The following is a 57054-nucleotide window of genomic DNA, read 5'->3' as shown; positions in this document are numbered from 1 at the left end:
ACATGATTTAAAAAAAAAAAAAAAAAACAAATGAAGGGTGCTTTTAGATATAGGCACTGCAACTGCACGTATTTCTGCTGAGCTTTGCATTATTTTAAACAAGCCAAAATGTCAAGATTGAATTGGATATAATGAACAAGATGTCAGACTAGAGCAGACTCTCTGAGCATTGAAGCTCTGCTCTGTAATCACAGGCAGCTTTTTAAGAAGGAGCCAGAAGTTAAGTTAAAATGGAAGATAAAAACTGCTCTGAGGAGTCAGACCTAGCCTTGTATGCCCTGTCCTACAAGGACACGCTAGAGATGGACAGCAAAAAGTATACAGAACAAACAAATTGTGGTATTTCCCAGCCTTTGACTAATAGAAAATAAATATTGTGCAAAACAAAAAAAAATTACAAAATTATTGATTCATAAATGCATAATCAAGCTTAGAATAAATGCACTACTATGGTTCATGTAAAATACACATTTGTCCAATAATTTTTATAGTTATGTATGTGGGATTCACATAAAGGAAAATCCCTAGTTACTTAAGTTCCTGATTCATTTTCAAAACATTTTGCTAAAACAGAATTAACATTGCCAGAGAGTATCTTACAGCTTCCAGAACGCTTGAGTCAGAACTGAAATTGCTGAGGCAATTGTAAATGGAAGTGATTCAAAACAGTAAAAACCAAAAGTCTGCAGAGTGCAAACAGCAGGGCTGGCAATAGCCAAGAAGAGTTATCTCCAGGCAGTTTAGTGGTATTAATTGTACTACAGCTAGCTGTATTGAAGAAAAGAGAACTTAAAAATATTTTGAGGATTTCCAATTACAATCAGTAGCAGATAGGAGATATGGGATACTCCCCACAGGAAAAAGCCTCTCATACTGACCTTGTGGTCCTAGGGAAGTGGATGTGTGCATTCAGAGACCCAGGGTACTCCGTTTCATCTTTGCTCCGTGCAGGCTGTGTGAGCAAGATGGCACAGAAGAACTTTTGCTATGATGTTTATTGGTAGTTAGGGAGGAAAGTAATATGGTACATGGCTTACAAATGTTAAAGTGAAAGTAGGACATTCAGCATCATGTGCACAGGGCCATTGTAAAGAGTCTCTCCCCCAGCCTGGTGCTGGGGGCAGTAGGGCCCTCAACTTTGGGAGGTGGTACACTGGTGGAGGTGCTGCATCACCAGGTGAAGGAGCCGCAGGAGGTTAGAAGACCATGTAGCATCTGGGAGGATAAGGGTCAGCTGAGCTGGACCCAGTGACTGCATCAAGAGGAAGCAAAGGGTAATGGTCACTGCAAACACACTGTCCTGGAGATGGAGACTTCTATTTGTCAGCCTGCTTGGTGTCTCCAGAGGTTTGTTGCTTGCCAAGGGCCCAGATCTGGGAAACTGCAGAGGCTCCTCTGGACACTTGCACTACTACCCCTTGCTGGTTATCCATGCAGTTACCTGCAGCACTGCCAAGGGAGGTCTTGAGCGTACCCAGAGTGACTCAAAGACTCTGTGGGGTAGGAGCATGTAACAGGTACTCAGTGTATTCCCTGCCCCAGCTTTAACTGGTCAGATCTGCCCTTTGGCCTCTCAAGTCCCTGAGCCTAGAGACAGAGCCCAGGGATGTAGTAATGCCACCACAGAAGAAGACAAGTTAGAGGCCATCTTGACATAGAAAAGTCCATGTGACCAGAGGGGTTGCATCCTAGGGCACTGAAGGAGGTGGTTGATGTCACTGTGAGCATGCTCTCTATCATCTTTGAAAGGTCATGACAATAGGGAGAAGTTCCTCATGCCTGGAAAAAAGGAAAATATCATGCCTATCTTCAAAAAGGCCAGGGAGGAGGACCCAGGGAAGTGCAGGCCAGTCAGCCTGACCTCAGATCATAGAGCAAATCAAGTACTCCTTGAAGCCATTTCCAGTAACAAGGAGAACGTGTTCTTGAAGCCACTTCCAGCAACGAGAAGAGAAGATGAAAGGGGAAATTACCACTGTCTGCAACTGCCTTGTGAGAGGGTGCAGAGAAGACAGAGCCAGACTTGTCTCAGGGTTCACAGAGGCATCAGGCCTAAGTTTCAACAAAAGAAATTCCCACTCAAGAGAAGGAAAACAAAATTTCATTATAGAGGTGGGTCAAACAAGATGTTGTGGGATCTCCATCCTTATAGACATTCAGATCTCAAATGAGACCCCAGAAAACCTGATCCAAATCGGCACTGATTTGAGAAAGAGGTTGGACTGCAAACCTCCATAGGTCTCTTCCTACCTAAATAATTCTATTGCTCAATAGCAAACAACTTGTAAAAGTTGATACAGGGAATGGAATACCTATAGCACCACAGAGACTAAAAGAATACCTCATGAACTTTTGACAACTTTTCTAGCATTTTAAAATTTTTCTGACAGATACATTTGTTCTTAATAATTTGATTCAGTTTCATCCTAGTTTTATAAGCACAATCTCGGTGTCCCCCCCCCCCTTTTTTTTAAATGTTGGATTTGTATCTTGTGGAATTTTACTTACCACTTCTGAACCTGTGGAAAACTGCTTTCTTTTGGTCCATTGCTATAATTTGCTTTCCCTCTCCTTTGTTTCTAAAAATTGAACTCTATGAAACATCTGTACTTACTTTTAACAGTGTTTCTACACTATGAGAACTTCTGGCAGGGTAATGTCTCATGTGTTAACCTTTTGCTTTTATTCTTGCTGCGTTTGAAGATTTGGGGTTTCTTCTCTTTAACTGTGAGTTTTATGACACATATACTAAGATCACTTCCCATATTCTCTCCCCCATATTCATTGCTATCCAGCAATTTCATCTTAATTTCCTGAATATACACAGATGCTTACTGTAGTCCTTGGAGACTCCATTTGGGAAACTCTACATTACTTATTAATATTTTTATGTGGAAAAGGTGTGCTTCTAGTGTTAAGCCTTTAACATCAGCCACATTTCATATTTTCATCCATAACATTTTCTGTCTTTTTATCGTATTTCCCAGTGTCAGCAATAGCCACCCTCATCGCTAAAGGAATGTCAGGTCTGCGGTTATCATTAATCACTAGGTAGCTGTAAACTCCAGTTGATCTCTAACTTCATGGGCACCAGTTTCCTGTTGATATAGTGTGTCAAAGTGTCAATGCCGTGTCTGAAACTTGCTGGAGCAAAGAGCAATCTAGAAGCAATTTTCTTCTGAAATTTTAAGCAACAGTACTCCTTCAGATTGGCAAACAAATTTCCTTCCCAAATACATCATATTTCCATTTTCTTTTAATCACTGCTGGGCCACTGTTTTTCTTTTTTTTTTCTTTTTTTTTTCCCTCCTCTCCCCTCCACATGAAGAATTTCAAACTTTTTAAGTAATTCCTTGAATCATAGATGAAGAGTTCTCAGTTGAAGGGGTAGATTAATTAAGGAAGTTAGATACTGAGTTTCTTGACAGTATGCCCCAACAAGAGACTTTTTGTTCAAGACAGCATGTTCAAATAAGGTACATTTTTTGTCACAACCCATTTCCTCCCATGTTTCTCTAACAATGTCATGATCCTCACATGGCAGGCGCCTGAATAGCTTTTAATTTTTATAAATAGCTTAGGAAACCCTACAAGGAACTAAAACTTGTTTGGCATAGCTCTTATAGTCAATGCATGTGTAAACTTTCTCATTGCATCAAGGTACAGCCATACCAAAGACATGTTCTTTATGAGAAGGAGAGATGAACCAGCTAGTTGCTTTTCATCCTACATGACTTTGGCAAGGCAAGTCATGGCCGTAGCATTTTCTTCCTTTTTGAGTTCTAAGCTCAAAACTGGTGATGAATCATCACCTCGTAGAGTCAATGAAGGTGATGAAGATTAAAGAGTATTTGAAAACTGAACTCCTTGGACAATCCTAGAAAATTCCTTCATCAAAGTCTGAAGGGCAGGCAGTATAAAAGAGCCTGTACCAGTCCTCCTCCAAAGGTTTGGAGGGTATACCATAACCATCAAACTGTACTTAAAATGCTAATGGACCAGAATGCTGAAGCAAACCTATTCCATCATCTCCTTGGTCCTGGAGAAGTGTTATTAAAAATTTATTGAGTTTTGTTATTTTGGGTTTGTTTGTTGGTTGTTTTTTTTAAAACACTTGGCCTTTGCTATTGCAATTGAAAAGCATGAAAGTGAGATCCCAAATTAGCCTAAAAATCCAAAAAACAGAACACAGAGAAACAGAAATGTACTGTTTTCTTCCCCTTGATTCCACAGGTCCACCTCATAAGATATACAAATGCTAGAAACCCTACAAAACTAAACAGAACTAAAGATACATTAAGTGTCTCTCTCTGTATATACATAGTACAAGTTAGGCTGCATTTTTATAAAGCATCTGTTGCTAAGTTCAACTTTCCTTGTATATCAACGGCGTGCAAAACAAGGGCAGATGTTTTTTGAAAGCTAACGCTTTCCAGGGGAGCATGAAAGCACAGCAAAAGGGAATCTATTAAGAGGATTGGAATTTAGGTCTTTGGGTTAAAAGTTCTCTGCAAAATTTGACCCTGTGACATTTCTCCCAGAATCTTGGAGGTACAAAGAAATACAAATGTTCTTAGGTCCCCTTTAGAAAGCAACCTAACATTTTTCAACTCTTTCCCTCAACATTGAATGGAATAATGCTAATGCATTAAATTTCCAATTAGACTGCAAATCCCAAAGGGCAAAATAGGACCTTTTTTTTCCCTTTTAATTCTGTGAGGAAAGCTTTGGTTATGTTGATTTTATTTAAATTATTCTGTGGTTTGAGAGTAAGAGCTATTGCTTTTTATTTATTTATGGGTTTCTAGATTTTGACAAGGCCCTCTAAAGCCTTGAAAAAGTATTTGTCTTTGGTTTGCATTCTGTGCAGTCATTTGCAAATAAACCTACTGTTGTGAAACTAATTCTCCACAAAATAAACCCTACAACAGCTCTTGCTGTTAATTTCTTTAACTTAGCATTTTTTCAAACCAGTAAGATGTCTCTCTTAGCTCTTACTGGTTCCACTGGAGTCCCAGTAACTGGTTCTGTTCCTATATGTCTCAGGTGGAGACACTATTACATGTTAACCATTTACTCACGCAATTTGTTGCATTATGACTAAAGTTCTGCGGTTAGACTTCAGCACTTTGCAAGATTGATTGCCTGTAAACAAAATCCAAAACTGTAGCAAAAGCATTTAAATTCTTCTAGTTTATTTTAGCCTTAGTAAAAATAATAAATGGTAACCCTCTAGAGATACCATCATCTGTTACAGCAATATAATTCTCCTTTACTAAGAGCATCACAGGAAACCAAACTCTTAAAACTAAGTGTTCACAGAAAAACAGGCATAAAGCTTACTGAAGCTAAGGAAAATAGTTTGAGTGACTTAAACAGTCTCTGACAAGACCGAGAAGAATTACAAAAATAATGTGCAAAAACAGCAAATAAACCTCTCTTTTAATGCTGAAAAAGAAAACCAAAGTTGAGCAAGGGTTTTGTGAAATGATAGAAAAGATGATGAATCTGCAGCCTTATTTCTCTCATCTTTACATCTAGCGCCACTTCCTACTAATCACCTTTTTCACCTTTTCAGGAACTGTAAAACATATCTCCAACAGCCTGTGCAGCTCTAAGGAGTGTTATATTTTCAGCCAATTGGTATAGTTTTCAGGTCAAATGTGTAAGAACTAACATATGCATTTTTCAGGTTCAAACAGTCGCTTGAAGGTTGTAAAGTTCCTACCACTGAACTGCTTATGGCAAACAAAACGCACACCCAAGAATCTGAACCAACATATGCAGCTAGGTTTGCATTTTAACACTAGAGCATGTTCAGATGTCACTGTGTTTGAAGTGAACAGATGCAGGTTGTAAACTTTTCCTAATTTATTCATACTTGTGCAGACACAATTGTGTTCACTGAAATGAAGGCAAGGAAGTACAATAGAAATCATAGAATCAGTAAGGTTGGAAGGGACCTCTGGAGATCATCTAGTCCAACCTCCCTGCTCAGCAGGGTCACCGAGAGCATGTTAGACAGGGTTGCATCCACGCGGGCCTTGAATATCTCCAGAGAAGGAGACTCACAGCCTCTCAGGGCAACCTGGTCCAGTGCTCCATCACTCTCACAGGGAAGAAATTCCCCTCACGTTCAGACAGAACTTCCTGTGGTTCAGTTTCTGCCCATTGCCTCTTGTCCTGTCACACAGGACAACTGAAAAGAGTTTGTCCCTGTCCTCTTGACACCCTCCCTTCAGGTACTTGTAGACATTGATCAGATCCCCCCTCAGGCTTCTCTTCCCCAGGCTGAAGAGGCCCAGCTCTCACAGCCGTTCCTCAGAGGGCAGATGCTCCAGCCCTCTGACCATCTTCGCAGCCCTACGCTGGACTCTCTCCAGTAACTCCATGTCTCTCTTGTACTGGGGAGCCCAGAACTGGACACAGTACTCGAGATGAGGCCTCACCAGGGCTGAGTAGAGGGGCAGCATCACCTCCCTCGACCTGCTGGCAACACTCTTCCTAATGCACCCCAGGATGTCATTGGGTTTCTTGGCCACAAGGGCACATTGCTGGCTCGTGGTCAACTTGTTATCCACCAGCACTCCCAGGTCCTTCTCTGCAGTGCAATAATAAATATCATTTTGGCGTGGAAGACATTTATATAAACAGTATTTTGGGGGCATGTCTACATGGTCTCCAATACACAAATATGTGCCTGCTATGCCTATATTCTAGGAAGGCAGCACATTGATATGAAAATCATAGCTATGTTAGTGTATATCCCACGCCTTCACCAAACAGTTGCTTAAAAAAAAAGCAAAGATTACAGGATGAACACGATTGTGTGCAGACTTCCAGCTCAGAGGTTGCTTCCTCCACTCCAGCTTGGAGCCGAAAGAATAAGGCCCAACTCTCTACATCTGTTGGTCGTAGATATGTCCTGCACACTGAGATGCTATGAAAATAAGCAAATTTAAGTGTTAAGCAAGCCAAGATTTTTATTACATAGACTGACTATGTATTTTGAAAGAGTAGACAACTCCTATTACAAATTTTTCACCCAGTCATGCAAAGGCTATGTCTATCCACAGCCATACCTATGAAGCAACTTGGGTCTCAAATCCTACACTGCCTTTGAAACACACAAGAGAGCTTGAAATACACCCCTAGAGCTCACCCCAGGCATTTGGAATTAAAAGCTGTAATTTTGGATATCTCACAAGAGAGAATGGGTCAGTGGAGGACATGCAAGAAAGTGTAATATAGACTCAATTTAGCAGCAGTTATTAAACTGAAGTTCTAATGCAGAACCTCTTCCTCTTATAACTCCCTGGTCAACAACTTACTACAACCAGATCTACACACACAAAAAAAATTGTTTCACTCCTCTTCTTTTACTACTACTGGTAGCTTTTCACTGTCAAAAAGCTACCAATATATCCAGAGGTTGGCAGTGCCTCTGAAGGAGGGTTCCCATAACTTTGACATAACATGAAACTAATATGCATAAACTAATACAAATAAAATGAAAGGTGATCTTCAACGGAGGTAGGAATCCACAAGAAATGGAGACCAGAATGGTGCAATGCTCTATATACCCCACACTGCTGCACTCTGAGCCATGCGGAGACTGTCCAGGGCCTGTGGCTTTCTCCCTAGGTATATGGCCAGATTCAGCAGATCTCAGGTTTCTCTATAAATATGCTCAAATCCCACTGACTTTGCTAGATCTTAAAAGTTAAGTACATACTAAACTCTAAAGCACATAAAGTGCTTTATAACACTGGGCCTTTTATGACTTGTATAAATTATGGCTATGACTCATCATGGTATCAGAGCACCACATCCAGGATATAATAAAATAAGGCTTTTCTTCATGACTTACTTGTTAATGGAGAAAAGCTTTTTGTTTTTCCCCCCTAGGTTATGTAGAACAAATCTGAAAACAAGACTTTCCATGATTCTGTGATTTCTGGGGGGCGAAGGGGGAAGATGTGATTAAGCTGATCAAAAGCAACAGCAGAAATTCCTTTCCATTCGGTTGTGCAATAAACAACACTGTAAAACTCAGTGGGAACAATTGGTATTTACAATTTTGGTGAAAATAAACCTTTTGAGAAAAAAAATCAGTAGAAAAAAAGACTGTCTAAAATAGTCATATTTCAGCTAGTATTTTTCAAATCAAGTCATTCTGACCAGCCCATACCAGACAGCAGCAATTCTAGGTGTTCTGATATTATAAGCAAAATGATAGAAATAAGAACTGTCAAAGGTGTATCTGTGAAACTGTTCAACGTGACAGTAAATCATTTTTAAGATTCATCTCCCTGCTTCTCTTCTACAAACAGATTTTGACTCATTTTGGTTTTTGTGACAATGGATTTTTTTCTCCCCAGGATGGAAAGCAAGAACCTCTTCCTAAGCTTATTACTCTGCTACAGTTTGCTCAGAGCTGCCAATTCTCACCTGGTAATTGAAGAGAAGACAGAATGCAGCCTGCCAAAGGGCAGCAAAATGAATCTCCCAGATCTCCCGCCCATCTCCATAGTAGGTTAGTAAAATCTACCAGTTGGCATCAAATTGACAAGATTTGCAGAAGTTATGGTTGTAGGTTAATATGGAGTATTCCAATAGCATACTACAGCATTGCAATTTCATATAAATGTCTTAGCTACTACACAGAAGGGCATGGCATCCAAGAATAACATACTGTCAGACCGTAGTCTGGGGTAAAAAGAGAAAGAAAATACCAGAAAATTTCCTTTAGCTCTATTTCACTGAAGCTCTTGTCATGCTGTAAGTCTTTTTATATTCAGTCAAAATGTTTCTCCATTAATGTGGGCATTAATCTTCTTTTAAAAATCTAATGCAAATAAAAAGGTGAATATAAGCATACTCTTTTAGTATCTGCTCTTGCAGCACAGAAATTGTCTGTTCTTTAAGGTATTAATATGACCTTAACTTTTCATGTATGCCAAATAATCCTAAACCAGGGGAAGAAAAGAGGCAAGAGATGGCCCAAAATCACCTGTTCGTTCAAGACAGGACCTACTATGCCCCTGCCATTACTGCCACTCTCTAGCCTCATTAGGGCGATGCTTAACTCTTCTCAGCATTGAAGGTTTTTTTTTTCCTAGTGTCCGTTCTAGCTTGTCCATGATAATTTAAACCAACTTTTTTCTTCAATCACCTCCTTCAAGAAGCTTTTGCCTATTTGGAGATGATTAGCTGCAGAACGTCATTCAGAACAGTGTTAAAAGTGTTAACAAGTCCAAAAATAAAGCTTCTCTCATTTAACGCCTTTCCACAAGTTTTCAAAACTTGTGCTCAAATCAGTTTGGCTTCTCGCTTTGTTTTCTTTATTTTCTCTGCTCTTTTGCTCTGCATAATGTTTCTTTAAGGAGAGACAGTAGTCTCTTAGCTCCCTTCCCCACACCTGTGTTCCAGTGAAATCTGAACCACCGAATCCCTAACTTAGCTGAAGGTTGTTCTCTTTAACTTCAAGTTCACTGAACTTGTGCAGTTCTCCCTCCTCCCAACCCATACCATTTCACAGTCCCTGTGATCCTAGGGGTCTTCCACCTCACATTTCCAATACATTTTCTTAGCCCAATTAAAATTAGAGATATAAAAACCACATTCCCTTTGGCTGATTTCTCTACCTTCTCTCAAAACCATGCACAGTCTTGAACTTGGCAAACAGCCTACGCAGAGCTGTGTTCCTTAGCCAGTAGAAATCCATGGAGGCAAAAATCCCCTAATGCTGTGAGGCCTTTTAGCTTTGGAAGTTTGGGTAATGCCTCCCCAAACGCCGTCCTCCTCCTCTGCCCCAGTTTGGCTACCTGCAATAGAAACCTCCTTCCCCACCAGCACAGCTCCCATGTACCCTGCTCTTTACATACAACTTTTTTGCACACAAGCAGAAGGAGCATTTGACATATAAAACGCAAGAATAACATAAAATACATGAAAGCTTGGCACAAGAAATACTTGTCATAGTATTTCTGCTTAGACCATTGTCCTAGCTAGCTATTCCAAAAAGGGAAAAATTGATGCAAAACGCACTGTAACACCGTTAACCGGCTGCACTCACTTTCTTGGGCCAAGAGGCACCTGCAAAGCTATTCCAAGGCTTTTTTTCAGGCCATTCTTTCAAACATAAGAGGCCAGTCTCATCCTCCTTTACCCTGCACCTAAAGGAAAGGTGGGGAGAGCAGAGCCTCGGAGACAGTCCTGTGCAGGACAGAAACTGGTCAGAACAGGAACAATAAATGCAAACGGGGGCAAAGCAGCTGGGGAGCCAGATGAAAGCGGGAAGAACAGGCAGAGGGACGGGGCAGCAGCTGGCYGGGGGCACAGCTAAGCTTTCCTGGATGCTCATCATCATTCACCGGGCATGATCCTCCAGCGAGCTGCCGCTACTCCCACTGCCTGCAGTCCTAGCAAAACCTCTGCTCAGGGATGAGCACGAAGCTACTGGTGRTAATTATTATTATGATAGTGTTATAGTAATAAGGCAAAGGGCTGACAAGCTGGTCTCTCCCATCACCACAGAAATAATTAATTTAGAATAAGTACGAAGGGAAGGTTTAAGCCACCATAGCCTCTTCTTCACTCCTAACACATCTAAGCAGTTGGCTTCCCTATGATTTATCAGCTACAATTTGTTGTGCTTATATATACAACCTAATTTTGTATAAATTAACAGAAAAAAGTTCTTGTCAGCTGTCAACACTTTGTTTTAAACATTTAGAGTACAGCTTCCTTTCTCAACCACATTTCCCTATAACGAGTCCTGCTCCTTCTGGTTGTCACATAAAACAGAGCTGAGGCACTAATATTTATGCCTTAATTTTTAAACGTCCCTGTAGCCTAACTAGAGCAATAAAACTCATTTGCCTTTGGCTGATTACACACCTGCCAATCAGCCACAGCACTCGTGGTATCGCAGGGTGACATGATTGGCCCAAACTCAATAAACCCTGAGGCTGGAATTGAATCAYGTCTTAAAAGATAAGCAGAGGATTTGCTAGTGTCAACTGGAAAAACGTACAGTCACCTAGTTAACACATGCTTTTTATAACACTTCAGATCTCAGTTGTATCAACAGGTGTTGGAGGTGTGTGTTGTCAACACTTTTGCAAGCCTATATTACATTTTCCCATATTTTGGCATAYGAGATTTGTAAAGAATTGGTTAATTGGTCAGGTGTTGAAAGCAAGGTAGGTGGAACATGAGGGATATGAGRTATGAGTTGGGAGAAACCTGGTGTTTTGCCTAAACCAGAGAAACTGCAGAAGAGACGATTACAGTACATATTCCCCCCAAAAAAGCATTTCTACCTTTTCCTCTCATCYGCTCACCGGGCTTCATCATCTTCTTTACCACAGTCTCTGGAATAATTAAAGCACATTTATGTCAAAGTACTCCTTAAATCTCAGTTGAACAACCTCATATCCCCTTTAGCTAAACATTATCAAAAAATTTTGTAAGCAAAGCAATGCAGCCAATCTCAACAAGTTCAGCTGTACTTTAGAAAATACGCGTGCTATCCCTGCAGTAGAATTCAACGGCTTACAAGCAGCTTGGTTACCACCAGAAGGTTTCAAATGACAGCAAAACTGCACCTACATAATATAACAGGTGGAACCAGATCTAAGCTGTTAATCCTAATTAGCACGATGCCCTTTTAAACCAGATTCTTATTAAGCGATAACAACATTGCACTCCTGAAATACAGTTCATCCTCCCACTGTCTCCTGGAAACAGATTCACAACCCTAACTATAACGATATAAGGATAATAAATGAAAATCCTTGTAACAGCCCAGGATGGTGTATTCTTTATTCTAAAATCCTGCAAATTCTAGCAATTAAGTATTCAAAAAGATACAAGTAGTAAGTTCTGGAATAAACAAGGAGCCACCATTCCTCTGTGAGTGTATAAAAACATTTTATCCTGATCAAACATCAGTGTGTGTGTGTGTGTGTGTGTATACATATTTTATATATATATATATATATATATACACACACACACACATATACATACATATATATGTAGTGTTTATTACAAACCTCACACAGAAAGAATAAAGCCACAGAAAATGCCTGAATAGGTTAGTGAGCTAGGAAGTGCCTTACACTTTAATAAAACAGTTTGGTTTTGATAGATGCCCACAAGTCTTAATTGTGGAGCTAACATGTAGTAATCAGTAATAATAGAGTTAATACAATAACAGAACTAATATCCCTCAAGTGATAATATAGGACGTTCACTCTAGTAGTGCTTTAATCTGAAAAAACAATAATAATACGTCAGGCATAGTCTGAAATATACCTACTAAAAATTATCARATCCAGGAATCTATTCACATATATTCCCAAACCTTTCAAGACTACAGACATATTAATGAAACACCTCTGCAAGTAACATTCTGTAAACCAGGATGGTTGGTAGAAAAGGAACAAAGAACTGAAGAATGGGGATCTTATTTCATCATTCACACCTGACCAAATAACATGTAAAAAAAAAACCTCCTAAAATACAGATATCAGTGGTCTTCTGTGTTTTTTGCTAGCAACAATGACAACATGGCTTCAGACATACTATTTTTTAAGTGAGACTGGCTCCTAGAGATGACCTCCTTAACTACCACTCATTCCGCCGTGGAAATATGCAGTGGTGGGGTGGCGAGGCAGGTTACCTGCCTTTCCTCGCACAAAAGGAGTATTAAGCTTCTCAGTGAAATAYTGTTTGCTGTAAAATTGATTTAATATTATGTTGTGTTATTCTCTTTGAAGATCTAACTAAAAGATCCCAGAAAGTCAGCCGAAAAGAGGCAGAGAACAAGAAATCATCCAAGGTAGGTGGCTGTTCAGAAAACATTGCCCGATTAGAACAGATAATTTCTAATGCTTTCCCTCAGTGCATTTATTTGACAGGTTTTCACAGCCCTCTGCATTTAAATAACTTACATACATTTTAAAGCTCTTAATAGTGTAAAAACAGACCACAGAATTGCAGAATGGTTGAGCTTGGAAGGGACTTCTGGAGATCATCTAGTCCAACCCCCCTGCTCAAGCAGGGAAAAGATGCAGAGCACTAATGGTTGAAAGAAAACTATGTGACCTTAGATTAAGTACAGGCTACTGTTGTTCTACAGCCCTCTCTTACACAAAATAGTAGCTTAACCTAGAGCTGTTTAAAGTATTTGCAAACCTATTTAAGTATCTGCAAAATAAAGATAACATTCCCAGGCACACCATCTGGGTTAACTGTGCAAGTCTCCAGCACAGAGGCATAAACTCACTATCTGCAGGTTTTATACTGCAGAGGCAAGAAAGTGGAAGCATCCCAAGAAGTTGGTATTTAGCTGAAAATGTTAACTAGCAGTTTTATTGGATCAGTAGATCAAGACTGATGAATTTTCCATTTGATGTAATGTTACTCACAACTGTCAAACATGAACTATCACATAGGCTGGACTCTTGTATTCTAAAGACTGTGGGAGAATAGAAAAAAGTATTTTCATTTTATTATTAGTTAGTTATGATAACCATTTATAGCCAGCTCAGTCATTGCTGCAGCCAAAAATATTTAGAGCTCCTTCTTTTCCTTTTTAATTTGTCTTGTGGGTTAATCTTCCTTGAAACACTTCCTAAATTCATAGAAAGATTCAAGTTCGAAGGGACCTCAGGACGTCATCTAGTTCCACCTTCTGCATGAGTGAATAAAGCTTTGGAAAACACTCTTTATGGAATAACAGTGCACTATCAATGAAAGGGACCCAGTCTTCAGAGAAGACAATGTTATTACAGGCAAAACAAAGTAATGAATTACTCTWGGATCCCAAAACTCTTCAAATGAAAGAATGAACCCTCTCTGCCAATCCATGGAGTTGATATCCACTTTGTTTTATGAACTGTGAGGCTGAGACAAAGAAGGGCTGTGATTTGTCAATCCTCTATCATTTCCCTTGATAGGTTGACCTCAAACCAGCACTTCCCATGTTCTAGTCCTATCATATCAACTCTATGTTGCTACTACTGTAGGTCTCACTACAAGTAACTGCCTACTGATCTTAAGCCAGAATTTCCCATGGTTCATTTTCTTTGCACCTATTTTTGTTCTAACTCATGTTGGTTTTATGGTAGTATGAATTTTCATGTCTGTCTTCCAGAAAAACATTGAACCGAAGACACCTCCAAAACCAAGGCCTACACCTGCAGCTGACTGTGTGCCAAATTTCAAAACCTGCAAACCACACTTGAATTCATGTTGCCACTACTGTGCCTTGTGCAAATGCCGAATTTTTCAGACCATCTGCCAGTGTCTGCTGTTAAACCCAAAGTGCTAAACCAAACCAGGAACACATTAAGGCTTCTGTCTTTCATTAGCTTCTCCAGTGTGTATTTCAAACTGTCTCATGTATTGCAATCAAATTAGAGCTTTGAAGCTGGTGGGTTGGATTTGCCCCTCCTAAAACTAAATGGACAACAGTTTTGGGGGTTTATTTTTATTTTTTTTTTATGGGGTAATGTTACCATAAACAAGATAGTTTTTAAAGGGAGCACACAGCCAGGGAGATGGACATTGAATAAGTATTTTTGGAGAATTGATCTGCATGTAAAGAAGAATGCTGTTTTTTTCTTGAAGGGTATTATTCACCAAACTGCAATATTGTCTAATCAGAACTGAAAAACCTGCACAAACAGCACACAAATGGCCAAACTCAAATGGTACTGGTTAATCCAGTGAGAAATCAAAGCTTGAGTTTGCTCTCAAGGACATCACTGCATGAGCTCCTGACAGAACCAAAAGAGCAAGCTGAAAATGCAGGTTTCAAGGTTGACTCCGGTCTCACATATTCAGGAAAAGTTAGGACCAGCAGCTATATAGATTATTCTACCTGGAAAAAACAGACCYAGAACAGTAAGGCTATTTTGTAATTATCCCCACCTGATTATCAGTACATCCACCTCCAGGGCTTCCAGTAGTCAGGATCTCCAGGATGTATAAACTGCACATATATTCTAACCTGAATGTATCTGTGCCTCATGACTTGAGAATCAGATTTTTTTCTCAGCTACATCCATAAGAGAGGAATCCCTGGCACTTTGCCCGCTGCTGCCCTGGACATGGTTCGTGTCGTTTTATTTAAAGACCAAAAGCAGGAACACATACCCAGGACTTAAGAGGAAAAAGGGAAATAGCAAAAAATAAATGTGTAGCCCACATGTACAATTTGAAGAAAATTGTTACAAGCAATCAATCTTTCTTTGAGTCCATATGTATATTCTCCCTATGGCCAATTCCCAGCATCTACCCTAAACATGCATTTGGCTGGCAAACTTCATGCAAGCAGTAACTGCAGAAAAAATAACTGAATGCTGCATCAGTCCTTGAAGGGTCAGAAATAGCTCTGCATTTAGGGAAGGTATGGACTAAAATCTAGGCAGCAGCATGCAAGTGTCTAGAACAAAGATTTTTCTCTTTGTCCTGAAGATCCAGTCTTGAGTAATCATTGATGGCATAGTTGGAAATCCCTCCTTTGCCAGACTACAAGGAGAGATGTGATAGATCATAGGAGAAGAGAGAAGCCGACCTAGAAGCTGTCTCCAACACTGAATACTTCATCTGCCAAACAGGAGTTCTGTTGGTTTTCTCTCTCTCTCCACTCCATTAGTCATCTTTCTTCTGTGGTTCTTTCTCGATTTTAGTCTTTTCCCTTCCTCCCACGGTTAATTGACAGCCACTAGGAGAGTCACCTGCACTCCCAGTTTTTAATCCATATCTTCCTGCGTTCACTCTGCCTGCTAAATGACTGTACCAGTGTCCCTGCCAATGCCTTTTTGTTTTCACAATGTATTTCTAATTACAAATTTCCAAAGACTATGAGAAAGCGTCCTTGGCTGATGTTAAAGTCATCATTAATGAGCACATACCAACTTATAAAGTGGAAATGAAATTGTTTTCTCATCAGAATGGTGAGAGAGCCAGAAAAAATGTATTTTAGAGGGGGGCAGGAGGACAGGAAAAGAAAGGAAGCAGAGCTAGAACTCAARGACAACAGCTCAGGTGCCAGTCTCTACGCGGCAGCTCCCACGCCAGCGGGTGGCTGCCGGCTAAGGAAACGGGAAGTGCTGGCAGCCACAACGCGGGGCTTGGGACACGGCAGCCAAACTCGAGAGGTACCGGACGGTGAGTTTGCACAACGACAGGAAAGGAAAGGTGCTTTCCTATGAGAATGAGGGGATTTTTTTTAAGCAGATACTTTTTTTATAGCATTTATACATAGTGCTTTTGGATAAATTTGATTGTAAGCCTTTTTTGTAACTGAAACTGATGTGAAAGGTTATGTTTTCTTTGCCACTCATCTACCACAACAAAGAATATATAGAATCAAGTACTCTGAAATTGTTGTTAACTTTAGTGACTTTACTCTTCCAGCTATAGCTCACATTGCATGAGGTATTGATAGGATACAGAAATCAGTAAATCATGTACACCTACTCTTTGTTTCCTGTATTCAGTTTGAACAGGTTTTTACGTTAGTTTGTTGTAAGAGTTYCCTAGGGGACCTATCTGAACTGTCACCAGCACACGGATGATAAAATATACTCATGGCAAAGATAAAGGGTCTAATTCTCAGTTGCCACAAGTCAAAATGTCTTCACTGAGATCTTTTCTGGGTCCAAGCACAGTGGCAGGCCCAGCAATGCTCCAATACAGTCTCATTCTGCTGCATCTACTCTGATTAAAGCTGAGTAGAATTCAGTACAAATAAATCACTGTTAGCTTTTCTAAATATCTTGTGTGAATTTAAAACAGATACTGTATTTTCCAGAGTCCTGATCTGATTGCTTATCTTCAAACTCAAAGACCATAAAATCCAAATTTACCCTAATAAAAACAAACTGGTAGAATTAACACCTTAATGACTAAAGCAGCTTCAAACACCTCACAGTCTCCCAGGCTAATGTTTGAAACCATCTGGAAGACCCACGAAGGAAAAAAAAACGATGTTTCCTCCACCCTAACCCTAACCCTGACAGTCTTTAGGATCTTCTCACAGATGGAATAATTTGATGGAAGGCAGAACAACTCTTTCCAAGCTCCACAAATGAGTCAACAGTGTTTGTGACACTGTTTTGTCTAAGGTTACTGAAAGATTTAAAAGTCCCTCTGAGATACAGAGATAGGGCCAACTTCACAATGAAATGAATAAAAGTGAACAGACAGAAACTCGTACGAGCAAATTCAAGAGCCAAGGAAGAACTTGTATACACCATGCCCAAAGCCGGTTCTGAGGGAGTTCTAATTTATGGTGCAAAAATTAAGTCTTATTTCTACAGAGAACATGCTCCTTAGAGCACTGGCGAACACATTGTTCATGGGACAGTACAGTCTTGGGGTCACTTTATATACAGGTGTTGATATTAAATAATATCTAAAGACAGTGCAAAAAATATCCCATCATGAGATTTTTAATCAAACCATTTTAAGATGAATTAGACCATTCCATGGCCAGAAATGATTTTATAATGTGTTAAATAGACCAATACAGCACTTGTTCATATCCAATGTCTTATTTAACTCAAAGAGATGATTTGCATGAGCAAATACTAATCAACATGACTCAGAGTTGCAGAATCAAGGCTAAAAATCATTAAAAAAACCCCCTAACACAAGCACATGAGCACTTGCTATTTCTTTCTACCTACGTCTAAGCTTTGAACTGTAGCCCTACTGGACAGCCTTTTCCGCATAACGATCTCCAAGATCAAATCCTCAACCTGAGGAGAAAAGGTATGGAATGGTCTGCTACAGTTACTGCATTTCAAAATCCCATTTGCTATTGTAATATCTGGAGAAGACCTGTCACAAAGACTTATTTTCAAGAACTGGAAGTGCATAACAAACAGCTACATATTTCCAAACAAAAACTTAATCTTAGATTTTTATTCGGTAGTTCATTTAAAATTTTGACAGAGGTAATTGAATCTTGGCAAGTTATTTCTCTTACAGAGAATACAAATTAGAGGCATGGTCTATTACTAAGATTTCAGTCTTAAACTTGCTGAGGTTCCAAAAGTATTCCTTAATCTTATCTAAAGAATGTTTAAAAAGAGAAGTGAAAATGAAATCCACTTCTTTGGCTGCCACCCAAGACAAGTTATTCAGTAGAAAGCACAGGTACTCCTGGCGTTACTGCTCTCGTCTACTATCTCTCCATTGACAGAGGTGTGCAAAAACATCATCCTCTGCAATATTAGTGAGATTAAACAAATTTGTGTCCCTTAAAAGAAGAATTTATTTAGAATCCTAGAGTAATTTGCATAGGAAGGGACCCTTGGAGGCCTCTAGTCCAACCCCCCTGCTCAAACCAGGACCAGCTTAGATAAGATTAGCCCTGTCCCATTTAGATTTAAATACCTCCAAAGATGGAGGACTCAGCTTCTCTGTGCCCCTGGTCCAGTGTTTGACTGCCTTAATGGTAACATTTTTTTTCTTTATATTTAATTGGAATTTCCCTTGCTCAGCTTGTGCCTATTGCCTCTTTTTCTATCCTTGTACATTTACTCTGTCTTTTCTACGCTCTTCCATCAGACTGTTGCAAACAGCAGTAAGGGCCCTTTTCACCTTTCTCTTCTGCAGGCTGAACAGCTCTCTCAGCCTCTCCTCCTACATTTTGTATCTGTCTTGTACAAGGGAGCCCTGGACTGGACCCAGCACTGTAGAAGGGGTCTTAGCAGTACTCAAAGGAAGGRAAGGATCCCTTCCCTTACCCTGCTGGCCGCACTCCAGATCATGCAGCCTGGGATGCAGTCATCATTCTTTGGCAAAGGGGCACACTGCAGACTCCTGTAACTTGCTGTCCATCAGGACCCATGCCTTTTCTTTGCAAAGCTGCTTTCTAGGCAATCACCCTCAGCATGTCCTGATACAGGGATTTATTCCCTCTCAGGAGCAGGTCTGTGCATTTGCTTTCATTGAACTTGCTGAATTTCCCACCAGCCCATCTATCCAGCCTGTCAGAGTCACTCTGAATAGCAGCCAGGTCCTCAAACGTATCAGCCACTCCCCTAAAGGAAACTGAATTATCTCACATTTACAATAATCTGGAAAAGAAGAATGGGATGGGAACCACAATTCAGAAAACRTGCAATAACTTGATCATTACCTGAGCCCTGGCAGAGGACTAGCTCCCTCAAAGCTCCTGCAGGTTCCAGTGAGTAAAATGCTGCCCCCTACCTTGGATTTAGGATTAGCTTTGTGCACAGTGCATTCAAACAACCTCACCTTTTAATTATAAAGTCAGGAATTATCTCAGAAAGGCTTCCACAGCTAAAGCAGAAGTTGCAGATTTTGTGTCAGATGAGACAAACTCCCCCATCACGTTTGATAGGCACTCAGCCAGAGTCAATGAGTTTGTGAAGTCTCCTAGCCTGCCAGAACTTCATGACTTAGCTATAGCAACACAACCAGGGGGTATTAAAGATGGGCCCACACRTGGAGGCAGTGCTGAATCTCGACTGATCTCCACTCTGTGTTGTCTTAATTTTCATTTCATTCATATCCAATCTCTACTAGATATTTTTTAATGGCATCAACAGTGCCAGTCAATAGAGATAAAGCACAAAGCTTTGGGACACAGTGAAGCCACAACATGTATTTCCTCACCAAGCTTCTTAGCAGTTCCTCAAGGCAGTCAAATAGAAGAGAGAGAAAAAAAAATCCTGTAGTTGTTCATAGAAGTTAAACACAGCTAGCTACTGGAACTGTTGTAAAATCCCTAAACTTCAGTGACGGCACTATTCACAGCAGAAGTTCCCTAATCCAGCAAACTAGAGAAAGGCACTTTTCCTGTATTTCAATTATTTTTGTAATCACTGTTACTGTTCTGTAAGTAGCAGTACTGGTATCATGCTTAATGCCATATGTGAACACAACAAAAAGCACCTGCTCCAAAGAGCTCGAGGTTAGGGGCTCTGAGATGTCCTGCTGATAACTCCTCTAAAATACTGAACACTCCCAATTTCTATAGATTCAACAAGATGTTGAGGATCCAGGAGTGAGCACAAGCTCATGGTACTCAATTCTTAATTAGTTATTTCCAGCATATTAAACAATAACAATAGTGATAGAAATTTTATATTTCAAGAAGATTTGGTGGAATTTTCTTCCCTTTCCCCAGCAAACTACCCTGATCCAAGGGGCAAGACAGTCAAATGACAGTCCTGCACATGGGGCCTGTTTAGGGTTTCCTATCATTTGATTCTCCAGAATCAAAAAGGGTATTTTCTGCTCCTTCCACAGTTACATTTGAATAACTTAAGAGGGATATGAAAAATCATATATGAAAAATGCTTTATTTTTATTTTTCTGATGAATATTCACAAAAGGAGCAGTTCTGCAACATAAATGTGTCTTTTTAGGGTATCAGAGATGCTCCTACAAGACTGGGAGATGTGACGCAGGACTTCCAGGAGACTGTGCTCATCTGGAGCAGCAGCAGAAGCCTTTGAGATATGCACTAGACTGTCTAAAACAGCAATTAATCACTCTCAAAACACCTTCCTTAAATTTGTGAGGTCTGCAGATTTCTTTTTGAGGTAATCCAGAGATTTTATTGGCAAAGTGCTCAGATAATTTGTACATGACCAACATATAGCTAAGTCCCTCTCCCACCACTCCCAGAAGAAGAATGGGAGGCTTTGGTCATTTCTGCAAGATTTCTCAATTAAATGAGTAATATTACAATTGCTGCATGACATATGCACAAATATTTCCATCCAGGAAATCCTCTGAGATGATGAAATCCTAGCTTGAAATATGGGAACTCTAAAATGGCTGTAATAGTGGCATAGCACAATGCACACATGGCATTCATTTATACAGATAAAGGCAGGAAAAGACAAAAATATACACTTCCTAATGATCCCATTCAGGCCCCTTTACATCATCAGAAATCTTCTATCAACTTTGATAAACTTTGGGTCTTACCTTCATTACTCACACTCTGCCATCAGGTGGGATTAGTTAGTAGCAATGTTCTTCCAATACTCTTGCTATTTTGGGCAGTTTTCTCAGGCAAAATGTCGTTCATGATTTCATACAGCCTTTCTTTCACTCAACCCAGCTGCCTCAACCAGATAAACAGTATTATACAAATTTTAACAGTAAAAGCTAGAATATAGAGGCTCATTTTCCTTACGCTCCATTAGAAATGTGTGCGCCATTTAAAAGTATTTATATATATATGTGTGTGTGTGTGTGTGTGTGTATACACACACGCACGCACAGACTTATTAATGGCTAATGGAAAGCATATTTGAAGCCTATAGGTGAAAGACAAATTCCTTGAGTCTTCAAGGATGGAAATGGGAGCAAATGTATTTAAAAGATTTCAACAGTCAGGGTTCTTCACTCTAAATAGCCTCAGAATTATCTGGCAGAGCCAGACAGCTTTAAGCTCGAAGGCGTTAATATTTAAAAGATCTCTTTGCTATAAAACTGTCTTCCAATTTGTAATAATAAATTCTCCATTTGGGAAGCAAACATTTACAGCACTAAGCGAGCATACCAGATGGTTTACRTGCCTTCTTTCTCTTCAACTTCTTCATAGCATCTCTCTATCACCACTGGTCTCTTCTAAGGTAGGTGTTTGGTCAGAGATGTCATTCTTCATCTACAAAATGAGACCTCGGGGGGCAGGTTAGGTACTATCTCAGGCAACGGCTTTCATGGCCAAAAAGAGCAAGAAGAGTTTGTATCCAGTCATTAAAAAATATACAGATAGGAAGCAGTTTTGGACGGGAGGAAGAGTRGATGCTTGTTTTGAGCAGAAATCAAGTTAACAATGCAAAGCAGATACCACCAATAATCTCAGGCTCAAAACAGGTTCTGAGTGTCAGCCTGATTACTAAATATTTTAAGGCGCTTCCAGCATTTGCAGTATTGCAACTAAGATGTTGTCCACTTTACTTCTAAAATATTGCTCTCCTGTTAGGGAAAGAAACCACGTGCCTGTGAATGTATGCCCGTTTAATGCTCCCTTGTGGAAGTAAGAGTGCTACAGAAAAACAACAGGTTTGTTAAGAATTGTCTCGAGACTCTACAGAATGCAACAGAAAGTAAAAACTTTGCAATGGACTTTCTAAGTATCCTAAAGATTTTAATTGTTACTGCAGAATTTCATGGAATTTGACAGACAAACAGAATGAATGTCAAACTCCATCCAGTTCAAAAGGTTGCTGCATAATTTTAACGGATGCTTTGGTTCCATCCTATTAACTTCTGGAAGTACTTTTCCACAGGCCTCTTCCCCCCCCCCYTTTTTTTAATAGCTTGGCCTGCAAACCATGAGCACTCATGCTGGGTTAGTGAATACAAAAAACAGCAAAAATACCTGCACTTGAAGCTCATTACAGCTATGCAAAGTTATCCAGCAGCAAACACTGCTGCTGCTAAAACTACACAGGCATTACAGTGTACATTCACTACATTTGGTTTATCTTTACAATAAAGTCCCCCTATAAATCCACAATTTGCTTTTGAGAAACATCAGATCATCTTCAAGAACCACTGCTATGAAAACAGGGCCAGTCATTAATCACTCAGTCAACAGAAGAGCCTCCACTTATGTATTCTTTGACCTCAGCTAGTGCTGATCTGCATTTCCTAAGGCCATCTGTACTCCTCCATCAATCTCCATTTCACAAAACATCTAGCCATGCAAAAAAAGAAAAGAGTACAACCCTACAAGACTAAACTGCAAATTAGTTTCTTTTTTTTAAAATCATGGAGACTAATGTATTTGGTTGAGAAATATAGACAAAAAACAATGATGGCCTGTGTTCTCCCACTGCTTCTCACTCAGTGGTGGAAGAAGGAACAGGGGAAAGAGCTGCAATATTTAAAAGAGGCAACAGTATTTTCACTGATAACAATGAGCTAAACATTAACATTAAAAATGAATCTGAAAGATATTTGAGGACCTAAAGTGTGGGATCATCACTCTTCCAAGCAAGATCATCAGCTTCTTTTTACCCTTGGGTTCAACGGCACAGAACCAGGCAGACAAACCCCAAGCTGAGCACTCTGCAGGGAGCAGGCTGCCCGAGAAGATGATGCTTCTTACTGTCCCAGGTCAACGTCAGCACTCTGAACTACAGTGCCCAAAACGTAGCGTGCTAGTGGAAACCTCTGAAGACCTCGTTAAACAACAAATTGGACAGCGCGTAATAACGAGAACTGCTCCCACCACAGCAACTACGCCTATTCCAGCATTACTTAGTTACTGTTTTTTTCTAATCTACTTAAAAATTGCTAAATAAATGCCAAGAATGTCTGAGTTTGGGGAACAACTGGTAACTGCATTGGACTTCTGCATTTCCCAAATCTCAGCTGGTGGCTAGTTTATTTATTATTTTGCCATTTGTTAATTTGGATCAATCCCTATTTCAAAAAAAAAAAAAAAAAAAAGAAAAGAAAGAAAAAAAAGCAGCACGCTCTCTTTAACGTCTGAATTTAGCTTTAGATCCTAATCCTTGTGCTCTCCACATCCCTCTTGTATACCAGGCACACGTATCAAACCGGACCTCACTTGTGCAGTTGGGAAATCTCCCTTGTCCTTCTATTTTTGCTTTGCAAAATGAGCCTGCAAACAAGGCTGGGGCTGGTACGCCGGGAAGCGGGGCTGCTCTCACAGTTACCACGTTTGGTCAGCCCCGCCGAGGACGTCCGCCCGGCAGAAGCACTGCAGAGTCAAGCGGTGCTGCGCGCTGCCCTGCCGCAGCTTCCTCGCCGCACCTTTCGCAACGGCAACGTGCCCACGCACGCAGCTACACGAACCTTGCTGCTCGCACGKACACCAGACCTGTCGAGTTTCGCAAACGGAGCACGAAACTCGCCTTTGTTCCCACTTCAYGCTCCCACCCCTGCCCACGCCAGGGTCTCCCTACCACCAATTTGCAATACGGCGCAGTAATCTCTCCCCCTTCCTTTTTTTTCCCCCTCCTGTGCCAGTCAGATCCAGATAGTTTGTGGCTCACGTTTCACATCAACTGTGACATCTGCTGTGCAGAGTTTTAAAAAAAAAAAGGAGGAAAGCTGTAGTCCATCACTGTCACACGACTCAGTGTGCTAGATGCAGGCTGCCGCACAAACTGATGCACGGGGTTTGAGCACCGGCAGGGGGGAGCTTGTGAGCCTCAGGACGGACGGAGGCTGGCTTCTCTTTGCTGTCGCTGCCCTCATTCATTTGCTGTAGCTAAAACCATTGCAGGGGAACCAGGAGCCATAGCGGAATCAAAATACACTATATATTCAGGGAACCAAAACACTTCAGGCCAGACTGAATAGTGAATTCACAGTGTCTAGTAAAAATAAACAAGCAAACCTAGAAAGCTGTTAAAAGAAAGTTGCAAATGATTTAGTACACCTCCTAGTGACAACAGATGTGCTCTTGCCAATAAAAAGCAAGCAAGTAAGCAACGAGGCTGTGTGATTTCCTTTACTATGCATCAGACACCTGTTGAGAAACTAGCAGGGAGTCAGGACATGAAATAATAATAATAATTGAATAATAATTTTTTTTAAAGGAAACCAGATGCTCCTCCAAAGGCCATGTTTCAAAGTCTTCCATCATCCTGGAAAGCTTCTGAAACAGAAGTGAAATCTGCATATTTTGCTGTAAAGGTTATTCAAAACTGTCCCTGAGCAAGAGTTCCCAAAGAAATCAAGGTCACATTTCAGTTTGGCCAAAGTATAGATGACAGGCACATCATAGCAAGAAAGGACAAGATGCCCTGAAGAAATAGAGGCTGCTAAGCTGTACCTGAAAAAGGCCAGTACACAGCAGACTAACAGAATTATCAAATACCACCTTGCCTTAAGAAACAAGCCTGAGCGCTGCTGATTCACAAATGATACTACTGACAGGTACCAGCTGTGCTCGTTCTTCTAGAGGCAGAACTAAACCAGAATTGCACTGTGGGGTGTGGGAAAGATGAAGAAAAATTTTATTAGGTTTTTATCTAGTCTTGTTCAATCAACAAAGCTGAAAGTCTAGCAGAATTAAAATATAATTTTTTTATATATAAAACTTATCAACTCATGTTCCAAGCGAAATTCCCATATTGTTAACTTGCAGAAACCAATGTATTTTATATATATACATATATATGTATTTTTTTCCAGCAGCAAAGCAGAATTGGTTAAGATTTTTCATATGATCTGTGAAAATCATGAAGTCATTAGTTCCCTCTTGCAGGAATGCTTTAGCATACTGGCACAGCTGCTTTGCAAAATTTGATAGAACATTTCAGAGTTGGTCAAGCTGCTGGTGCCTTGACACTTCCCTGACTTGTCTCTGTAATCTCAGTTTCATCTGCTTTAAACTGCTGGTGTTTGAACAGCAGCTAATCAACAGCAGCTTGGTTTGGGCTTTCCAGGCATAATTTTGCATACAGACTCTCTCACTAGCAACATTTTCTGAAACACAGGAACTGTAGTCCCTGAGCCTAGTACTGACCAAACTCCTCTAGAGCTCCAACAACCAGGAAACACAAAACAGCAAGTCTTTCCGTTAACACAAACAGGCCACTGGTTGCTGGCCCCCATTCAAAAACCCTCTGACAGACTTTCCTGAAAAACAYTGGAGATGACAAAGCACACTGCTACCATAACGTGCTACACATTGACCACCTAATGGAATAYGTATTTCAGGTAAATTCATTGTGACAGCTAGTTGTTTCATCTTTACCTCCTGTGAGACTATAATTCTTTGAGATTTGTCAAAAGTTTCTGTGTAAGCATCAGAGGACAAACCAACACAGACAATATCATAGTGGGCACCTAATAAAGATCACCTGATCAAGAAGAGAAAGTAGCTGAAGACTTCTTTGGTAGCTGAAAGCCTCTGGATCAGAAACACCAGCACCCCCTGGGCACTTAAACCACCCTGATACCTGCTGGAAGCACAATAAGGTTGGATGCAATCATTTTAGGAATTTATAGAGGGTACGAATGACACTCTCAACACAGGCTGTTGATGAACCAACCAGGTGAGGTGCTCCGCTGGACCTGAAAGAACTGGTCAAAGATGCAAAGGGCAGCCTTGCCTTGCCTGCAGAGACCAAACTGTGAAGTTTAAGGTCCCTGAATGCCCATGCAGCAAACAAGCCCGACTGCATCTGTGCTGTATCAACAAAAGTGCAGCCAGCAGGTCAAGAGAAGGGATTCTTTCCTATTTGATACCTTTAAGGCATTTGCATCCAGTTTTGACTCCCCAGTACAAAGAATATATTGACATAGATCGTCGGAGGGCTACAGCATAGGACGCACAATGAGAGGCTGAGAGAGCCAAGCTTATTCAGCTTGGAAAAAGATGATAGGTGATTTATTGCTGCCTATAACTACCTAATGACAGCACGCAGAGAATATGGAGCTAGACTCTCCTCAGACGTGCACAGAAATAAAACAAGAGGCAACAAGCACAAGCTACAACACAGGAAATTCAGTTAGATGCAAGGAAAAACTTTTTCACCTTGAGGGTGGTCAAATATTGAGAAAAAGGCCCAAGGAGATTGTGCAATCTCTTACCTCTGGAGATACCCAAAATTCAGCTGGACAAGCTGRTTGAAACTCAATATAATTGGCCATCACTTGAACCAAGATGTGGATCACAGACCTCCAAATAACCCTTCCTAGTTAAATTATTCTATGAAACCATGATCCAGAGGAGCGATCGAGTCAAGTAAAATTACAACCCTGAACTTGAACAACAGTTGAACTGAGGAATGTGAAGAGCAACAAGGGTCTCTGTAAGCACATCAGCAGCAAAAGGAAGGCTACAGAAAATGTAAACCCACTGGCTCGATGAGGCAAGGGACCTAGCACTAAAATACATAAAAAAAGGCTAAGGTACTCAGTGTCTTTCCTTGGTTTTCACTGGTCAGGTCTGGCCTCTGGCTTCCCAGGTTCTTGAGCCTGGAGGCAGAGTCTGTGGAAACACAGCACTACCCAGTGCATAAGATACCCTTGGGGGGGTACTTAAACCACTCAAACATATCCTTGGAACTAGACAAAAATGTAGGCCTGGGTGCTAAGGGAGCTGGCAGATGTCATTGCAAGGCTATCATCCATCTTCTTTGAAAGACATGCCTGCTGTCTGGGGAAAAGGTAAATATCTTATCTGGATACTATTCTGTGACAAGAAGCAATGTACCCAAGTCACAAGATGGGAAATTCCAATTAGTTATTGGGTTGGAGCGGGATCATTCACCATGGGGGCACTTGAACACTGCAACCAGGGCCCAGAGAAACAGCAGTGAAATCTGTCCCTGACAATCAAAATCCAACACCTGCTTTAAGCAGGAAAGGTTGGACTAGACAAACTCAAGTCCCTTATCCTATGACTATGAAACATGATACACAACTTGTAATGTACCCATAAGCAAATAACATTGGTCAGCACCCAGTCATTGTGCTTCCATTGCATCTGCTCTACTACAATGATTTTTGATATCATCTTTGTTTTCTACCACATGCATGGTAGTAGTGCTCACATAAGGTGACCACTGCTTGTCATCTGCGTTCAGATGTGTACAGAATCTGCAGGGACCAGGAATGGATTGCCTGCAACTAATTCAGAAGTGCCTTTTTCTTAAAAGATGAATTATGCAAAAACAAGTCAGTTAAATTCAGTTTTCTCCCCTTTGAAGGGGCTAAACAGCTAGCTCTGATGTGAAGTTTGTTGGTAACTTTAATGGATCTCCTAACTTTATCTGGCCTTACATGTCATGAAATATGGAATGCCATAAAATATAGAAGTGATTAGTGATAGGGCTTCACTTCTGGGTCTGAGGCTCTGCAAAGATGTTAAATGGTTTTGTTCCTGGCTATCACCTAAAACTCCAGCACTAAATTGCAAAGAGCTCAGCATAAACATGAACATATAAATAACTTATTACTGATTATAAAATGATTTAGGGTAGCTATGTATGTGTAATCTGAACTCAGCCAAAATTAATGCTTTTTAGTGATTGGCAACAGCTTCTGTGCAGAATATAAAACAATAAAAAAGTTTCCTACTCAGCAACATCTTGTTTACTCATCCTCTTTTCTCCTTCAAAAGCTCATACTCTGCACCATCTGTTTTAATCCCTTACTGACAACATTGCACCTGATGCTTGAAYATGAATCTCAGAGCACTTCAACTCTTTGTTTTTGTTTAATGTCATATCAAACTTCTCATTTTCGTACATCCAGAAACAGGTGGCCTRCTGTAGAATGGTGACTGCAGAGGGCAGTGGCAAGAGAGATCTTCCATGAGGCACAGGGCAAGGTATCATTGTTTCAGAGGAGCAGTTTTTTCTGCAACACTCAGCTCTTTAAATAAATTTACCTAATCTGAGCAGCAGCTTTTCCCAGCTCACATGTATGATGGCAGCTAGCTACAGCACTGAATTTTGCCTGTAGAAACTACCTGAAATATTCCCAACAGCTTAAGGAACACAAAACCAAACAGACCCATGGCAAATTGATTCAAGCACGTCACTATACAAAACAAGTGAGGCCACAGTCAGATCTTTAATAAAAGCACTTTGAGACGCTGATAGAGAAGATACTGCACAAATGAYAACTTAGAAAAATCAAGTTGGGCTAGAAGCATGTTGCTGGTGTTTTCAGAGAATCAAACAAGACCCCAACACCTAACCATCCCCTCAGTGGTTTCCTCAGCCATTCACAATACACTAGATGGTTAAGAAAAAAATCATAAAGCATCCCTTTCAGAACTGCAATGGAACCAGCACAGAAGGCTTTGTTTTGRTTGAAACTGCTGGACTAGGCAACCCAGAAAAAACTCCCACTTTAGTCTCTGAAGAGATTAAATTGATTCCACAGGAAGAGCAAGCAACCTGCAGGTGCTGTGCTACTTCCTCAGCTTCACAATATACATCCCAGCCATGGCTCCTTTGTGGAGAGAAGCCTGGCATTGACAGCCTAATAAAAAGATTCACCTAGTTTGAATAAGCTATTGCAGACAGGATCTCYCTGTAGAGACGGTTCCTTGCCTGTTCAAATAGGCTGTCAGACATGTTTGACACAACCAGGTATTTTGATTTAGAACTCTGTCTGCTCTCCCCATTGAAGAGCAGTGAAATTCAGTAAGAGGGTGTAGGGGATGCATTCACCATGACATTAGCTAAGTAACCAATTCCAAGAGTCAGTGATCCCTTCTTACTAGGAAAATAAACCCYGAAACTTTCTTGGTGAAGTGATCAGTTCTGCAGCACTGAGAGGAGGATGGAGAAGGACTTGTTCCCAGAATCCCAGCATACACAGAAGAGCTTTGGAAGGTTGTATCTCTGCATGTTTTCTTTGGAYAGTGCCACCTGCTCAGTATCTGTAGTGGTCTGGCTTGAATGGCCCATCTCTTGATAAGCCTAGGTATTTGGCCTGCTTCTCACTCAACTTTGTCAGCTTCACACAYAGTTTATCCAGATGAGCAGCAGCCACAGCTTCATCCAGCTGAAAAACAAAGCATTGAGACAAGAATATTAGCAGAATGAAGTTCTATCATTCAGGAAAGTCATAGTCAACAGTGGTAGTGGAGCATCTGAACATCATTAACAGCCCTAGGAAGAATTTAACTGGTTGACACAGGAAGAGCAATAAGCAGGCTCTTTTCCTGCCAGCATCACCTGTCTGAGACCGTAAGTATCAAACTGCATTCAGATGAAAAAGCCTCATGCTTTTCAGGGAGTCAAATCAAGCACAGGCTTATTAATGTTCATATCAATCTCATTCATATATTCACATCCATTGACAAATAAAGAACAGAAACCAAACTACTCAGAGATAAGAATATCCAATTTGGTAAAGCCTCAGAATAAAAAAAMCACCTCAAACTAGACTATCGTAAGATTTTAGAGAAGTTCTAATACTGATAGAAAATAATTAAATTTAGTTTTCAGATATCCCATCTTGAGGGTACACATGTTAAGAAAACTTACTGAAGAATCACCAATTCAATAAGAAACCTAGAATCTAAGCATGCCTTCATGAAGAACAAAACCCAGGTAAGCAATGGGAAATACTATATCAGCATATTTATACCTCACTTTTKCTGAGCATAATGGGCTTTTCTTTATCCCAGAGGTGTCAGACAATACCCATTTACTAACTACAGGGATTGAAAGGCACATAAAGTTACAAGACAGTTAAGAACCACAAGAGAGAGGTACAAGAGTCAAAGACAGTAACAGGGGAAACTGTAGTTGCTACATCAGAAGGCAAGGAAGAGCTGTAAGAGACAAAGGTGGAAAGGACAGCACTAAAAAGGGATCGGTGCTGTCAAGTTACATATCACAAAGATGAGCTTTAACTCACTTAATTACTGAAACATACTAAGGAAATTGCTAAGGAAACAGATACGAGTCTAAATTTTCAGSAGCACAGGAAAAAAATGGTGATACCCCCTCCATACTAATCAAACAGATGCAAAAGGTTGCTCAAAGAACAATAAATCAACTACACAATCAAAGGCCAGATCTTTAACCTGTGTGAACCAGCATCTCCTAAATGATTGTGTCTAGTTCTAGATYTCCCACTCAAAGGGAATGTAGTAACAAGCAGCCACTCTAAAATAATTCTACTTCAACGAACCAGCTAATAAGATGAAAATTTACGTTTATACAGAATGCAGTTCACTGGGGCTCTACCAGCTTACAGTAACATTGAACTGCTAAARTCTATTCAGAACCAGCATGCCCAAAGATGCACAAGACAAATGACTACAAAACAAAGATCAAGTGGTCAAAGAACACTGCAGCGAACCACAAAAGCTACAGAATGCTACATAAGAGTCAGAGGGGGRAAAAAAAGGGCAAGAACCAGCAGTTAGTAAAACAAAAACCTAACTGGGAAGACAGGATTTAGAAGAGAAACAAGTATTTAAGCTTGGCAGATCCYGCCAGGAAAAAAAAGAGGGGGAATAAAAATTGAATGCACATCTGGCTGACTGGTGCACTTCCAGCAATTGTAAGACATGTTATCCCCACAACTCCAAAAGAAGTTGTTGGTGAGTCAGGTAAGCTGATATTCTTACCTAATGCACACAAATTCAGACAGCTGAGCATAAAGGATATGTTCGTTACCAAGAATACAATAGTTTCAGATACAATAGATTTCTGGGGGAAAACCATCCTGCATTTTCTTTGATTACTAGAATACCGTTTTGACAATTAGCTATGACAAACAAGTACACATTATAGAATGCAGGGTACTTGGTAGTTCTGAAATTTTACATTTGAACCTCAGAACTACTACACAGAATAGGCAACATTAGCCAAAAAAATTATCAAAGAAAGCTATTCCACTCATCTTCCCTTGGTTCTGACATGAAGACAGCTTTATTCTTTGAAATCTTCTATGAAGTACTGTGAGTAAAGAGCAGCATTTTGCCACAATGTGTGTTCCTAAATAGATCACTGCCATATGCTAAACAAACAAATGCAATTAARTTTAAGTCACTGACTTGGGCATTATTTCTCATTTTCAGTTCAAGTACGACTACTAAAAAATTGTTATTTAGAAATTTCCTTAACAACATTGGACTATCTTTCTCAAGAGGATTGATGATAAAACATTTCTTCTGATGAGGATGATCAACAAGCTCTGTGACACAATCAATTCATACATTAGATCTCTGGTATGCTTCTCTTGATCATTAATGGATGGTTTTGRAAGCTTAGAAGTCTCTCAGCAAACAGTTCATAAACAAGCCCAAACATACATACTCTGTTTCCCAAATGAAAAGCATTTTCACATTTAATGTCACACCTGGTTGCATTTCAAAGGCAGTGGGATTTAACTCCAGCATCTTTTTCAGTGTCTATCAAATTCTCAGGCTTGTTTTGGAAAATTAAAAACAGATTATTTTTATAAAAGGAATTTTAGAGTTATGACATGATCCAGATTTCTCCAAGAACAAAGAATCCACAGTTAAGTTTAAAGGAAAACCCAATGGGAACGTGTCATGTATATTTTGTGAAGCTATTAGGACCAGATTGTGATAAGCTCTGCTCAGGTGCAAATGGGCCCCAGACACTCAACCACAGTAAGAGGGAAAGACTTCTAGTTTCATTCCAGCTTTAACCCTGCCTCACCAGGCTGCTGCTGGATGGGCATGTGAAAGCTTGTTGTGAATGCTGACTTTCAGCAGAAGAGAAAAAGTTAGAGCTCCCTGACCATCCTGAGGCAGCATAGCGCTTCTCAGCACCTCAGGGTAAAGCCCTTAGGTTAAGTCARAAAGGGGATTGAACATTCCTACTGCATGTGACAGAAGTCCCAATTCTGTACAATACACTAGCCACAAGAACCAACCAACTACAGACTCAAAAGGCTCAGCATGACTAAAGTCAAGCATTCACTGAGGGATAGAAGCTCCCTGAGACACACACTGAATTCAAACACAGATAAAACTGAGTTTCCTTATCCCATCTGAACTTGGTTTACTTAACTCACCTTCTTTGGAAGGAAATGGACTCCAACAGAGTATTTATCACTATTGGTCCACAGTTCAATCTGTGCCAACACCTGGTTGGTGAAGGAATTACTCATAACGAAGCTAGGGTGACCCATGGCACAGCCCAAGTTGACAAGTCTGCCTTCTGCTAGCAGTATAATGTGACGACCATTCCTCAGTGTGTATCGATCCACCTGAGTGGAAAACAAAACAAAACCAGTCAGAGCTGAGGTTACAGACGTTAACTCATGCAAAACTTTGTAAACCTCTCCATGTCAATAATCCAGCAGTAGGCTCACAACATGGACTTAAATTGTAACTGAGAGATACCTCACTCAATTCCCAGTGTCTATCAACTCTAACTGTTCCGGATTTCATATAACATGCATCTTAGCATATGCTTCTTGTTTAACCACTTACCCAGCTCTAGTTTTTCTGCACACATGTCATCTCAGAGAGCTGCAATGGAGAACATGCTGCCAACAGTAAYCCACATGCATAGTTTCAAGAACTGGTGTAGATAGACAGCAGAAGAAACAGAACACACCACATGTAACAGTATTTGCATCTAATATAGGGGCCACAGCCAGAGTCCATAGTTTACTGAAATTACTCCCCTGTTACTCCTGCTGCTACAGTAAGGCCATTACTTTACAGTCAAAGCATGCACAGTTCAGCTGTTATGTACAGCAGCCCACACCKGGGTGGTATGTCTGCAAGCTCTCTGGCACTGTTTTAAGAACCTGGTCCTGAAGAGTCTTACAGTTTGACAGCTCACCACCTAGGATGAGCCCAGGTCCTGCTGAGGGAAATAAAAAAAATCAAAAGACTAAATAGACCAAAAGACTAAGCAGGCTCTCTCCACCTGTCCAGTGAACACCCGTAGCTGTAAAGAATAACACTGTCCTAGATTCTGGTGAACTTCCTTTGCTCTCAGAGCCAAACTATCAGTCCTCCATCCTGAACAATCTCCAAGCTATGCTAGAGAAACAGGACTGCACACAGGACCAAATCTCATACAGGGTCAGATGACTGGGGTTAAGCTATATAAGCAAGTCTCAAACAATTCAGGAGATTGTTTCAGTTAATATGTTCCTCAACTATCTGGGTCAGGGACTAGGGAGAGTCTTCTCTTCACTGCCTTCATACCTGTAGGAGGTTAGAATATTAAAATTTAGAACTAAGTGTCAATATTGCCCAAAGAACACAGGAATATTCAGTATTCACTAGTATTCRTTGTTTATCTGTCATACCAAGCAGTTAGGAATGGATTAAATCTCTGAAAAGACCRAAGATCAACCTTGACAAGGTTAATCATATTTTAGACAAATTCATTTATCTTGTTTTCATAGCACAAGTATTGTGAATGACTTAAGCTTCCTCCTCACACTATTTATACTTTTAGTCTCAAATAGAGAAAATACCACTTTTGACTTTGTTCTTAAAGCTTTGGCCTGTAGGTTAGGTTAAAAGCCACAAAGAATCTACAGTCTTAATTGCAAACAATACCTTCTGCAAAAACATCTCTATCCAGGTTCTTGGTTTCCTTACTGCATGTCTACTACAATTTTTTTTTTTTTTTTTTTTTTTTTTAAGAAAGCAGTTCAAAGGGTATTAAACCTTTAGAGAAGGTGTGCCATTGCATACCTTCCCTACCTGCCTTCCCCTGCTATGCTTCAATCCCAGCGCTATTTCTGGGATTTGTGTGCCAGATTCCTGTTTTCCCTTCCCCCTCCTCCCCCCGCATGACTTATACAGAGAATAACCACCTCAAACAGAAGCCCTAAACAAAATTCTTAATTTCTCCCTTTCCAAGAGTAGGGCAGCCAGATAAGATTAGTAAGAATTATCCACTGGACAGTTGCAGCATTTCTTACAGATGGTGACTCTTCCATACGGACACCACTGACTGTGCTGAGTCCACCCAAAAACTACAGCATGCAATATCAGAGAATGATGGGAAGAAGTAACGAAACCAAGAAGGAAGGAGTCATAAGCAGAAAAATCTTAAAGAACCTTGAGAAAGCTATGAGCACAAGCTGTAGAGAAGCTGCCTCGTCCAACAAAACTGGATACAGCCATATTACTCTAAACCAACTAGACAGTCCTCCCAAATGAACGATGAATGGCAGCGTTCACAAGTCAGTCTCAAGAAATTGGAGCCTTACTGGGGAGAGGCCTGCAAGTTCATACTCATCATGTTGTTCCTTGTGCATCTTCAATTCAGGCAAAAAACACAATCTTATTCAGACTTAGCAAAACTGTTAGAATAGCATTCCATGATGGATGGCAGAATACATGCTAGTATCAGTAAAAGCAAATCTAAGTTTATTTAATGCAGGATACTCTCAGAAAAAGCAAGGAAATTTCAAGTTATTAAAACACTGAGAATTTGTCACATTAAGTACTCAAATCACCTAATTTTCTTGCAAAAATGTCTCTTTCTAGATGTACAGAAGAATATACAATTCCAAGTTRAATACATTTTTAATAGTAAACATTGTATTTACAGATTAATATGGTTATAAGGTATTACATTTAAGGGCTACTGTTCTGAGGTCTGAATTGGGTGGCTTAGATGTCAAGATATCACACACACATACTGACACAACTTACACCTGGACAGCTACTGGCTTGTGCATGGAATCAAGAGCTTTGACAATTTGCTGGGCTAACCCAGCCTCAATGCACAAGGTAATGCAGAAAAATGCAAAATGTCTTTCCACAGAGAGAAATATGAAATAGTAGTAACGGCAGCAGAGGCATAAGTCAGTACTGGGAAAGCAAGCCACATCCATAGGTGGATAAGCAGGCTGATTTATAAACTCGGGAAATTGCTAGAGAAGTAGAATTCCAAGTGCTAAGTTTACTTCCAGACTTCTGCAAATGCCTCCTCACTTTCCTTATTTGCATTTGACTTACTCCAGACTGTTTTGCACTTCCTTTGTCACCCCCTCCACTCCTGAGGATATATCATGTATTTAACAGAACAAGAGCTCACAGACCTCACCCCAACTTTTCGTCTCTACAGTTCTGCTTGTGTTACAAGTCATTTTTTAATATCAGAATGCAGCTGAGTGGGACTTTACCCAGTGCAAACTTGTATTTAAAACAAGCTGCCAGCTTTTCAGGAATAAGCCTACTTTCAAAATATAGCCAAGTAACAGATGAGTCAGCATGATGCACACGCATCTGCCTTTCCCAGGTATTAGATGATTCTTATGCCATCTCATCACTTGTAAGTGGTGACCATATGGTGCTAAAAATTAGTGTTGGACGCTCTCACACAGTGAAGGGAAGGAAGCTGCAGATTACTTTGTGGGAGCTTAATTCTAAACCTAAAGTTAACCCATGTCCTGGAAGATGCAAAGAACTGCTGCAACTCTATTCAGTGCCATCTAATTTGTTTCAAGTGTGGACCATGGGCCRTTTCAGGCTGTGACACCAAGTTCTGCCTCCTAGTCCTCCTGCTTCTTCCACCCCCCCACGAAGCTTTGAAAGTRAGCATGAGATTAGTCCCACTCAACTATCCAGCCACCACAGGAATTAGGCTTGGTAAAGGCACACAGAAAATTAAAAGCTTTTACATAGTAGTACTTGCTCAAGAAACACCTGCTCAGCTACCTTGCCATACAAGGTAAAGTCTGTGAAGTTTTTAGGGACAAGAACTCTACACAGACACAAAATGGGRCCTAGGGCTGTATCATTAGCACAGTGTAGCTACATATASTATTAAAAACCTCCCCAAACTGAGYCCAACTTGAAATTCRAACTGGTCAACAGCTCTGATTCTGTAGAAGTCAAAACTCAAGTACTACTCCTGAGTTAGGGATCAGCTYATTAGTTTTGGCAGTATACGAGTCTACAGATCACCCTCACCTTAATGAAGCCTCCAACATGTCACAGGAATGACCATGGAAAATTTCCATCTAAGTACATCCTGTCTCCAGCAGTAGCCAGTAGGTATGTATGGAAGAGTACAAGAACAGTCCAAGTTTTCTTCCATTTTCTTCTTTTTCTTTTCCAAGTGCTATTCTATTTAGTTTTGAAATGTGAGCTACCCCAAAACAAGCAACTATCTGCAGCATCTCCTAAGATGAGAGTTGCAAAGTCAGCTCTGCACTAAGGTCATACGCAAGAATAGATTGGAACGTAGTCAGAATTTAGGCTCAACTGAATATGAAGCTATACACAACGTTCAGTGTCCCAGAAGCAAACGGGATATTGAAAAGAAACTGTTTACTAAGAGTGTGATGTGAGTGGTCAATAAGCCACAGAGGAGTGATAAAAATTGGACGGGTAGACTGAGATCTAAGACAGACATTTGGATGYGTTAAAAAAGCACCACACACCTGTCCCAGAATCCTGCTATCAACAAGCACGTTCCCTCTTCAAAAGCTAACTAGAAGCTGTTTTATGCCAAGTCAGATAGAGCTTTGTTTGCCTTAAGTGATATTTTCTCTCAATGCTGGTGCTACAAAACAGTTTAGTTTAGTTCTGTCTCTGTTTAAGAACACAGCTTAAAAGCTGAAATTTTTAGATCCTTACTTTCCTGGGTGGCTACAGCTGTGGCTTGTGGTAGGAACACTGTGGGAATGCAAGCAGAACAAGCATAGAACATCCCTCCTTTTCTGCCCATACAGACTTACGGTCTCCACAGATTTCTAAAGTGAAACCACCAAGTCTGGAAGAAAATTCTGAATTTTCTGAATTCTGAAGCTCCAAATAAGGTTTACTGAGGCTTACAGCTCCAAAAAAAAAAAAAAAAAGAAGCATGATTTTTTCTTCAAACCTTGACAGAATCTCAGAAGACATTATCTTGAGATTCATTCTAATACTGGCACTCTGTTAGGACTGAGATTTTTTTAGTGTAGGACAGCTACATTAGCAAGTAACTTCCTGTGAGGAAGTTTTGACCAAGGCAATCTACAGCCTCTGTTCTTAATTATTATACWGTCTGTAATGGCCTGTTCTGTATTCACTATCTAGCTGGCTTTCTAAAAATAAGTTTGGCATTGTTTTCAGCTGGTGGCTATCAAAGAAAGCACATTTCCATACCTTCCCTCCCACATCCCAAATATCAAGGCTGACTTCCTGTAAGGAATGAACATTATGCAATTAATTGTTTACATGACCACCACCAAGAAGGTAAACTCATGTTTGTCAAGGAAATAGGAACACGTAGACAAAGAGATGCATCCCTCCAAGCACCTCTTGCCATAGACCATGCTATACTCAGGGGCACTGGCAGGAACCAATTGTTTACTATCAATGCAATAAAATTATGCACAACTGGTTCTAGGTTAATCAGGGAACAGCAGATCACAACCTGCATTCTTATCAGCCTAGAGCTAGGCCAGCTTCCAAACAAACTGGAAAGAAATATCAGTATCAGAAGAGAAAACTCCATTTTTCTGYAGCAGAACCTTGACGAGCTCTTTCCAGCAGGAGAGCCCATGCACACGCTGTCTCACCTGCGGCTTAACATTCACAGCCTCTACTGCATTTTCATTCAGCCACTTTGCATCAACTTCCACATCAAAATGGCCAATATTACACACTATGGCATCATCCTTCATCTGCTCAAAGTGCCTGTAAAAAGAGTTTTAACAACAGTTAACGCACACATGAAAAAAAAAAACACAAACTCCCTTCCCCCCCATCTCTTTTCCAGCATCAGGAGGTGTGTTGATTCATAGCTCTGCTCAAGGAGAAATGAAGTCTTTGGGCTCACTGACTGCATTTGAGCTTCTCACCCATAAAATGYGTGTGGATGCAAAGACCAGTGAGAAAACTATTCAAGCTTTCAGAAAGGGGATCTTCGTAAGGATATAAGAGCATGAGGGAAAATATTTTTCCATTATGGAAAGTAAAACAATTTTTTTTTTGAATTGATCACAGCTAGAATACCTGCAGTTATTCTGTKCTTTCCTGCACAGAATGGAAGTTTACTCCATGCTTTTAAAGTTCCCASTAGTTTTAAATCTCTGGAGTCTAGTGGTCTTATGTCTTCCCACTTACTTTGACCTTCTACTCAACATGTATGATCACAATGGCAAAGACAGGAATGAGTGTGTAGAGTGGAGGGGCTATAAATTGAGATCTAAGAAGTGATAACAAAAAAACTGCAGGGTAGTTTATTGAGAACAGGCCACTTTCAATCTGCTATATATACACTCACAGATGGAATCACTTTCAACCTCTACCTACCCTCCTCTGCCTTCTGCTTGTATCTTCTGTCCTAACATAGAATTCAGTTCAAATGCTCTAGTTCTCCAGAACTATCTAACCCTCTACACCTTTTATTTCTCCAGTATTACATGCTGTAAGACAAGAACAATTGTAGCTCAGCAAYATCCAATAGAACTGAAAAACCAAAGTCTTGATTTCTCATTAAGTTAATGCTAAATGCAGATGTCCAGAAATGAGACCTATGTGCTAACACTCACCATACTGCTGACAACTTATGACTGTATAAAGTCTAACTGCCCAGGATTTTTTTTTCACTAAAGCAAGTGGATAGGCCATACCTGCCCTGAACAATGTCAGTGCATCCAGTGGTGGTAACAAAAATGTTGCCTTCTTTGCAGGCTTCCTCCATGGTTGTAACTTCATAGCCTGAAAAAGAGGAGAAAAAAAATATTTCCCTGTCCAACCACCAACACTTGTTCAAAACCTTACTAGAGTGTTATGAATAAAAGTCAAAAATCTGTCTCAGCATTTGATTTATAGAGGATAGCAGGGTACTGGGCATACTCTTGTCTCACTAAACGAGAAGGTAGCACCAAAAACATCTTTCTCCATCACCTAATTCCAATATGAAGATCCACACATGTAATGATTGTATGTTCGTATATATAACATATGGCACAGCTCTTAGCTTGGATTCAAGGGGTCAAGTCTGCAAACAAAAATGCACCAACAATACTTGCAGGTTCTCATTAGGTATGAGCATAAATGGAATAAATTGGTACTAACAAGCACTGCTACCGGAGGAATCCACAGAAGAGTGAGAACACAGCTTCCAAAGAATGGCTGGAGCACAGCTTCACATAGAAATTATGGCATTGCTCTACAATATCTGCTGTTTTACTGTGGAGATATTCTAGTGAAGTCTTAACCCAAACTAGAAGTCAGATTTGTCCAATCTGAAAGCAATCAAACTATTCAAAACCAAGTTTACAGCATCATGAAATGGTGTGCTTCTCTCACTGTATAATATCCTTGACTCAATTATATCCTTCATGGATTATTCTGAACTCCTCCTTGGAAGGCAGAGTTATAAGGCAAGAGTTCCTCACAAGCTGAGTTKAACTGTCAAAGTCACTTATACCTCCACAAGAGGACAGGGTTAAAATTCATTGAAATTGTCTTCAGAGTAACATTCAGTGCTCTGCACAGACACTCCCATATGAGATGCACTGAGTTCTGTATTTCCATTAGTTCTCACCTTCCATAGCTGCCTGTAGTGCATTGATGGGATCGATTTCAGTGATGATGACTCTAGCKCCAAAGCTCCGTAGGGCCTGGGCGCAGCCTTTGCCCACATCACCATAACCTGCCACCACTGCCACTTTTCCAGCAATCATGACATCTGTGGCACGTTTGATGCCATCAATGAGGGACTCTCGGCAACCATAAAGGTTATCAAATTTGCTCTGAGGAGAGAAAAAAAAAAAGCAACAACTTAGAAGAGATGAAAGTCATTCATAAGCAGAAGTCCCTTAGAGAACCAAAATGGATTTACACAAAAGCACTATGAACCAGGAGATGGACAGTCAGCTAAATAATTACAATGGGGGATGCAAAGAAAAGAACCAGATTTGATGGTTTTATTTATCTGTTTTTACTCTATGTAGTTATAACAGACACAGGCTTCAGTGCACCCCAGTGAGAAGCACTTCACAAGTGTGTTGTGATCACTGGCCAGAGCTTGGACTTGTTAAAAGTTTGCTACAGATAATCTGAATTCTTCAGCTTAAAGCACAAACAATTGTTGCATACAGAGGTAAGTCTGAGTTCCCTAAGCAAATGGTCACCAATTCTACCGCTATTCCACAAACTGAATCAAGTGCCACAGACAGCCAAAAAGCACAAGAACATCTGGCCAGTTAGTTAGCACAGGTTCACATCTGAGACACACACCCCACAGAAGCGACAAGCAGCAAGCTGTCTACACCAATCAGACTAGGAGCAAGGCACACTGCAGCCCATGAAGATCAAGGTTGTTTCTTCCTCTAGGACCAGTTATACTAATGCTGCAACACCTCACCACTGCCCAGCCCTAGAAAAAGTCAGTAACACTTCATGATACCATAAGCTGCAACCAAGAACCCCTGGATTTCATCTCCTAACGCACCATCTAACATCTCCCTAATTTATCAGCTTACCAGCAGCCAGACCTCCAAATCAAAACTCTCCTGCTAAGTCAGAAGTTCAGAGATCAAACAGTATTCCACCTGAACATCTTCCTTGATTTAGATACATATCTTGCTGTGCTGATTTTTGACACTTTACCATTTTCTCCCTAGATCCTCTGTTTTGGCCAGAAAGACGGGCTGGATAAACAGATTTGGTTACCCGAAATGTTACAGAAGCCAGAAACTGAAGAAACCTGGCTACCAAGGCCATGCTACGCTCTGCAAGGCAGGGGTGAAGAACTTGCCATCCACAGCAAAACTCTGGTCTCAAAGTCTACAGCTGTGCTTTCTGCAGCCTTAAAACATTAATTGCTCCTGCCATTATACAACAGAGGTAGAGCTCTGTCCACTAAAAGTAGCCTTAAGATTGCGTACTTAAATGCAAACAGCAGCATAAAGCTTTCAAAGGGAAACATCTTGCAGTTATGGCTGGTGTCATATAGCATGTATAGTAAGTGATGTTACATGAAAGAAACACATGGCAGTATTTAGATTTGGCTTTCAGTATCACAGCTTATGGCTGTAAAATTTTATTATAAAAAATGCAACAATGTCTGTGTGCAAAACATATTGCAGATATAACTCTGACACATTATCTGAGCAGTTACAAAATAGAGCTTCATATTGTTCTCATACCCTCAGGACTTGGCCATTTGCCTACCAGTAAGTCATTCTCCACATCCAGAAGTACTTGCCTCAGTGCCCATAAGCAGGCATTTGCATGGGCAAATTTATCATAAATAATTCAGAAATCTTGTGTTACCAATGCTTTAAATTCCAAATCTAGTAACAGTTAATGGTTCTCTTTTCTAGTCCACCAGATTTTCCTTGCACTGTAAGTGCTCCTGTGGAGGAAAACAGTGTTGTCAAATCCGATTCTCTATCACCAAATCCCCCACTTGAAATCAAAGCCTTCCCRGTGCTAGTGCAGTCCAATTCCCATGTGGCAAGGCAGCAGAATGCCAGATGTACTATCTGTCTCACCCAATAATATGTTTGGGTGGCAGAGGTGGAGAGGAACAGGACTGCCTGCCCTGTCCTCTCTGCAAATATTAGTATAGGAAGGACTACATTCAAAAGCTGGCACTAAGTCAAAATATCCAACTAGAGGAGCAATTTATTAGGTGTCTTCCTGAAGAACTATAACCATGATTAGTACGAATCTTTTATTACATAAATGACAAAGAATGCTTGAATATAAGCACATAATTTGGCAGTAGAACAAAGTTAGCTCAACTCTAACCCACTCAAGASGGGTTTTTAAAAATATCTCAATTTCCAAATCTACTGAACAGTATTAATAGCTATTGAGTAGGAGGCAGAAATCTAGGCAAAAARGATGCTGTGCAACAGGTTTCTTCCAAAAGTGACTGGACTCCAGCCTATTGGCTAGGGAATAGAAGTGCCAGGCACATCTTTGTGAGTAGAAAGGAGCAATTCTGCAGACAGCAAACTGCAGAGAAAACAGACCAAACCATAGTGAAAATGCTGTGTTCAGCAAGAGAATGCTAGAGACTGAGGTTAGCCCCAGAGTGCTCTCACAGCTACAGGATACTGAAAGAGGGCTGCCCTAGAAGTGCCATTTTGCACAGGCAAGCTACACATCAACCATTATCATTGTTTTCCACCTTAAAAAACTATTTTGAACTAAATGGAGTATGGCACCATGAAAAAGATTTAGCAACTAGATTTGAAAAGCATCTTGATGCAAAAGCTTTGAGCATGCCTCAAAATCCCACTAGTACTTCATCCACAACCAGAAGCATCAGCACCCTTTAAATACCATTTCCTCTCTACCCTCATTTCACCAGTATTTGTCTCAGGAAGCAGAAGTACAACCAAGAAAGAAACAAATACCTCTTGCCCTATCTACTATAAACACTACTTGCAGAAATACCTTGTCATACCAACCCACCTTTACCAGCCATAAGCTGACCTAGGTCACTCTTTAGAGATCAGTACTGACAGCAGCCTTTTATCCACCTGCACTCAAGCAGCTGCACCCTAGGACAACAGTCATAATTGTTTTTACCATTCTACTTTGCTATTCTTGTGCCAGACTAACATGGGCTATAACATACTATTAAGTGAAGATAGGCCCATTGCCACAGGGATTGACTCTAGCCTAATGCAGCCATAGCTTCCAGAGGTCTTTTCATATTGTTATAATGCAGAATAAAAAGAATGTATACCCTTATACACAAACACTTGATATTTTAAAAACAGGAGCACTATTTACAATGGCATGTCACATTAGAAACATTGCAGGTTTCACTGGCTCGCTTTAAGGACACATAGGCTCACTTTAACAACGTGGTGAAAGTCTGTTCAGTATCAGGTCAAGGACAGCCCTGCAAGGCAAGAATACCTGCACGGGAATGTCAGCATCACAACTCCAAARTAGTCACCAGACAGCAAAATATAGCACAAAGGTACTAGCTGCATTACCTTCGTGACAGAGTCATTAACATTGATGGCTGGCACTTTCAGGGTCCCGTTGGCCTTCATCTTGTACAGGTTATGAACTCCAGTGGTTGTTTCTTCTGAAATACCTTTAATTCCTATGAAGAAAGAAGAAGGATTCATCCTAGTTGGAATTAACACTGCAAATCAACACATCCAGTCACAAGAGCATCTTCTAGATGCCTTCATTATAAAAACACTCTGCAGGAAGCAGAGGAGAGAGGAGAACCTTCATCCAGGTCTTCAAGCACTAGTCTGGAGCTTCAAGTAAGTTTCTCCCCCACAATACAATTAAGACAACAGGATAAAAAGTTTTTTGGAAGAACGAGAGGGAAGAGGAAATCAGCTGGAATACCACAACAATTGTTGGAAGGTGAAGAGCTTTCCAAAGAAACAATGAGGAAATCCCTTGTCCATTCCTAAAATTAACATTGACAGGCAAGGAAAGGGGAGGAGGATTCCAGTCAAGCAATTGAGATTTGAAAGCATTACTGATTTCATCTTCTGTTGCCCTTYTCAGAGAGCATCCCATTTCCAGCTGTGGGAAAAGGAACATGTAGGTAGATAAAGACCACACAAGAAGTCTGTGGCAGAGATAGGCATAGATCYTGATTTTCCAGTTCTCAACCATAAAACTGATCTCTTTAGATCATCCATAGCATGCTTTCTATAGCAGTTAAACACATGTATTAATACTCCATTATCAGTACCAGAGCTATTTCTGAGTACAAATGTAGTGGCTGTTGATGCCAACCATACTACATATTTTACTGAGGAAATAAAGAGCAGTATGTGCCCCGGTGGGACCACAGAGCGGTCAGCTTCATCAAGATGGTATTTTTTTCATTGATAAACCCTCACACAAGACAGACAACTGATTTAGCACAAAGTCCATTAGCATTTCTGCAGCCAGAACATGCCTTTGACAAGTTAAGTACAAAAATAAACAACTAAAATTTCAAAATAAAGCCTGATGCAGCTTTCTACAAAATTAAATTCAGAAAAAAGCTTCATAGAAAGTTTTACAAAGAGACAAGAAACTTATCTTTTGTATAATGGTCTCATTATCTTTTAAAATGATCTAAATATTAACCTAGCTGGGAGCTTAAGTAATTAACAGCTGGTACTGAAAGATGTTCAGTACTGCTCCTCAAGGTTAACTTATCTGTCTTCTTTGGCCATCTGACATTCCCGCCAGCAACCCAGGGCAGTGACAGATCACGTCACTGTGGCAGCAGGCTCTGCCTACTGAAGGTGTGTCTGTCCGAGCATACCAGAGCTTTCACGACAGACATTGTTGTATAGCCATCTACTCTATTTCTCCAGACAAAAACATGGAAGAGTAAGTCACTTGTCTGAGCAAGGATTCATAGCTAGGTTATCGTGGAGAGCTAAGTATCTGACTTACTTTTTAAAGTATTAAGTGACCATTTAATCTATTCAGGTCACCAACACCACTTGCAGGCAGATAATGTAATAGGTGAAATGAAGGAATGAAGCGTTCATATGTCTGCTTGCTTTAACTGTATCAAGACTAACAAAGATCACAAACATCTCACTGCACTTCAGAGATGCTGCTCCCTCATGCTCAATAGATCTTGTGAGAGGATGCTTAGTCACTCCAGAAATCATTTAATTGTCAGCCTGAGCAGGAAAAAAAAAAAAAAAAAAAAAAAAAAAAAAAAACCTTCTGCAGTTAAAAGTTGGGAAGTACATACAGATACACTTTTTACTATTTAAGAAAAGGTTAGGTCTCATTAACATCATTGAACAATATCCACATGTTGCTGTGGGGTTGCTCACATGCTGCAACACATCTGCTCAGGTATGAGCCACTGAGGGGAAAAAACAAATTCTGCTAATACCAATACTAGTAGCATCCCTATAGAGAGACCCAGGTGACACCTGTAGCTAATTCAGATTCACATGTAAAAAAGGATAAATAAAAACAACAAATATTAAGATCTACATAAATCAGAGATCTGTGGTGAGATGATCTTGCCCATCTATGCAAATGACCTCTGTCACTTGCCCCCTACCATCCTCCAGCRAAATCCAGAAAATTGTTTATGCAGTTTATTAATTTGGGGGAGTGAAGAGAAATATTATATATCCAAATATTGCCACCTCCCCAGCCACTCAAGCAATCATTTTAAGACTGAAAATTTACTACAGAAATCAAAACAACTTGCTGTAATGGCTGTGAAACAAAAAGGTATCCACAGTTAAGGTATAGTGAAGAACATTAAGTTTCCTTCACTAGATATTGCCTCAATTGATCAAATACATTGTTTTGCTGACTTGAAAATGACATTTTATATTGACCACTGCATATGTCAAGACCCACATATGAAAAACTTACAGGACAGGATTAGTAACCAGGAGAAGAAAAGAAAACCAGTCACAAGTAGTCACAGGGCTAGGGCACAGCCCAAGGACAGAAGAGAAGTTGGGCTAACCAACCCTGCATCCCAAAGCTGTACAACTGTTTTTGTCCACGACAGGCAAATGGACAAGGCCAGTCACCCTTGGGAGAGCCCAGCAGCAACACACAGGCCTGCAGGGCTGGCAGGCTCCAGAGGTGTCTTGGGACCAAGAACAACCAGGACCCACTAGGCTCTGCAGGAGTAGATAACCACCTGAAGAGGGAAAGCATGGTTTCAGAGCACAGCCCCATGCGCCCAGTCACCTGAGGGTGCAGAGTTTCTCAGATACAGGATGTCCAAACAGGCTTCAGGACCCTGGCTCCCTTGGAATGGGACCTAGGTGCTTTGCCACAACCATGGGGGATGAAATGCAAGCTGAAGTGACAACCAAGCCTGGCTGGCAGYCCAGGGGCAGCCATGGCCCAGGCCTGACAAAAGCACTGTGAGCAGGGTGCTAAAGGAAGAAAAGAGCAATCTCAAATTCCTCCTGAAGCCGAAACACGTGAGAAAGAATGAAGTCTATTAATAAAGTCACTTTCAAAGCTCAAGGCATAAGCCTTCTGAAAGAGCAGCCTCCTGGATCCCCTCTGCAAAAATCTGGGAGACAAACGCCTGTGGCCTGCAGGATGCCCACTCCAGAACAGGGGGAATGGGCACCACCACTGCGGAAGCCGCAGCTCCTYTCATACCCTGGTACCTGTGGTGGTCCTGGTGCAGTGAGCCCCAGCATCTCAAGGGGAGCCTGCACTCTGCCACGTGCTGCTGGAAGAAAAAGCAGCAAGGAAAAGACTCACAAAGACAGTGCGAGCAACAGCAATGTTTGGAGAACCTCCTGCATGCCAAGGGAGCAGAAAGAAAACTCATACTCACCACAAATGTGACCATGTGTAGCAGTTTATCTTAAATCATCTCAACACCTTTAGTTAGGCTAGCAACACATGAATGCTTTTCTTGGTTTAAAATCATGCTTAGTGCTTTAAAAATTTGCGGTGAACTGCTCCCACCCCTAGGTGAACTAGGCACACCATGCAGACTGACCACTTCAGTTTAATTCTTCAAGTTTGACTCAAATCATTTTTCAAAATCGAATCCGTACCAGTGACAGATGTCTAGGTAGAGTCTAAAAAATTAGAAAGGTTAAATTTCTTCATGCTAAGTAGAATGCCATAAACACTACTTTTCCCACCAAAACAAAAACTTCCAGGGAGCTCCCAGCTGAAATGTCACAAATTACAACTCCCCAGTAGCTCTGCAGCCAGCTGACCCCTTTCTAGTTTGGGAAGAGAGATCTGGCTTTGATGTTCTCACTAGCAAGTCAACCCAAAGTGTGCCAGGTGGCTGCTCAGACTCACTGGTCCTGAGGGAAACAAACAGAAACCAAGAGATATTAGCCTCCCTTTTGCCTCTCAGACCAGCAGTTAGAAACACTTGTACAGCATAAATAGAGATCAGCACCTCCAGAAGGAAAGCTGGCTCTTGATGAAGCTGATTTGCCCCCAAAGGTCTGTGTCATCAGACCTTAAATTAACCCTTAGCTACAGTCAGCTTGGTTACATATAGACAGAATGAGTTCAGGTTTTGGTACCTTCAAATCTTGTTTGAAGGGACAGGAAAAACTAAAGAACACTATTGCACAGCAAAATATGGGAGCTGTAGCAAGTCTCCAAAAAGCAGCAATTTGCCAAAAGCAGCAGCTTTTCAGTGCAAACAGTCTGCATTAGGCACAATCATTCCCTTCCTGTGAAGGGATCTCTGCAGATTGTGGCGGAGATTTCCAACTCAAAACTGCCCCCTGAAGACTAACAGACATGCACTCCTYCTTTCTTCAAAAGCTGTCCAGGCTGACATTTCTAAGCTTAGCAGATTTTCTTTACCTTTAAGATACCTTTACCTCAGAGAATCTGATGTCATGTAACTCAGCAGCTTCCCTTCCCTCACAAAGGCCTCCCTGCTGCCCCAGGCAACATTTATATCTGGTCTAACCCACTTTGAAACTCTGCAGTAAGAAACACTGCCTACATCACTAGTTTCAATGACCTTTTACAGAATGGACTACAGAGAAGAGCCTACAGCAACTAAACTAAGAAAAAAAATCTTACTAAATATCCAAAGCTGCTTTGCTCTCCTACCTGATAAATGAACAAATCTGCATTAATAGATCATAAGTATTCCCATTTGCTCTTCAGAAAGGACTGAGAAATCTTTTGCACAGATACCACAGACATTCTTTCTGTGAGCTCAGATGGCTTTCTCCTCTGTTCAGTTCTGAAGTTTTTCCTCTTGTACCTTCAGTTACCCTGTTTTTAAGGACACTTTAGAGGAATAATCCAGTAGTACAAAGTCATTCTGCCCTCTAATGGCAGTCTGGATTAGGGGAGAGAAAAAGCTTGTTGAGAATTTCCACGTCTATTTAACAACACAATAGTTGAAGAAAACTTGAATGAATTAAAGAGACCAATTTTCAACTACTAGTTTAGTCCTGATGTGCAGCTAACCTATTTAACTTAGTAGTGGCTGAAACATGGAAGACAGGCAGGCAGGTCCCCCTCTGAAATTAGGCCAAAAAACTTGTCCAATCCTTAACTGGCATATGGCACTTTCAGCTGTTCACTTCTATGCACAGCTCAATTGCATGTGTTAACATTTGATGGCAGAATCTTCACTAAATTAGCTTTCTCCACATCTCAGAGAACAATAGCATGCTGAAATGTCTCTCATGCTCAAGGTTCAGTCTTTTCAAATATTGTGCCTGCTCTGCTGACATTACTGCTGTCCCTACTTTGCCCCCAAAGAGGTCACTGAACTGTGACGTTAATCCATTTTCAGTGACCTTCAAATATCACAAGCCCTTCGTATTTGTTAGCCTCTGTTATCTTCACAATACAAATACACAGGATGCCACATAGGTGGTTGCTACATTTAAGCAACCTTAAAGCCTTAAACAGCCTTTAAGCATAGGACTAAGTGTAGAGCTCAGTTAAAGGAAATCAAGGTTCTATGCAGTGGGCCCGTTTCAAGAAGTTTTCCTACTTCTGAGGAGAGTTGGATCGAATAGCAAAACAGATCAAGTTCTATCTGCTCCCATAGAGATCACTCCTGGTCAGTTTGTGAATTGCTGCAAGGAGGCTTTTCAACTACTGTCAGTCCAGATGCCACATACATTTGGGCAAAGAAAATGTTGACAGGTAAGACATCTAGTTTAGACTACTTAAAAATGCAATGCATTCCTGCAAGTTTAGGAAGCAATCACAGGCACTAGGGATGTTGCTCTTGATGGCAGACCAGAGAGGGATGCAAAGACAGGAGACAATTCAACCAGTGCTCCACTCCACCATACTATACTGGTCCTTGTAYGACAAGAGCAAGGGACAAGTAAAATGGAAGAGAGGTTAGAAGGGAGAAAAAGAGGYAAATAGGAATTCCAGATATGTGGAAGACAGCTCAGTGCAAACACCCTCAGAAGTAAGGATACAAGTGTAGTTGCACAGCAGGGGAACAATCCTGCGGAACAGAGGGTATGAACAYGAAAAATGCATTTTGGGGCCCCAATAACGCCAGGGAGAGAGTGTCATGACCAATCTTGACATTTCTTGGTATCAAGCRGCAGGAAAATAAGAGGTCATCTAACATCAGACAGAGCCAATCTACGAAGCAAAATAGAACTTTGATGGAAGAGTAGGGATCTGAGCTTGGCTGAGCAGATATCAAAGAAAATCTCAGATTACAGTTTAAATAATACCAAGTAAGGTGTTCACTGCAGAAGAACAACTGACACCAAGATGAGGGTGGCAGAAAGTGAATATGGTCCCATAGAAGCAGTTTCCTCTTCCTTTTTACCTACCCTGACAAGCACAATGACAGGAAGTAACTCCAGACTCTTACACTCATACAGCTCTACCTGTGGCATGCCTTCTGATTTTATTTCCCTCCTGTATCTTCCTCTTAAAACAGCACAAGACTCAGAACAGAGCTGCTCCAGCATGCTTCTCCAGCAACCCCATCTCCATGGACCAAGAACAAGCAGCAGCACACTTCATGGTATCAGCTTAGTTTCTCTGTACACACATTCCTGTTCAGTTTTTTTCCACATCCTAGATCAAACATGCCCTTTGGCAACATTGGACCTCTGTGGCTTGCAGCAGTAGCAAAGACTACGTATGCTGGGAGCGCTAAGGAGAAGCTGCCACGCTTGCTGGCACAGATCAGTGTGCTACTAGAGTTCATGCCAAATTCATTTCAGAGAAATCATTTTACAAAAACATGTTAGCCACATCACACAATCTATTCTCAGTTTTACTAACCTACACTTAAGGTAATAAATCAACAAAGCAAGAGTCCCAAACCTGACTCCATCAGCATCTTTGACTGCCGACAAATTGGATAAAAGTGAATGCCTTGTAGTTTATTTACTGCAGAAAACTGTTCCCTTTCCAAGAAAGGCTACAGGTTGTCATTTCATCCATAGGTGCACTAAGAGGATGAGGAAGAAAAAGCATTRATGTTAAAAAATATTAATTGCAAGCAGTAGCCATTAAGCAATTCTAAAACACARCCCATTTCCAGGAAACATTTAGCACCATTAGCAGCATCACTTGTCATTTTCAGGTAACAGGCACTGAGAAGGATGGCCAGAAGGACARGTCACAGCAGTATATTACAAAGCACAGGCAGAAAAAACAAGTCCTGTAGGCAAGAGATTCTGGTCTTGGACTGTAAGTAATTTTCCTGCATACATTATAGCCTGTTTACACATGCCTATCCCTCCTCTCCCCACCCTTTTAAACAAGCATGGAATTCCCACAAACAACCTACCTAAATGGCCTGCCAAGAGCAGCTATGCCTGATATAACAGGCTACAAGTTACCTTTCAAAAGCTGTGGGTATTTGGTATGAACAAGGTTGGTAAGGTCTCCACCATCATCTAAAATCATGTTGAGAGGCTGCCCATCCTTGAAGTACAGGGTCTGCTCAATGCACCACAGATATTCCTCATCCGTCTCCCCTTTCCAGGCAAACACTACATAGAAAAAAACACACAATTAGCCAGTTTCTTACTCAGCACATAGCAGAGCAGATGCTTACCTGCATCTGGAGGTCAGAAGAGACTTCTGCATCAAGAAACAGATACCAGCATGAGAAGTGAAGTCACTTCATCTTATATTTCAGGCCACAAACTTGGTCAAAACTTTTATCTGCTCGCTTCTTACTCTTCTATGTTAAGAGAGACAGATCAAAGCAAACTAAACCAGACTGATACCAACAATGCCCCATTTTCTCCCTTATTTCACTCTGTGTTACCAGGAATCAGGAGACAATGGATATACTGATACAGGCAAATGCACTGATTAAAACAACCCAAAAGAGGTAGCACACTTTAGCATGAACTAATCACCAGGTACAAGCTCTTCACTAGCCTTGAATTTAAGTTCTACTCTCCAGCACAGTGCTAAAATCCAAGATGCCGGGCCTTCTCTGCTCTTCATGCTATATTAGCATATACATCYAGACCAGTACATCTACCACCAGTAACATGCTGCAACCACTAACACTTTTCAYCTAACACTAGCAGTACTTTCACCTTTCTAGGCATCTGTATTCCCAATTTCATGCTATATTTGAGTCTCAGCAGTACTCTGCTATTCAAACATGCACTAAGCATACAGTTTACATACCCTAAGGTGGGACACCTGCTGAACTGCCCTATTTTCATTTTCTGTATAAGAAAACTTCAACTCTGAGCCACAAAGAACCACTTCTGCAAACACCCTTTCTGCAGAAACATGCACCAGTACCTCGATTGTACAAAGATCAGCATTCCTTCAAGACCTGGTAAATTCAATATGCAAAGTGTAATATTAACAAAAACAGTAAGGCCTACAAAGCAAGGTAGAGATCAAGAACTTAAACATTCCATCCCTAAACTGCTCTTCAGCTGAATTTTGGGTGTGGTTGAGAGCAGTGAGGAAGATATCCAATCTGGACAGTCTCCCAGGTCCTCTGACATCATACGCCATAGACAGGCAAGAGGTGATGCACACAGCTAGTAACAGCACAGGAGCCCAAAAAAGGGACCATTTCCTTCATTAGCTTATAATAGACCACAGCTGGGAAAAGATTTGCAGCCATAGGTAATTATAACAGAAATGGAAGACAGCCCAAAACAGAATCAGGCTGTCAGAAATGAGATTTAGCTTCTGTGAGCACCCAGATTCAGGCCATCCAGTTCCTAGCATACAGACTCACAAGGACTGTATGTCCTAAAGCTGAAGAGTGCCACAGATTAATGTATTCATGCTGATCAGCAAGAAATTTCTATTTATTGGAAAGCAACAAAAATAAAACAGCAGCATTTTGACAAACCACTTCAGGGATGTTTGGTCCTAGCCTTGGCCTTAAAATATATCAAGCATTGACTCCGACTGTAATAGAGCACACTACAGTCAGCATCTCCTGTTCAACAACTAGCACTAGACTTAATGAAAAGCACCAGGCACCTATGTCTAAACACATCCAAGGCATCAATTTATTGCCTAGCCAGTTTAATTACCTTAGTAACCAGACTTAAAGYCGCTAGCACACAGTCTGGATCCCTTGCAGCCATTGCAGACAAGATCAGTCACTCTTAGGTCTGATGCAACGCAGCTTGAATCAAGTGTCATCTTGTGTAATAACCACTGCTTTGATGAGCTATTTCTATCCTAAAGGTTATTCTTGAAAGCTTGATTTTTACACAATTTGATTTAGCTAGAACAGGCAGTACACACTAATTCAGAGTAAATTAGAACATAGGCTTACCAGGGATACCTGCTTTCGCAATAGCTGCTGCAGCATGGTCCTGAGTGGAGAAAATGTTACAGCTTGACCATTGTACCTGGAAAACAATCAAGGTTTTATTTGCTGAGCAAAGTTCTGAGATATCAGGCATTCTCATCCAGAAATAGAAGTTAAAAGGGGAGCAAGAGAAGAATGGCATATTAGTGCAAATTTCTGACCTTTCAGTAGCTCTGCAGAAGTTACAGGAAAACTAAGTATCTAACTAGGACAGGGAGAATAATGCTACTTAGGGAGAGAGAGCAATGGAGCTTCAGCTGTGCCATACATTCAGCCATCTCCTTACTCAAAAGAGCTTCTGCCAGRCAGCCACAGCATACATTCAGCTATAGATCTGCAAGTGCACAGTATGGTGAGTTTAAAAAGTCTGGGTCAATAAAGTTCAGGTTTTCAAGAGAGCCACATAGCAAGTGTCCAGTGAAGAATGCGGACACACAGCAACACACCTGCTAGAACTCAGAAGGGTCAGAAACGCAGCTGAAATGCTACACTCAATCAACAGGCATTCTTTAAGATTATGCTCACCCAACTCCCACTCTGTGCTCCAGTCATGGAAGCTTTTCCAGCTGAGCTAAGCATTTTCCACAGATTTCATAACTAGGCTCAGGCACCTAGAAAAGCAACAGCATGTTGCTGAGTTGCACTGAAAAGTGTCTGTGTACCTATTGCAACTCACCAGCTTCCTAGAAAGCACTGCATCTGACAGCCACATGCTCGAGTGGCTCTATCCCCTACAAGGCTGACTGGCAGGTATACACATGCTTATTTATAACAAATCTTAATGAGAGGGGGCAATAAGGTATAATCCTTCATCCTGTTTTCACACACACATCCAATTTTATCAAGAATTGGTATACTTCAGAGCGAGGCTACAGTAGCAAGCCCTGTGGTTCCCCATTTAGGCCTACACAACCAGTGTTTGTTACTGAAAACATATCTGCAAGGAGTATAGGAAAATTGAATTCATGAAGTCAAGCCCTCTCCCTCCTCACTTGCATTCTTCTGAGCTCCCACCATGTCAGTACAAATGCCACAAGGAGAATGAATATTTGAATGAAATTCAAATATACTGAAAACCTGTATATTACTTACACTTGAAACAAGATACAAAATAAAAGCCACTTAAATTCTGCATCCCCAGATCTGTAACACCAGTTTGTGAAAATGACACAGACTCAAGAATAACTGGCATACCTGATAGGCTCAGAGACTAATATTTGTACCCTTATAGATCCCTGGTTATGAAGAGGATACATCTCTATTACTGTCTTAGAACTCCTGCTGAACTGAAGCAGAGTATTCATACTATCTTTGTTAGCCTAGCCAAAAAAGGGATGTTAAGTTCACTATGCTGCACAGGGAGGCACATCCTCATTATGTAGTGTACTTTCTTTACAGGTTTTCTCCTCCCTCCCAGGCACTGAAGTTCTGGCACAAAAGATGAACCAGGGCTCAATCCAAACAGAAGTCAAAGTCTAAACAAACATGTAGACACCAAGACAAGAAGGGCGCTCACAATCAAGTCCCAAGTTAACATGACAGCACACATCTTAGGGCAACCTGAACTTACTCTTAGAGGAACCAAAGGTCTGCAGGTACTTCCCCTAGTAACTTGAATGAACCCCAGGGGAGAYCAATCTGGCATTGGGCTCAAGCTAAAGCTGCCTGACAATGCTTAAGCACCCAGCTACTGCCTAGGCCAGCCACACTAGGAGACAGTAACAGGAGCAGCAAAGAGCAAATTTAGTAGCTAGTGCTCAGTTTTAAATTCTGAGGGAATAAGTAGTTAGAATGAAGCCTGGACTGTATCTCCAGGTCAGAGCTCCTTTCCCCAGCCTCCTTTAGCACCGCACCATTTACAAGAGCAAAACAGCTTTGAACAGGCTGAACAACATTTCCATGCAGAACAACATGTAGCCTACAAATATCTAGACCAATCCCACACTTCCTAAGCTTTAACCTTTAGGCTATTACAAAAAAGTTTCCCCTTTTCCCAGTGCCTTTTGATCAGTGTAACACTGATAAACTCTTATCMACTTAGGTACCTGTTCTCAGGAATCCAGGATCTAGATTCCACACAGGTAGAGATACCTCTGGGCAGCCTAGGTTCAGGCAGCTAAACTTCAGGGAGAAGGGATTTCTGATGAAACATTGTGCTTTGCATAATCCATCATCAAGCTCCAGTCAGCTCTCTGCTTAGTGGACAAGCTATCTGGATTGTGCTAAGATGCCTCGCTCTCCGCTCATGCCCTGTATGACGTTTGGACTTCATTCTGCAAACCAGGCACAGGGTGCGATGCAGTAGATGGCTTGTAAGCATCTCAGTCTTTAATACAGGCTGAGGTAACCAGTCCAAAGTCACGTAGTGAATTCAGAGTCAGTGGAGTCTCTGGCCCTGATCACTGTCTTCCTGTTGTTTGTGATCCTGCACAGCTCCAGGGACAAAAGGCGCTCTCAGATGGCTTCATTAATTTTTGCTGACTTTACCAGGACATGGTATGGTTCTTAATCCAGGTTAATCTGCATTGGAGACAGTCACTACAGATTCAGCATTACCAGCATACCAGCAACAGCAGGACATGCCTGAGCACAGCACAACTGTGTGGGCGCAGCTCTTGGCACAGCTCCTCAGGGTGCTGTACAGACAGCTGCTTATAGGCTGAAGCCATCAACCCTGCCCTGGATAAAATGGGTACTCAGGAAGATGCAGTTTGCCTGCAACTCGAGGGCATATGCATTCCAGGCAACAAGCCTTTTGCTGAAGAAAGAGGTAATCCATCCACCTGGAGACTGCAGTGTGGTCTCTTCTGAGAAGTTCAGAAATCTGCCAGGATCCCCTAGGGCAGTTACACAAACAGAAGCAGTGCCCTAGGCAGAACATTACCTAAGAGCACATGGAAGGAGAAACTCAAAGATACTTTACCTCAGCTCCCAGCTCTATAAGGGTCTCTATGAGAACTGCTGTCTGCACTGTCATGTGAAGGCAACCTGCAATACGTGCACCTTTCAGCGGCTTCGATGCAGCATACATCTCCCGCATCTTCATCAGCCCTGGCATCTCATTCTCTGCRATCTCAATGGCCTTGCGACCCCAGTCCGCAAGGCTGATGTCAGCTGCAAGCAAAGGAGGACAGGTGTTGGAGTTTAAATAGCTGAAGGCTTGGTATCTACTCACACACTTGCAGGCTGCAACAGCTGAACTGAACACTGAACAGCTGGGAGGCAGAGTTGAAGGAACAGACTCCATCCCTGTTACTCTGCTTTTATGCTTTGGTACACAGGCTTTCAAACTAGTTGAGACCACACTAACAATGTTCAGAGAATGAAGCTCATTAATTCAGTAGGCCTCTACCCTTAAGCACCCCTCCTGACAGATATTGCCCAATGTCTGACACTTCCTGTCAGAATTTACTTCCATAGCATTAAGATTTTCACTCACAAGTCCAGCTCCCCCTTCTCCTTCCCTGTAAAGGTATAAGCTTCAGTGTTCCTAGAGCCCTTGCTCCACAATTTTCCAAGCACCTGGAAAATTATATTTCTAACCTTGTGAAAAGAACCTACAGTAGGAAAGTTCACCAAAAACTGGAAAGAAAAATAAATGAATGAAAGATTTCCAGCAGTCTAGCTAGGGGTAGAGAACACAGCTCTCACAGTGGAGCAGTAAGTCCAGCCTTACCTAYGAAGGCACTAGGGTAAGCAGCTAATGCCCAGGCACACTATTTTACAGCAGCGGACAGCACTGAATGTCACTCTTACTTGGTTATTTCAGTCACAGGAGCTTTTTCCAGGGCTTCCCAGTTTGTTAAGATCTCAGTCAGACAAATTTCTTTCAGCTACCTAGCAGACACAGTCCATTAAGCATTAAAGGAATAATAGGGCCTCTGAATCAGACTGCCTGGTTTAACTCAGGCGAGGTAACTGCATTTGGTTCGAGAATGAAGCCACTGGCCGCTGAAGCCGCTGCCTACRCCTTAGCACGGTCTTCATATGGAGGACACCACCGAGGCACGGGAAGGGGAGGCACTCTGGACACCACAACGAGAGTGGGGGTCCCAAAAAACCCTCCCTTCTATGGGCTCTGCAGCTCTGCTCAGGCTGCTGAAGAAAAGCTCTATAYAATTTGGGGTTCACAGCCCTATTCTCTCCTCAGAGGCCTGAGCTCTCTGCGCACGCAAGCCTTGCGGCCAAAGGTTTGTCCTTTGAATTTAGTCTTCACAGACTGCACAAATCTTTGGGGGAAGAAAAGAAGAAACGAAAAATAAAAAAGAAAAGCAGGCTCGGGTGCAGCTCTAAATAGAGAGACGCCTGAACAGGTCTGTACGGAAATGCACAGCGGAGCTCGCGGGTTCCGGGCGCGCTCCGCGCTCGGTGCGCCGGCAGGGGCTCCCCA

At 41.1% G+C, this 57054-nt stretch overlaps 2 protein-coding genes across 2 annotated transcripts in view; one reads left to right on the top strand and one right to left on the bottom strand.

Annotated features, from left to right (window-relative positions):
* The window catches only part of ASIP (agouti signaling protein), a 26547-nt gene extending 12177 nt beyond the window's left edge, over window positions 1–14370 (top strand). Inside the window, exons 2-4 of the mRNA XM_085311141.1 lie at window positions 8382–8536; window positions 12789–12850; window positions 14168–14370. Of these exons, the coding sequence (XP_085167267.1) occupies window positions 8383–8536; window positions 12789–12850; window positions 14168–14344 (393 nt within the window). The 5' untranslated portion in view covers window position 8382 and the 3' untranslated portion in view covers window positions 14345–14370. The remainder of the gene's footprint in view (window positions 1–8381; window positions 8537–12788; window positions 12851–14167) is intronic.
* A 14195-nt stretch (window positions 14371–28565) lies between these two features.
* Window positions 28566–55911, bottom strand: AHCY (adenosylhomocysteinase). Its single transcript, XM_085311140.1, has 9 exons — window positions 55588–55911; window positions 52629–52704; window positions 50698–50850; window positions 43393–43505; window positions 39975–40182; window positions 39055–39142; window positions 37999–38116; window positions 32524–32718; window positions 28566–29526 (listed from the first exon to the last, which is right to left on the bottom strand). The coding sequence occupies exons 1-9, from the start codon at window positions 55909–55911 to the stop codon at window positions 29395–29397; spliced, it is 1407 nt and encodes a 468-aa protein (XP_085167266.1). The 3' UTR covers window positions 28566–29394.
* Window positions 55912–57054: the final 1143 nt, after the last annotated feature.

Source organism: Rhea americana, unplaced genomic scaffold, assembly GCF_003343005.1.
Source record: "Rhea americana isolate MKP2758 unplaced genomic scaffold, rheAme1 scaffold_333, whole genome shotgun sequence".
NCBI lineage: Eukaryota > Metazoa > Chordata > Aves > Rheiformes > Rheidae > Rhea > Rhea americana.
This window is presented reverse-complemented; position numbering and strand designations above follow the sequence as displayed.